At 34.4% G+C, this 72089-nt stretch overlaps 3 protein-coding genes across 3 annotated transcripts; all 3 read right to left on the bottom strand.

Annotated features, from left to right (window-relative positions):
• Nucleotides 1–20663: 20663 nt before the first annotated feature.
• On the bottom strand, nucleotides 20664–22097 carry LOC104216181 (presenilin-like protein At2g29900). The gene has a single exon (XM_009766183.2). The coding sequence runs from the start codon at nucleotides 22026–22028 to the stop codon at nucleotides 20721–20723; it is 1308 nt and encodes a 435-aa protein (XP_009764485.1). The 5' UTR covers nucleotides 22029–22097; the 3' UTR covers nucleotides 20664–20720.
• A 5372-nt stretch (nucleotides 22098–27469) lies between these two features.
• On the bottom strand, nucleotides 27470–32051 carry LOC104216180 (uncharacterized). Its single transcript, XM_009766182.2, has 3 exons — nucleotides 30311–32051; nucleotides 29441–29865; nucleotides 27470–28214 (listed from the first exon to the last, which is right to left on the bottom strand). Exons 1-3 carry the CDS (start codon nucleotides 31146–31148, stop codon nucleotides 27531–27533), a joined length of 1947 nt encoding a protein of 648 aa, XP_009764484.1. The 5' UTR covers nucleotides 31149–32051; the 3' UTR covers nucleotides 27470–27530.
• A 6358-nt stretch (nucleotides 32052–38409) lies between these two features.
• Nucleotides 38410–43262, bottom strand: LOC104216179 (ATP synthase subunit gamma, mitochondrial). Its single transcript, XM_009766181.2, has 9 exons — nucleotides 42963–43262; nucleotides 42146–42189; nucleotides 41876–42028; nucleotides 40945–41058; nucleotides 40737–40864; nucleotides 39862–39984; nucleotides 39655–39774; nucleotides 39375–39496; nucleotides 38410–38922 (listed from the first exon to the last, which is right to left on the bottom strand). Exons 1-9 carry the CDS (start codon nucleotides 43061–43063, stop codon nucleotides 38853–38855), a joined length of 975 nt encoding a protein of 324 aa, XP_009764483.1. The 5' UTR covers nucleotides 43064–43262; the 3' UTR covers nucleotides 38410–38852.
• Between the last annotated feature and the right edge of the window lie 28827 nt (nucleotides 43263–72089).

Genomic DNA, 72089 nt, shown 5'->3' with positions numbered 1-72089 from the left:
TCTGAAATGGAGTCCTTGTACTCCAATCATGTCTGGGATCTTGTAGAACCACCTACTGGAGTCAAACCCATAGGTTGTAGATGGATCTATAAGAAAAAGAGAGGAGTGGATGGAAAAGTGTAAACTTTTAAAGTTAGTCCTGTTGCAAAAGGGTTTACTCAAAAAGAAGTGATCGATTATGAGGAAACCTTTTCGCCGGTAGCCATGCTTAAATCCATTAGGATTCTCTTATCCATTGCTGCTCATTACGATTATGAGATCTGGCAAATGGATGTCAAGAACGCTTTTCTAAATGGAAGTCTTGATGAGTGCATCTATATGGCACAACCAGTTGGTTTCATAAAAAGTGGCAATGAGCACATTGTTGTGGCAATGAGCACATTGTTGTGGCAATGAGCACATTGTTGTGGCAATGAGCACATTGTTGAATTAAGTAAAGAAATGGTTGTCCTCGCGTTTCGATATGAAAGACTTGGGACAGACAACACATATCCTTGGGATCAAGCTTATGCGAGATCACAAGCAAAGGATATTAGGCTTGTCCCAAACACTTTATATTGATACTATTCTCACCAGGTTTAGCATGCAAGATTCCAAGAAAGGGTTTCTCCCCTTTAGACATGGAATCTCTCTGTCAAAAGATCAGTCCCCAAAAACGACTGATGAGATAGAAAAGATAAAGGCGGTCCCTTATGCTTCTGCTGTAGGGAGTCTTATGTATGTTATGCTATGTACTAGACCTGACACCTGCTTTGTTGTTGGCATGGTTAGTAGATTTCAGTCTAACCCTGGTCGAGAACACTAGACTATTGTTAAGCATATAATCAAGTACTTGAAGAGGACTAGGGATTATATGTTGGTGTATCACTCAAGTATCTTGCACCCATTGACTATACTAATTCAGATTTCCAGTCAGATAGAGACTCTAGAAAATCTACCTCATGATATATTTATACCTTAGGAGGTGGAGCCATAAGTTGGAGGACCATCAAGCAATCATGTGTTGCTGATTCCACCATGGAAGCCGAATATGTGGCTGCATCTGAGGCAACTAAAGAGGCTATTTGGCTCACGAACTTTCTGAAAGAGCTTAATGTGGTTCCTTCGGTTCAAGCACAATTGTACTTTATTGTGACAATAGTGGTGCAGTTGCAAACTCGAAGGAACCAAGAAGCCATAAAAGGAGTAAGCATATTAAGCGTAAATATCACTTAATTCGGGACATAACTCATAGAGGTGATGCAAGAGTGTTGAAGATTGCGTCAGAGGACAATTTGGCAGACCCATTTACAAAAAGCTTGACACAGAAGATTTTTGACAAGCATGTAGAAGGAATGGGTGTTAGAGTAGTATACGCATGGTTATGAGTCTAAGTGGGAGATTGTTGGGATATACTATTAACCATGCGGTTTAGACATAGTATTATATTTTATTCTTTATGGAATAATTATTTATTTAATTTATTCAATTCAATAAAGTACTGTTTTAAATAGATCATTTGTTACATGTGTGTCCTTTTAGTCATGTAATAGACAATTTAGTGTATGTAGTCTTAGCTCATGCACAGAAGATTAAATTGTTGGTTCTCATAATTAATAAATTATGTTCACAATCAAAGATATTGTTAGACAAAATATCTTGATAATTGTAGCACAAGATTATCGTATAATTTGTCTTGATTATGGGAGTAGTTTTACTCCAACTTCTTGTGCTAGTATACTCAGTGTATATTGAACGGACCAAGTAGAGAAAAGATATTTTTATACTGAATATATAAAATATTTTCTCTAATTGATTAAATGAGCTTACTCCTAATCTTGATATAATTATTATGATCAATGTAATTTGTTTATTGTTTTGATTTATCAAAAGGTACGCCTCTATTTAGAGTTAGTATATGCTTGATAGATTGGACAATAACGAATAACATTTGTGATAGAATCCATGACTCGGTTTTGGATTTGATGATACCCCTTTATGTAAGCTTATATGTTTTCATGTGAAAACCCGACAGGTGGATTTTGTATCTGTCACATAAAATAGTTCAAGCGGAATTATAAAGGATTTAATTAGTTAATTGAATTAAATTTTCAGTGATTTAATTTAATTAACCGGTATTTAAAATCTTAACATGGGAAGTTAAAATAAGTGTTAATGAATTTTCGAAATTCATATTGAGGAGTTCAATTGTAGTTTTTTAGTAGAACTAGTTTTCATATACGTGCGTTGCACGTGTGCATCACGTCAGTCACTATAAGCGTATACAAGAAGAAAAAATTGTTGAAATAACAATTGATAAATCAAATATTAATTTAAATCATAAGAATAAGAATTATTAAATTGACACAATAATTGTGAATTTAATATCTTCTAAACATACAAAGACGATGACATTAGTTGAATTAGTTGTATAATATTTTGTGGTTAATAGATATTTTATTATATAAAATAATATATTATATTATTGCATCTCATCTAACCTTTCTTTAAAAACTCTATATTCATAATATTATTATACCAACAAAATATTTTTTTATTAAATAAAAGAGAGTGCACACTCTCTCATTAGATATAAAATGGAGTATAAAAATTTTATGGGAATTATTACACGAATCAATCAGTTTTTTATTTTTCTAGAGAATAAAATGATAAAATCTAATTTTAATTCATCAAGATTCTAAAATAAATATTATATATTAAAAAAATAAAGTTAATCTACTTTTATAACTAAACAGACTAAAAGCTTAAAAATGTGCTCTGAATTTTTTGTTGTTTCTTTTTTTCTTTTCTCGGGTTTGAGTCTAATATTAAAACCTTTTTCTTTGATATTTATATGTCTTTTTAAGCATGGTGATGGAATTTGTTCTTTGTAATCTAATTACATAAACTTTTTTTTTGTTTCATTCAAAGTTCACTAAAATTATATGTAAGTTAAGTGGACCTCTTCTTGTGAAGTAAAAATTTTGTAGTTATTTTAAAGTTCCAAATATAATAATTGTAGTTATAATTTTACATAGAATGGTTGTAGCTCGATTTATTTTTTAAATTAATATTACCTTGTTAGTTTAAACTTCTAAAAAATTATACTTAGAATTAAAATTAACTCTTACAAAGTCAAAATGAAAATGAACATGCAGTGCTGATTTCCAATGATTTTTAGGTATTCTATTATCGGTAATATTTGGGGAAAGAATTTAAGAACATGAAAAAATTTAAGTGCCACATATTAAACTCCAAAAAAAAGACCATGCATAAGGATATAAAATTTGGTCAAATAAGGAAATTTTTTATATAAAATAATTTTTTTTATTAAATTTAAAGTATTAAATATTAGGAATTTTTACATGATCCAAATAAGGAAAGATTTAATAAGCAGAATATTAGTTGATTTTGAAGTGCTAAATATTAGAAAAATAAGAAAATGAGTATTTTGTTTAGTATGAAATCTATTTTTAAAGGGTAAAAATGGCGAAGGACATTTTGCTAAGGCAAGCTTTAGGATACACGCTTTGCGTGTGTATTCTATTTATATTTTCCTTAGAGTTTTGCATTTTTAACTATTTTGGATCTTAATATCATATTACGATTTCTTTCATCGCAGTGCTATTTTTTTAGAAACAAATTATATATCCTAAGTGTGTATTTTAAAAATATTTTTACTTATAAGATGAACTTAGAAAATAACTGAATTGATTTTTTGCTAATTACTTAATTCTTATACTTAATATTTGTTCTCAATATTAAAGAACTTTTTTGTTAATTTGAATTCTTAATATTAGTCCATCTCAAGTTTAACTATTTAACTGTAATTATAGTTTTAGCACAAAAACTAATGAACAAAAGATAATTATTCTCGTACAAACTTAATGTGGCCTCAAAATTCAATCATCTTAGCACATGCGATGCCAATTAATAATGTACAACATAAAACAAAATCGCACTATAAGAAAATAATTAACTTCAGATAAATAAAAGCATTAAAATTATGTTTAATTACTTGTATAATAGATCAAATATATAATTGATATAATATAGATGAATAATATTATTTTTTTCATTTACAAAAAAAAATTATGTTACAGAGTACAAATGGGAAATGATTTATCTATCTATACTATATTAAAAGCACGAAGACACTTAGCGAAATGTTGTTCGCCTTTTTTGCCCTTTAAAAATAGATTTCACATTAGACGAAAGTGTAATTTAAGTTTTTCCCTAATTTTAGGAGTTCTTAATCAATTAAAATTTAAATACTAAATCTTTTCCTTATTTGAATATATAGAAAGTCCAAAATTAAAATCGAATAGAACTTTACTCTACAAAAACTCTTCCCTTATTTGGACAAGTTAACGTAATTATAACCTTCCATGTAAAATTTTTCAATATTAATTTTCAGAATAGAAAATAAATAAAAGAAAATTAAAAAGGAAAGAAGTACAGAAATAAAAAGGTTTACCTGTTTTGACTCCTTCGAGAATTGAGATTGCATCTTCTTCTTCTTTTTTTTTTTTTTTTTTTTTTTTTTTCTTATTTTCAACTTTTGTTTGCTTCTCTTTCTTCTCGCTTATCACTATTACTAGTATTAGGGTACGCGCTTTGCGCGTGTACCTATATCAATAAATATATAATTTTTAAAAATTATATATATATTATTCAATAATGTGTTTTAGTTATTGAAAAAATTGATGGATTATTATATGCAGCGGAAGCAATCCCAGTATCAAAATCACATGTAATTTAGACAACTAGCATAAACGGGATTTCACGGGTTACCTCTTGAAGCGTGAACATATCTCTTCTACCACGTGAGCCTTCAGTTCCATAACTTCTTAATGGAATCTCCATCACCCGCACAATCGTGATCCTCGAACGTTCCACGGTCTTCTACTGTGTTACCCAAATAATACCCGAAAATAGCAATTTCGTGTGGGCGAAATTTCTAGGAAAACTTGGCTGAAAATTTCAGCCACCATGTACTCATCCCTCTAGGTGGAAAACCTTATGTATTTATAGCACAAGTTTTAAGGGTTAAGACCCTTTTCCAAAACCTGTTAGGTTTTCTTTTCCACCAGAAAAAGGATTCCTTTATTTCCTATTATTTAGGCACAGTAGGGACCACAGAATTTAATTAACAAGGCTTTCAATTATGGAATTAATTTGTAATTTTCGAAATTAATATCCACCATAATTAATTACGAATTATTCCACTAAAAATTCGTAATTGCACTCCTTATTCAATTTCGAAATTCATCCATTAAATCTTATTTAACTCCCCATGTTAAGATTCAGATACGAATCAATTAAATTAAATTACTGACGATTTAATTTATTGATTATTTCCTTTAGACTTTCGCTTAACTTATTTCATGTGTCGGATACAAAATCCACCGGCCGGGTTTACACATGAAAACTTATAAGCTTTCATAAAGGTATATCATCAATCTCTAAACCGAGACATGGATTCCATCAACTAACTATTACTTCGCCAATGTATATTATTATTATCCAATTTACCAGGCATATTGACCCACGAAAGAATCTCGCCTTTTAATAAATCAAAACAATAATAATATACACAGTTAATAATAATTATATCAAGATTAAGAGTATAAGTACATTTAATGGCTAGAGAGTTTATTTTATTAAGTCAGTATAAAATACTTATCTTCTACCTGGTCCGTTCAATACATACAAAATGTACTAGCACAAGAAGTTGGAATTAAACCATTCCCGTAATCAAGATTAATTATATTTAATCTTGTGCTACAATCATTCCTGATGGTTTGTCCAATTCCATCATTAGATTGTGAACTCAAACTTTATACTTATAAGAACCGATGATTTAATCTTCCGTGTATAAGCTAAACTCTATACACTAAATCATCTACTATATAAGCAAAGGACACAGACTATTATATGATCTATTTAAAACTTTATTAAAACTGAATAAACAATTATTTCATAATAAATACTATATCTAAACCAAACTCATGGTTAATAGTATATATCCCAACAATCTCCCACTTAGACTTTTAACCATGATAATTATTAGAATATACTATATCCAAATGCATGGTTAATAGTATATACCCCAACAATCTCCCACTTAGACTCATAACCATGCATCTACAACTTTCTCAGGCATTCTTTTACATGACTATTAAAAGCCTTCACCAAATAAGGTTTTGTTAAAGAATCTTGCCAAGTTATATCTGATGCAATATTTGTCCAGTAGTACTTTGTCGTAATTATCTAGTTTGGTATTAAACTCTTCAGAGATCCTGTTACCGAAACTATCCCAAGAATGAACACCGAACTATAATTTTCTTTAGCTTTCTCCCACTAAGACGAAGTACCACTAATATTACCTTCGTTACCTCACGACATTGAAATATTAGTGACTTCTTACTATAGTGTTCAATGTTCAAACATCACTCCCACTCGATAAAGGCATATTATGTCTATTAACGTTCTCCCACTACTTAAATGCAATGAAACGTCAATTCTGACGTGTGGGTTTTGATGTTCTTGAACATCTAGTTATTTCTTTGCCCAGTTCCTGTAAAAATAGTTTACTTCTAGGAACATGTTTTATTAAACAGTCCTTATCTAGAAAAATGCATTTGTTTTAACAATTGCCTTATTTTCTTTAGGACAATAAAATAAAGCTTCATTCGTTTTCTTGGATATTCGATAAACATGCACCTATCCATCCTTAGTTCCAACTTACATATCTGCTTTCCCTTTCAGCACATATGCGGGATAATCCTATATCTGAACATGCCACAGACCAAGCTTACATTCAGTCCACAGTTCTATAGATGTCCCAGGTACTAGCTTAGAAGGAACTAAATTCAGAATGTAATTTGAAGTTTCCAGGAAATATTCCAAAAATAAATAAGGCAAATCTGAATAACACGTCATTAGTCTATCCATATCCAAAAGAGACTTATTTCTTCTTTCTACTACACGACTCTATTATGAAGTTTACGGTGTAGTCAATTGAGATGTAATCCCTATTCTGATATGTAACTAAAAAACTCTTTAGATAGATGCTCGCCACTACAATCAAATTGTAGTAACTTAATATATTTCTTTGGTGCTTCTCTATTTCAAGTCTTAAAAACCTTGAATTACTTAATTCATTAAGACTTACAGTGCATCAAATAAATATATTAATATTTTGAGTAATCATTTATGAACGTCATAAAATACTCAAAATCTATCTCTTACGAGTATGTTCATTTAACCATACAAATCAGAAAGGATTCATTCTAGCTTATCACTAGTTTTATTTCCTTTTAAAGGGAAACATCTTTTAGTCAAATTTCCTTCCAAACAGGATCCACAAGTTGGTAGTGCCTCTACTTTCAATGAACCTTAAGGTCCATACTTGACCAACTTGAAATCCTATCCAGATTAATATGACTTAGATAAAAGTGCACAGATAAGTTTTACTCAATTTTGAAGAACATATTCTCTTATGAGGTAGACTAATATTGTTCTGTTCAGGAGAGACATCAATATATAATAACAAGGTCATGCATTCATGTACCACAAGAGATAAAGTGTTTATTAAGCTCAATAACTCAAGAGTTATTCGAAAAATAAAACAAATATCCATCTCTTATTTTGCCCAGAAACCGGAATTAAATTCCTTCTAACAAAAGTACATATATTGCATCCTTAAAATTAATGCCTTATCACTAAAAGAAAATTTTAACAAGTAATACGACAAATTGCATAAAATCATTGTGGAGTTGAGATAAAAATATTAAATAGATCATAATAAGTCAAAACACTGAATAGTAAAATTCAGACTGCATTCAATATTTATATACATACATGCATCTGGAATAATAAATTTCGATGGGAAAAGAATTATTCATGCAAAGTATATTATATAATGCAAGAATTATACAATCCAAAAATAAATAGAACCAACTCAGATGGAGAGCATACTATTATTTTCAGTCAATTGTATATAACTTTTTAATACAAAAAATTTAAAACACACTACACATATATGTCATGCATCTTGAATAGCAATTTCGATGGGAAAGAACTACTCATGCAACATACATATGCAATGCCAGATTATTCACTCCAATAATTAAAACAGACCCAACTCAGATGGAGAGTATACTGTTAATTTAAGTCAAGTGAACATCATTTTTAATAGCTCTAGTTTCATTGATCCAACATGTATACTCAGATGGAGAGTAAGTACACGATGTCAATTACTAGTATTTCACCTAGTGAGCTTACAATAAATTTATCCGATATGGAGGAAGACCTAAAATCAACACATAAATTTATTACTCACTTGAAATTAATAGTGGAAGACCATAGAAATATATTTCTATCACCACTTAATCATGATTGTATTGTAGTTACAAAATTGATTCAACCCTTTAAGCTCAGATGGAGAGTTAATACTGGTTATCAATAACTAGTAACTATAGCCAGTGAGTTCATAATAAATTTATCCGATATGGAGGAAGACCTAATGTCAACGCATAAATTTATTATCTCACTATAAATAAAAAAAATGAAGACAATAGGGGTTTATTCCCATCATCACTTTATCACAACCACGAACTTTTCTCTGAGGATTAAGTTCCATATTAAAAAAAATGCTCAATACCCATTTAAACAGTCTTAAAATACTAAAATTAATATTTCACATTGTATAGTGGTGATTATTGTTGACTGGACTATTTCTGATAAATCTACCAAATTTCATATCAATCAAAAATTGCGACCAAATTTGGAAAATTATCATTTTAAGCATTTTTTTAAGAATTTAAAATATGACCTACATTTTTTTTATCATATACCAATTCATGTCAAATCAACATGTGTTATCATGTTCCAGATTAGACATATAAAATGATAGAAAGAATGACTTTTCGTATGTAAATCACATTTTAATCCGTCAAACCTCCAAAAAACTCACCTAAACGATCCCAAATCATCAAAATACGATGTGATTCACTGCATAGCAGTGAGTTCTTCTTAAATGATCGTTTCCAATGATCCTACCGAATTTCAGGTCATTCGGAGATCGTGAAATTCATGATCGCCAAAAACTAGACCAAATTCGATTTTTTTTTTTGGCGTAGTCAGGATTAAATCCATGTGATTTGCATTCTTGCTATATATCATATCAAGTTAAATCATCATGTTTCAGATTTAACACAAATATAGCCGATATATAAAGAATAATTTTTCATATTTATAACAAATTCAATTTAATAAACTGCTTGAAAACCCATCTAAACGACCTCAAAATGCCAAAAAAACAACATGATTCACTGCATAGCAAGGAGTTTTTTTTTTCACTAGATCGTTTTCGATGAACCCACCAAGTTTCAGGTTAATCGGAGTCCGTCAAATTCATGACCACTAGCCTGTAACCAAACTCGGAGAATAACCGTTTTAAGTAGTTTCATGAATTAAAATAAATATGATATTGATTTCCATTCTCCTTATAATTACACTATGAGCTCAAGGCATATATTATTTTCTTCCTATTTCTAGGATATATAATATCTCCTTTTGCAATAAATTATCCTTTTATTAAATACATAAGAACCTGAGATATTATATTTTCTCCCGTTCAGTGAAAACCCCAATATCTCTTCTCATGGGTGGAGTTAGTTTCACTAGTACCCAAAGATAAATACTCTTTTTCTAGTTATGAACCTCCACCATTAATGTAGATTTCTCAAGGATAATTTTCACATGGTATATTAAACATATTTCAATGACTCAAATAAATAGACCATTTTGTGGATCCTACTTATTAATCATAATGCTCAATCCATGAATAGATATAATTTCACATGTACAAATTTACTAAGAATTTTTCATGAGTTCAAATAAACAAACCACTTCAGTGGTAACTATTTATTACTCATAAAATTCTCAATTTACAAGTGAATATATATTTAGCTCATAAAATTATTTTATGGTAGACCATAGCTTAAAAGTCATACCAACATTATAAAACTCATACAACATACCGTCATATTTCACTTAATTAGAACCTCCAATCAGAGAACAAAATTCTTCATCGAAAATCCAAACTAGTAATCATGTAGGGCATGAAAATATAAACTTAAATTTGAGAAATTGTTTATGCACAAACATGCCAAACGCTCCAATCATTAGTCATCCAGGATATCAAATAGAGAATTTTACTTTCTTACAAAATAATTATATCATTACACAATATGAATTATACCTTGTAAGACCTAGTCAATAAAATCTTACACCTCTATTATTGAATTTAATACAACAACACGTTTATTTGCTAATAGTCAATGTGTAAACCTATTATATGACTAGTATTTAATCATGGGGACCATGGGGAGTCATCCCCAACACCATTGAATTAAAAAAGAATTAAAATTATTAAGAAATAATTTTCAGAAAATAGAAAAACGTCCAAAACACAGTCCAAACGACCTCAAAACGCCGAAAAATACCATGATTCACTGCTGTGCAGTGAGTGTTTCTCACCACGGCGTTTCCGATGGACCCACCAAATTTCAGCTCAATCGGAGTCTGTCAAGTTCGCTGACCTCCGAAAATTCCGGCTATTCAGTCAAAAACAGGTTTTGCGTTTTTCTGGGGTTTACCCCAAAAAATTCAGATAATCTCAATCAAATATCAATAAAAAACATATATCTCATGATTATAAGAATAATCCATAAATTATGCACAGTTAATTCACAAAATAGCAGTGCAGTTTTTCAGAAAACCACATATATATGTAATTCAAAAAATGCACATAAACACCATATTCTTGTTTCATGAAAAACTTAGTTATCTAATTAGATGTGAGTGAGCTCTGATACCAATTGATGGATTATTATATGCAGCGGAAGCAATCCCAGTATCAAAATCACATGTAATTTAGACAACTAGCATAAACGGGATTTCACGGGTTACCTCTTGAAGCGTGAACATATCTCTTCTACCACGTGAGCCTTCAGTTCCATAACTTCTTAATGGAATCTCCATCACCCGCACAATCGTGATCCTCGAACGTTCCACGGTCTTCTACTGTGTTACCCAAATAATACCCGAAAATAGCAATTTCGTGTGGGCGAAATTTCTAGGAAAACTTGGCTGAAAATTTCAGCCACCATGTACTCATACCTCTAGGTGGAAAACCTTATATATTTATAGCACAAATTTTAAGGGTTAAGACCCTTTTCCAAAACCTGTTAGGTTTTCTTTTCCACCAGAAAAAGGATTCCTTTATTTCCTATTATTTAGGCGCAGTAGGGACCACAGAATTTAATTAACAAGGCTTTCAATTATGGAATTAATTTGTAATTTTCGAAATTAATATCCACCATAATTAATTACGAATTATTCCACTAAAAATTCGTAATTGCACTCCTTATTCAATTTCGAAATTCATCCATTAAATCTTATTTAACTCCCCATGTTAAGATTCAGATACGAATCAATTAAATTAAATTACTGACGATTTAATTTATTGATTATTTCCTTTAGACTTTCGCTTAACTTATTTCATGTGTCGGATACAAAATCCACCGGCCGGGTTTACACATGAAAACTTATAAGCTTTCATAAAGGTATATCATCAATCTCTAAACCGAGACATGGATTCCATCAACTAACTATTACTTCGCCAATGTATATTATTATTATCCAATTTACCAGGCATATTGACCCACGAAAGAATCTCGCCTTTTAATAAATCAAAACAATAATAATATACACAGTTAATAATAATTATATCAAGATTAAGAGTATAAGTACATTTAATGGCTAGAGAGTTTATTTTATTAAGTCAGTATAAAATACTTATCTTCTACCTGGTCCGTTCAATACATACAAAATGTACTAGCACAAGAAGTTGGAATTAAACCATTCCCGTAATCAAGATTAATTATATTTAATCTTGTGCTACAATCATTCCTGATGGTTTGTCCAATTCCATCATTAGATTGTGAACTCAAACTTTATACTTATAAGAACCGATGATTTAATCTTCCGTGTATAAGCTAAACTCTATACACTAAATCATCTACTATATAAGCAAAGGACACAGACTATTATATGATCTATTTAAAACTTTATTAAAACTGAATAAACAATTATTTCATAATAAATACTATATCTAAACCAAACTCATGGTTAATAGTATATATCCCAACAATCTCCCACTTAGACTTTTAACCATGATAATTATTAGAATATACTATATCCAAATGCATGGTTAATAGTATATGCCCCAACAATAAGTCTTTATATGTCTTATTATAATTTATGAGATAATATATATCTTATGAAAATTATTGTTATCTTTATTACCAAATACTATAAACAAATAACAAAAAAATACTTTAAAATAATTATTCAAAGATAATAAAATAAATTGAAGAATTTGAATCTTTGGGTCTTTTAGAAATTTGTGAGCGTAGAGATAGAACTATAGCTCCTAGAAACCCATAGATAAATAACAATATAAAGTATGAAATAGCTAATATTGAATTATAAAAAATGATGTAATACGATATGAAAAATATAGGGAGCTACATTTATTAAAATAAATATAAAAAGAAAGAAAAATGATAAGGGTAATTTTTGTGATTTTTTTTTTGTCTTGGGTTATATCCTTATTGCTTCAACTTAACATTTTAGCAATTTAACTTTTAATACTATATTATAATAAATTTTTCTCTATTTTCTTATTTCTTTCACGGCAATTGCTCTTATTGTGTAAAATAATTTGTGTACCTTAAGAGTTTTATCAACTTGACAAATAAGTTTACTTACATAATAATTTTAAAACAAAATTGAATTGACTTTTCCGTTGCTTTATTAATTCAAAGACTTAATTATTTGTTGAGATTTTATGCTTTTTTGATAGTATAGAAGATACAAATTATTTTCAAACTATTCTCCTACTCGAGCATAATATTATTCTCTTTATCGATTTTATGTAATATTGAAAACTACATTTAATAATTAGAACAAATATTTAATTAGGTAATGTTAGAATTATAGGTTCCCTAATAAGAGGAATCAATGTAAACATATTTCTATGGAAATCACGTGAGTATACAAGGAAAAGAAACGTAATACTCTTAATTAATTCTCTTAAATAATATCTATTTTAAAGTCCTTAATATTGGGGTTTCTTATTTAATTCAATAAGGAAAAATCTAATAATCAAATTTTAGTTTCTTTTAAAGTCCTAAATATTAAGATAATAATTAAATGACTATTTTGTCTAGTGTGAGCTCTATTTTAAAAGGATAAAAAAGGCAAACGACATTTCGCTAAGGGTCTTCGTGCTTTTAATATAGTATAGATAGATTAAATAAATTCTTTAATTTTAATTTATCTTTTAATTTATTTTAGTCCAAGCATTTCAAATGGAAACGGAAGAAAGAGTGAAAATTTTCTATTTGGTATGAGAATACTTAGGCCAAAGCGTGTTAGTGCATAGTTGGTTATAGTTGGAATAAGTAAAAGTTTAATTTGAAAAGTTTCATTGATTTCAAATTCTTAAATATTTAGGATTCTTACATAATTTAAATAAGGAAATAGATTCAATAGTAAAGATTATAGTTAGTTTAAAAGTCCTAAATATTAGAAAAATAACTAAAAGACTTTTTTATCTAATGTAAATTCTATTTTTAGAGGGTAAAAAAGGCAAACGACATTTCGCTAAGGGCCTTCGTGCTTTTAATATAGTATAGATTATTTCTTTTTGTCATTAATTTAAAAGAACTTAATCTATGTGGAAAGTTAAAGGAAAGAAAATCAAGATTAAGAGTTTTATATATGCATATACTTTTGGAATCCACTCGCTTTATTTTGTTTACTTAAGCATTGATAGTTAAAATAATTTTAGAGAAAAAAAAAAACTATAAAAGATTTTTGTAAAATTAACTAAATTAAGGAGTATATCGGACAATTTAGTCAAACTCTAACTTTTTAATGTTATGATAAATAAATTAGAAGTATTGTTATAAAAAAGTTAGAATAAAGGAGATAAATATAACATCGTAAATCACATTGTAAATTAGTGTTACAAAGCCAAATATAAGAGGAAGTCTCTAAAATTATCTCTATGTTATTAGTTCTTTAATATTTAAGAGTTTAGTTACTTATAAGAGTATAATTTATTTTTTAATTGAATAATATATCATAACTAAAATTGCTTACATGTTATCCTTGTAGACTATATATAAAAACTATAATACATTTTTATTTCATACTTGAACTACTTTTCTAAAACAACAACAACAACACCCAGTATAATTCCACTTAGGGGGAGTCTGGGGAGGGTAGTGTATACGCAGACCTTACCCCTACCCTGGGGTAGAGAGGCTGTTTCCAAATAGACCCCCGGCATACTTCCCTCCAAGAACTTCTCACCTTACTCTTGGGGAGACTCGAACTCACAACCTCTTGGTTGGAAGTGGAGGTTGCTTACCATCAGAGCAACCTCCTCTATAATACTAATTATGCAAATACAAAGATGCGAAAATGAAATATTAATAGATTTTTTTCTTTCATAAATAAAATTCTTAGTGGATAAAATTATATTACAGTTAAACATTAACATATAAAACTTTCAATAAACTAATATTTAGAATTCAAATCAAAAAGGAAATAAATAATTTCCTCAAGTATTTGAAACTAAATAGTTAATTCTTTGATTTACTAATAAACGAAAAATCCAAATCAAATCTTTTCTAAAATTCATAAATAATTTTTTTAAGATTACAAAACTCTTAGGATATATAAATTTGTTTCCGTAAGAAAAGCATCACCATGAAAGAAATAAAAAAAATTGAGTTAAATCTATTATAATATAACTTTAACAGTATAATTGGTAAGATATATAAATTTGAAGTAATAAAGATGAAATTAGAATGTCTCTTAGTGAGGAGTCAGTACTTCTTTTTTCTTCCATTTATAGCAATAAATGACAACTATCTACAATATTTTTAGACTCATTTTCACTTGCCAATATTTTTTTAAGAGCTACATGATCAATCTTTTCGTTTTCATATCTCTAGAAGGGACAAAATTTTACTTCTATTTTTTTTTGATTTTTCGTACGAAATTCCAACATAAATTCTCAAACATCATTATAAGACATTGATGACTTTTTCAAAATATGATGTTTCCTTTATTGAACTAGCTAAATATGATTAACATTCATCATTTTTTGGAACTTACACTTTTTTTTTTTAATTTTTATTTTATAACTCAAACACATTATTTATATAATTTAAAAAATTTATGTACCCATTAATATAGGTACACGCGCAAAGCGCGTACCCTAAAACTAGTATGGAATAAAATGTTAATATGATAAAGTTACTTTTTAAAATTATATATGAACTACTATTTAGAATTTTGAAGTAAACTAAGAATTTGTGACTTTAACTTTCCTATAATTACTCAGCTTAACAGATAAGCCAATACCCAATTACTTGGAATCATTTAAATCACGAATTTGGATGTGTTCCATGTTGTTATATAATTGTGCTTCGAGAATGTACTACTATTTCATGTGTTTTAGAGTAAAAAAATTATATCTTAACGTGTATTTATTATTGAAAACAATTGAAAACTCTCTATTTTATTATATATATATATATATATATATATATATATATATATATATATATATATATAGCAACCTCCACAAACTCCTCCCTACATATTAGGATTTTTTTTACGTAGTTCAATAAGGTAAATAATTGAATGTAAAGTCCTAAATATTAGGAAAGAAACTTAAATGATAATTTATCCCATAAAAACCTATTTTTAAAGGGTAAAAAAGGGGAACGATATTTTGTTAAGGGCCTTCGTGCTTTTAATATAGTACTAGTTTTAGTGTACATGCGTTGCACGTGTATTCTGCGGCTATTGATAAAAAAATATATGGAATATTGAATAAAAATAAATTATGTGTAATAGCAATTGATGTAGAGATGGATACAACGATCATTTAAATGAAAAAAATATTTTATCTAAAAATACAAATGTACTGACAAAGTTAAATTCTAGGGATAAATTCATGCTTAGAAGCACTTTGGCCATGCTTATCGGAAAATGTACTTTTTTTTAAGCTTTTACTACTATTCGAAAACACCTTAACTCTCTAAAATAAGTATATTTAAAAAGAAATATTTACCTTTGACTTTCTAAAAACTTGGCCAAACAGGCTTGCCTACCTATTTTGGATGTGAGTAATGTGGAATAGATTTTTTTTAATTTGTCTAACTCAATTTAAAGTTTGATCGTCCAATTCATAGAGGCATCAAAAAGTCACTAAACAACCAAACTACACTATCTTAACGAATCCATTCTACGGGCTATTGTAGGTTCGATAACTTTGAGAAAAAAAAAATATATGGATATATAAGTATATAACGGAAATAATTACAACATTAAATAAAAAGGAAAAAAAGAAAGGAGAAACTAAAACACAACCCTAAAATTTGAGAACTCTAATCAACCTAAAACTGTTTTGGAGTTTTTCAAATTTTCGAAAATTTTCAAAATTCATCTTCAAGTGAAAATTGAAAATTTTATGGTCAAACACTTATTTCAAAAAAAAAAGTGAAAAATTATTCTAAATGACTTTCATATAAAACCACTGACTCAATCAAGATATAGATTCATGCGACAAATACACAAAAGAGAGATTCTTACGGTTTATCATTGATGGCATATTGTTCTCGCAAAAAGTGTATGCTATCAAATGATAATTGTTGCAAAATCACATGTAAGAACAAGTAACCACAATTTGTTTCTATTTAAGTTTTCATAGAGGAACTATCAATTAAAATCCATTATAAATAATGATCTCTGTAGCGGCGGTGATTTACAAAAATGTATACTCGACAAATTTATGGTTGATTTGAAAGTCCTATTACGATCAAGATCTTAATTAATTTTCGAGTCCAAAATATTAGGACTTTTTAATTATATGACTATTTTGTGTAATATGAAATTTGTTTTTAAAGGGAAAAAAGGTGAATGATATTTTGATAGGAGCTCCATACTTTTAATATCGTATAGATAGATAAATAGATTCGAATATATCAAGTCTTCATTGGAAGATAAAAGTTAATCTATACAATTAGGATACATTTTGTGTTTTATTATTTCAAACTGAGATGACAGAGGACTTTTCAGTAAAATTATTTAATGAAAAAAAATTATTTCCGCCAAGTGCCAAATTATGAGGTTGTTTAGACTATTAAGAACTTGTTTCTAGTGTTAAGTAAATTAAAACTTGTGCGTGTAAATATCATAATTGGATACAGTTTTTATGCCCACAAGTTGCTTGCATTCATCCCTTTCTGGAGCAAATTTCTTGTGTCTTTTATTTTTTTATTTTTTTATTGTACTCTTTGTTTTTAATTATACATATATCACTATGCAGAAGGTGAATTAAGTCTCAATTCTTAAATAACATAGTTCCTTCTAACTTTTAAATGTCTATGAAATATTATTAGAGTATATGCGTGTTCATGAATGATTTTTGGTACGATTTGTTGCATAGTAAGTGCAAACTGCGATAAGGCGATACTGATTTGATACACATGAATTTGCTTGCAGCAACATTTAGTTTTTTATATAGCAATCTTCTTTATTTTATTTTTTTGATTGCTAAAAGATGATCAAAAGTACTTAGCAGAAATTGAGGAAATTCTAGGACCTTCCTTTTGACATGTATATTTTGATGGCTTAACATCTATATAAACTAAACTCAATTATTGCCTTCTTTTAATTGGCACAGGTTATAAATGTAATCCTACTTGAATAACGTACAAGTGAAGAACTTGAATAATTATAAATTTTTCAATCGTCACTCATGAAATTCGAGATATATTATTTATTATTTTCAATGACTTATACATTTTAATTTTTTATTTTATAATTCAAATATATTATTTAATAATATTTACGTGCCTCTTTAATATTGTGTAATTATAATTATGAGGTAGCATAATGGGATTAATTCGTAAAAACCAATTAATTTTCTCGTATAAAACTTAGAAAAAGTATTAATTAATTAATTAATGAGTCCCGTAGAAATATATTTTCCTTACATAACTTGTTTTTACTTCGTTAGACAATTATTAGGAGTAGGAGATTTGACTTCCGTAAAAATCAATTAATTTCCTTGTATAAAACTTAGAAGTATTAATTAATATAAGGAAATAAAAATAAAGCTTTTATAAATTAAAGATATAATGTATGTGCAAATTAGGACTCGTACAAGTTAAAATAGGAAAATATTTAGTAGTCAATATTTTAGTTGATTTCAAACACTTAACTATTAGAAAAAGAACTAAATTACTATTTTGTCTAGTGCGAAATCTATTTTGAAAGGGTAAAAAAGACGAACGATATTTCGCTAAGGGCCTTCGTGCTTTTAGTATAGTATAGATAGATAAATTACAATTAATTATAGTAAGAATTAATTCATGCTAATTTCGAATTAATACTATAATTAGTAACCTCTTATTATTTCTGTGGTCCCTGCTATACCTAGTAAAAACCTGGACAGACTTGGGTAAAAAGTAGCTTGGGAGAAAAGTTATCCTTTTGAGTTAGAGTAGGATTCTACCTGCAGAATCCTACACGTTTTTGAGCCCCTGTTGTGGCTTAATTTCGGGTCTAGTAAAGGAAGACTAGTTTCATCTAATAACTTACCTTTAGTTGTATTGTTCTTGTCCACCCAAAAGCAAAAATCGTCCAAGGTTTTACTAGGCAAATAGCAGAAGACTGCAGCTCTGGATTCTTACTGTTTGGAAGATTTGTGCAACTACTTCAAGATGTTAGTGCTTCTAATCTCGTTATTATTGCATTGTCTAGTTTACATGTATTTGATGTTTGGTTTGTATGCTTGCTTCCGCTGCGTATGTTCTAACAGGTATTTCAGTAACAAAAACAAAACCTCGTAATCGTTGAGTAAACAGATCTCGTAACAAATGATTTGGTAAACTCATGTTCAGTCTCATACAATCTCTTCAGTATGCTCAATGGCATCATAATTCTTTTTCAAACAAGAAGAAATTGCAGGCCCAATGGAACTTAGTCATTTACCGGCAACTGCAGCTTGTCGAATGCGTTTGTGATGACTTTTATACAAAAAATACACACTTCTCTCAGTAACCATACTTTCCGTAGTGTAAAAAAACAATAAAATCCAGATACTCCTCTGCCAAGCAATCACAAGTCTAAGGAACAAACAGTGAAATGAAATAGGCTAATTGACATAATCAATTTGACAAAGTATGTAAATGGAGGCAGAGCCAATACAAGATGCCAACTCCAGCTTTAGAGACTTCAGATTCTCCTTGGCATTTATCTTTATGTCCCTTAATATACTCTCCTTTGTTTCTGTTTCATAGATGAAATTACTCCTACTATCTTCCTGGGAGAATTTTGCAGTAGAAGTTTATAAATAATTGTTGAGTTTCCATATTACCTTGTTCCCAATAAGGAAAATAAGGATAAAGATGTGTTAAACGCTTAATGTACTAGTCACAGTTCCGAGCCAACGTTATAGCTCCATTGACTATAGCTTTCAAAAAGAGCACAAGTTTTCCTAATTTTCTATTTACATTCTTTCAAATGAAGCAAATTACTTTCCCCAAACACAGTGGTCAGGTACATTACTGATGAGTCATGTTGTTTCAAACAGACAATCAAGATTCAAAACTTACTTTAATAACAGAACAAACAATATTTTCTGCTGAAAATTTGACAATAAAAGTGCCATTTCATATCCCAAAGTCATGGTATGACTATTCAAAGCTCATTTCCTATGGAATGGAAAGAAGGAACTTCCCCTGAAAATTGTCAAAGGCACTCAGCAATTTGATACGAAGTTCACAACATAAAAGTAACAGAGTAAAGGCAAAAGGGACGAGAAGATGAACAATCTTCTGATTTTGTATCATCTTTGTGTTTGTAAAGTTCAATCACTTTCACTGATTTTCACGACTATCAATCACTTCCGAGTGATCCAATAAAAAATACTCTAAAACTAGTAGAGATGTTCGGTCTTACTGAATCCTAGACAATTGGTTATGTTCAGAATGAACATGACCATTTCAGCCATACTTCACATTCCTAGCCCTCCTTCTCTATTTACCTTGACTGACAACTACTTGCCTTAGTTTTCACCATGCCAATGCTCTGAGCATTGGCACAAGTCATCTTGTGCTTTCTAAAATCAATTTCTTTCCTGCTTTACGTAACTGGTCATTCTAAGCATGTTGGCAGACTGGCAAAGCAAGATACTGATAGCTTATCTCATGTGCCAAATATAGAAGACGTTTCTATGATATGCATGCACCACTATAAAAAGCATAAGCAATGTATCGACATGTTGGCATATAATGGTTTCTAGTGTCTAATTTGCTTAGTAGATAGAACCTAGCTCCTATGTCTCGTTCTCGTATCCGTGGCGTATGGCTTCTGCACCTCAGGCATCATGAACCACTAGCTGTTTCTTTTATTTGACACACACAAAAAAAAAAATGCTACAGCTAATGTATCCACTCTTGCAATTCGACCAACTTGGAACATGCAGGTCAAAACAATAAAAAAGATGTTATAACAGATATAGTGAAGAATTATTATTGCTTGAAAATAGGTCCATTAACAATGAGTAAATCATGTTCCTAAAACATCAACAGGTTCATAGAACATTGTACAACAAATGTCTCGAGCAATAGCCGAGTTAATAAGTAAAACAAGACACCTAGCATAACGGACACAGGAAGAGCAGGCAAAGCTTTCTGATAAAATGCAAGAAGCATCAGAGTGATACCAAGACCAGCTATAATAGCAAGGTAGCATGCATAAACTGTCATGAAATCGTACATGGCAGCCCTGGCTACTAATACACTGTAGAATATGAAGTCTCCTAGCCCCAGCTTAATAGCACCAGAGGATCCCAACCCGATTCCTTCAAGTGCAAAATCATCATTTGACCCTTCCTGTAAATTCATTCTGACATTTATCCTATGTTGAATCAGCGGTGCAGCAAGCTCGGACTCAGCTCTTAAAACTGGAGCATCCTCCACGTCAACTGCATTCCTCTCATTCTCATCACTGCCGATTGACGTAAACCTTTCAAGACCAGAATTCGATTCCAAACTAGAATTGACAGTTGCATTCAAGTTAGACCTAGAGTCTAAATTTTCATTGGAGCCGAAATCATTGTCCCGTCTTTCTCTCCACACTCTCCTTTGCACAACAGCACCCCTTGGAACTGAATCATGATTAATAACCGGCCTAGCCTCGTAAACCAAAGCAGGGATATCTTCATCCCTAGATATTGCAAGCTCAACAAGTAGCCTTAGGGGCCCACCAGGCAACAAAACAGCAGCAAGGTCATATAATGCCATTGCAACCAAAAGCACCCAAGTAGTCCATTCAGGCAACATTGTAAACCAATAAGCAACCAACACTCCAATAACAACCAAATATCCTTGAGTAACTATAATTGCTGTCTTTGACATAAACACAGCCAAAACTCCAACAACAGTGAAATTGAACAAACTCAATGCAAAAGTAATGCAATCAATTGGAATTTTGAATTTTGATATCAAGAATAGAGATATTTCACCACCCATGAATCCCAAAACAAGACAAGACGAGAAACCCATGTAGTATTTCAAGAATTTGGTGCATCTGAAGTAGAAAAGTAATACCAAAAGGAATGTAACAGCAGTAACAACCACAACAAAGACCAAAGCATTCAAAAGGGCACCTTTCAATTTGTCCCACGTTGAGTCTGAGCTGCTCTCAGTGTAAGCAATTGTGGCTACAGATGTAAATGAAGGGCCTGAGGAATCTGAATCAGTGTTTAATACTGAAACAAGAATGACCACTATAAGCATGCAAATTGAGACTGGTATAACGATTCTCACAATTTCTTCCCCGAGAGAATCAAGAACGCTTTTAGGCTTTGGATTTTGCTCCATTGGAATTGGAGCTCCCCCAAAAAATTGCTTTCTGATGGTCTGTGAGAAAATTTGGGTATTTCCAATTTCGACTTTGGATCCCTAATAGATGTCAAAATAACCCGACCCGAGTAGACCCGAATGCGGAAGCTGGCCTAATACATGAGTCTGGCCCAAACTTAGAGTCCGTTTGGATGGACTTAAAAAAAGAAACACTTTTTTAAGTGTTGAAGCTTGTTTTATAAATAAGCAGTTATATGTTTGTAAAAAGTGCTGAAGCTGAAAAAAAATTATTGGAGTGCTTGGTAAACAAATGCTAGTAAGCATTTTTTTCTGTTAAAAACGACTGAAATATCCTCAAAACTGTTAACCTATAAAGAAGATGTTACTACATTTTTTATTCTAAATTAACGCACATACAAATAATTTATAATTAAATCACTTTCAATTTCAATTAATTACCTAAATATATATTATTTCTTTAATAATAGACAATAATTAATTATTTGACCAAAAAAAAGTAATTTTTCCATTCATAGCTTCAGATTCTGGGATAACATGTAAATTCATTGAAATATTTGATTTAGAATATAGTTTCAGCAATTAAACAAAGGACGGATTCAACCACACAAAAAAAAAATTAATTGTTATGGAACCCAAAAAAAATCTAAAGAATAATATTTACAAAATATCAGAGTATATCAAACATTTATTTAAAAAGCTACTGTTGGCTTCCCTTTTAGCACTTCAAAAAAGTTACTAATTTTGGTGAACGTAGCAGCAACAATAAACTGAAAAATAGTGATGAGAACTGACACTTTAATTAGTAAGGGAAGGGTAGTTTTGGGGTTTAAAAAAAGTAGAAGGGATAGTAAGGTAAATCACTTGATCAAACATAAGGAGCTTATAAGCCAAAAAGCAATAAGTTGGAGTTTGTCAACTTATTGCTTTTGGCTTGTTTTGGTATTTTAGCTTAAAAGTATGTAGCTTAAAAGCACTTTTATAGCCCATCCAAACACTCATTCAAATAAGCCCAAAAATGCTTTTAATCTGGTTTGACCAGCTTTTAAGCCAATCCAAACATCCTCTTAGCGAGATACACATTGACCTTAAGGGTCGTTTGGTTGGTGGGATGGACAATAATATTCCAATATGGGATAACTAATTTTATCATTTTATTATAAAATGGTTCTTGAGAGTAATTAATACTCATAATCAAATGCAAAATAAAACAATCTCGTATTTTACTCGGAATTGTTATTTCTTATCCCTGTATGGGTTAAAATCTGTCTTTAGAGCATTTAGACCAAGATATAGCAAGGGAAGGGTTCCCATATCGTCATTCGTCGAGATGACCCGAGAAGCGGTAAAGCCTATGGTCGAAGAGTCAATGAGAGTCGTAGTCGAGGCTTCAATAAGGGTCGATGTCGATATCGTTGGCAGAGCTATAATGGCATGTTTTCAAGATAGAATATTAAAGAAAATATTCTAGGGGATATTCTCTGCACTTGTACTATTAGGGGTCGTTTGGTTAGAATACGATTTATACAGTTATAAGTTATGCTGGGATTGTTATTTATTCGTTGTTTGGTATGTTCTATTAAGAATGACAATTGCATATTTTCTAAGAAGAAGGTATAAGTTATACCGATGCTAATTACCCCACCTTCTATAAGGTACAAGTTATCTCAGTGTTAAAATTAACACCGGGATAACTTATACCTGGTTTGCTAACCAAACAAAGTATTAAAGCGATATTAAATTTTATACCACCCTTATACCTTCTTATACCTCATACCAAACGACCCTTAGGGTTTCCTAGTAATATGTCCTATATAAATAGAAAAAAAGAGAATGATATGGGACATATGAGATTCATTGTAAAGGAGACATTCTCACTAAAAGATTCAGCTCTCATTTGCTAGCATACAAACATCACCTTTTCTCTAAGATTCTTGTCGATACTTTTCCATCGGATTCAAGAATAACTCAAATATTCAAGAATCTGTCTATTATTCATTGTCAGGGAAAAGATTCACTTATTCCATCATTTATTGGGTAAATTATTCCTTTTATTTACTTGAATGCCATTTATTGTTGTTCGTTATTATTGAATGCTATATAATTGTTCCTGATTACTAGAACATCTATTATACGATATTACCACTGTTCGATGAGATCAATACGATAGTCATTACTTCTCTAAAAATTCCATCTAAGGATATTATTGTTAGCTAAGATTAACTCGTATTCACATAAATTTAATTATTTGAACCAAGATTTATACTTTTTGGTCAAACAATCCCGCCAACCAAATGACTCCTAATTTACTATAAGTTGACTTGTATCATAGGCAGGATTTGACCACATATAATTGAGAGAGTATTTCTCTAATATGGTAAACTTTATATTAAATACATTATATAGTTCTCTTTTATCTTAATTACTACTAGTTTGTTTTATATAGACGAGAATTGGACCTACATATTACATGTATTATATTGCTTAGCTCTAACTTTTCTTTTTTCTGGAGAACAGCCATGCCTAATAATTCAAATTCGAGGATTTAACAATCAAGATACCATTATATTAATTATAGAAGATTTAAGGTCGGTGAAAGCAAAATATAAAAGTAATGGTATTTACTGAAATTAATATTCATCTAAGATCACATACATTAGTGCATATATACAAATATATTAAGTTTTGGACTCACAAGTCACAACAATATTGAAGACAATAAACTACACCAAACTCTATGTTTGAGCAAACAAATTAAGTAGGAGTACTAATTATTTGCGCAAAAAAAAAGTGATCAAAGTTATTATCTTAATATATAAAGAACTTGGCTAAATTAAAATATATTCCAAAAACAACAAACTGCCACATCAATACTCTTCTCCTACTTCAACTCAACCAAATATTGTCAAAAATAAATGTTTAAACGAGGGGAAAAAACCTAATGTTTAAGGGTTTGATTCTCCAATCCCTTAGGGTCGAGCATTATTAAACCTATAACGATGATAGCCAATGCACAGCATAAGCTAACGAATCTGGAGACAAAGGGGCCAAAGTCGTTCCCAATTACAAGGAGCACAGGAAAATAGTTGAAATAAAGCAGCACGATACCAACCACAATTAAAAGCGTTGCTAATTGTTCTTCCTTCTCCCTTTTCTCATCAATTTGATTTTCCAGCATAAATATCCATTCATCATCTTCACCTTTTGAATTCATCCTAGTATTTGGTGCAAGTTGCTGCTTTCCACGCTTGATAAAACTAGAAATCATATCGAGAGTACTCTTGTTCTTCTTTTCCATTGTGTTATTTGGAACAAAAGTAGCCCTCTCCACCCTAATCATGACAACTAATAAATGAATTAATAACTAAGACGAAAACAACAATAATTCGAGTGTAATTCTATAACTGAGATATGGGGAAGATAGTGTGCACTGTGTACACAGACCTTGCTTAGAGACAGAGTCAGAATTTAAAACTTATGGGTTCGGAATCAATGACGGATCTAAATTGTCTATTATGAGTGCTTACATTGACGGAGCTAGGATTTTCATTAACGAGAGTCAAAATATTAAAAAATAAACTCACAAAAAAGTCAAAGGGTGTCATTATATAGTGTCTATACATATTTTTGTAAAAATTACCAAGCTAAAAAATGTAATTTTCCGACGAAGGTGTGTCGGTTGACACCCCTTAGGTGCATGTGGCTCTACCACTGGGTGCTTAAGCACCAATTGCTTTCGAAGGCGAATGTAGCATTGTATCTACGGATTCAATTAAACCCATAGCTTTTGACGCGGAGCCTAAATTTGTGTATAAAAATTTACTAAAATTGCAACAAATAGTAGATATGAATCCATAACTTTAGAAATATAATGAGCTCAATATTAAGAATCTTAAATATTGAACCAAACGACTCTTTTGGACACAGACACTATTACTTGTATAGAAAAATTAATAATTCATACACTAATTGGTAATTTCCAAATTAAAAATAGTTGAGCACAAATATTTTAAAAATTCTAGATCCAGCGCTGTTCGGGATCCTAATTTACTGGGTTCTAAATTAATAATTTGTATATATATAATAAAAATTTTAAGACAAATACACGACTTGAATCAAAGCTATTGGGTTCAGCTGAACCCATAGCTGACATTGTGGTTCCGCCTCTGATCTTACCCCTACCTTGTAAAGATCAGTGGCGAAGCTAGGAATTTCTCCAAGGGTGTTCAAATTTAAAAGAAGTGAAATTTTTTTCGACAAAGGGTGTTCAATGTGTTATATACCTCTAAAACATAGTATTTTACCTACGTACACAGTGTAATTTTTCGATGAAGGGTGGTAAGTTGACCATCTTTATGACCATGTATCTTCGCCACTGGTAAAGATAGAGAGGTTATTCCAAGAAATCATTGACTCAAAAAACAACATCATCAACTATAAAAGCATTTTAAGAAAGAAAAAAAAACAGCAAGGAATGATCTAAAATAATTTGAACTCCATAACTAAGCAACATGCTATATAGTACATGAAAACGAAGGGAAAAAAGGAAAAGGAAAAACAAAAACCAAAAAAGGGATCAGCTTATGAACAAAATAATAGTAATTAGTAAGTACTAATTATAAGAGAAGAGAGGGGGGAGAAGTCTAACCTCTTTAGTGTAAAAGCTTTGTCAATTCTTCACAGTAGGCGAAACCTAATTATGAATGATCATAATGCAACTACGCACAATATATAGTCTCTCACCCCAAAAGAAAAGGGAAAAAGTTGAAGTGTTTTAGTCCTAGGAGATTTAGGACGCTTCATCTCTTAATCATTTGCTATAAGTCGGGCTTAAGTTTAATTAGATAATGACCTACATTGGCTGCATTTGCACTTTTTAAAGTTTTTTATTATAAGTTTTTATACATAAAATTCTAAAATCATAAAGTCAATAAATAGCAATTTAAAGGGCTTTTGGAAAAGGATTATTAAGAGTAAATTTATAATTTGTGAAATAACGGGCTAAAAGTAAGAGAAGAAACTTGTTAGGGAGAAACTAAAATAGGAAAAGAAGGTAATCCCATGTATGTTATTAGTAAGAGGGAGTTTAGATTGGCTTTTAAAAATTACTCTATGTGGTCTATAATAAGTGACTTTTTGGCCTTTGACGCACCATTTAAGAAGTACGAACTCTTAATTAAATTACCCTTAATTAAAATTTGCATATTGTTATCTTGACACATTAAAATATGTAAATAAGGGCAAATTTGGGAAAAACAAAATTAATTCCTTCTTAATTATGTAAAAAGACATTTATTTTGAATCAGAATAAAAATGTCAAAAGGTCATTGATTATGAACCGGAGGGAGTAGCTTATAAGCTAAAAGCTGAAACTCATAAACTGGTACTTATAAGCTAAAAGCTAAAATTTGGCAGTTTGAAAGTTGTGGGTGCATGAAAAGTAGTCAATTAACTGCAAAAATCTTTTTTTTTTTTTCCTCTTTACTTTGTATTGAGAATATATCAATGTTCATTATCATCAAGTGAGAACAAAGCTCTCTGCACATTTAAAACTGCTGGAGAGCCTTTCCTGGCTTTCTCAACAATATGCCTAATTAACAACTTTTCCATTTCATCATCACCATCTTCACTTTCATCATTCGTCCTGCCATTCTCAATCAAGTCAAAGTTATGTTCCCGTTTGTGCGAGTTTTCTTGGTGGTTGCTGTTCTTAACCCCTGATGCAACAGCAATATCCTCTTCCTCTGACTCATTTAACCTTGTGAACTCGTCAAAAGCCTCGTTATATGCATCTAAAGCTTCCCCGGATAAATTGATTACCACAGGCTGGTCCGCTGTACGTTGTTCAACTTTAGTTACAGGACTACCATGGGTTGAAGAAGAACCCCCTTCACTGTTTGAGGAATCCCTCCAAGAACTTACAAGTTCTGCTTCCATATACCGAACTTTCCTCTCACTGTTCTGAAGTGCCATCTCAAGCTCCTTGAGGCGTTCTTCTAATTGTGATTGAAGGACTTCATGCAGCCGTAAGCTCAGCTCTCTTGGCGAGACAGCATAGTCAACAGGATGAGGGGTCGAGGTTGCACTACCGTCCTGATCTGCATAAGGTTGACCTCTGGCTTGTCTACTAAAGAGTTCAGCTCTTAACTCCCCCTCAGCTAGATCTGGCACAAAGTCTGGATCAAGCTGCAAAAGATTGAACACTTGCTAAAGCTTCTTCAAAATAGCAGGACTCTATACATATATAGCTTAAGCAGGTGTAGGTTGTCTTCCATTTTCTCTTCACCGAAGCAACCTATTGGAACCTGGCTCTAGTTGTTGAAGTCGTATAGCAATGAGATTCATTTTCATTTACTAGTGGATGTAAAAGAGTTGCACCAGTAATAACTTCTAAATCTCTCCTGAGAACTATCCTATGAATTCTTCAAACTATAACAGAGATTCCTTCTAGAAACCAAATATGGATGATACTCTGATCCTACAAATCATTAACCTAATGGTTCTCCTAGTAAAGACATGAATACTGAACTTCGTTAGAGGATCGAAAGAAAAGAGCAACTTGATGAAGATTGAGATTGATGATACTTACAAAAGCAAGAGATCATAGTGACTGATTAAAGACTGACAAGAAGTTCGACAAAAAATCTGGAAAAGAAAACATTAAGAAAATCTCCAACACAGAGAGTGCAAACACAAGATACGCCTAAATTGCACACTAGATCACAATACTAACTGCCAGAGCAAGCAAATTGAAGCACAAAAACTCATTCGCCACAAACATCATGATGTGAAATTTTCTCGATCTTCTAAAGAAGAGCCCTCCTGACATAGTATAAGCTGAAAAAGTTGCCGATCTATACTATCCAGATCAAGAGGTTAGCAAGAGAGGAAAAAAATGGGCGAACCTGAGGAAAGCAGAAGGATATAATGTCTAAGAGAACAACAAATATATTTTCATAAAGTTCAATAAAGATATTAGATCTGATCATATGACTAATAAATGTAAGGTACACGTCCTACTAATAGCAGTATTAGAGACTAAAGAGCTCAGCAACAATATGCAACATAACCACCAGAATCAATAAGCACTAGAGAGATCCTCCTGAATAATTATTTCTAATAGCAAGAACTGATGGAAGTATCTTGCATAGCATATAAGAAAATCAAGCTTATCCATTACAAACCATAAGCGCTATGGCTTCCTTGAAAAAATATAAATTCATAAGCTGTCAAAGTTAACCAGTTGTAGATCATGGACCAAAATGCTTATATGCATATAATGCCTAAATTATCTTCTCTAATAAGATAATTGCATTTGCAAGAATGGAGTATCAAAGTAAGCAAGTTGTATTTTTGCTACGCGAAAAGGAAAAAAAGGGACATAGAGATAATGAATCAGAAAGTATTCCTACCTCATCTAGTTCTGCGAGTTTCCCCTCCAACTTAGACGAGTTCATACTTAATTCTAACCTCTCCAGTTCAGCTTCAAGCTCTGCTTCAATTTTACTCATAGATTCTTCCTCTGTCTTCTGGCTTTGACAGTCCTCATCGTAATTTGTTGACAACTTATTCAACTTCCCTTTAGGGGAAGGTTCATGTAAAGCTCCATTGTTTGAAGAATCATTATGTGTATCTTGTGACTCACAATCTTCAGCGGCAAGCTCTTTCACAGTTAATGAATCTTTCATCTCAAGTTCCTCATGTAGATCTTGAACCAAATTCTCTGACTGTCTCAGCAACTCATTTAATTTATCCATTTCATTTCTATTTTTCCAGAAAGAAGATATTATGCCCACAGATATTCCAAGACAGAAAAGAAGCACACCACGAGATGATCCTGATTTCAAGACAACCATAAAATGGGGGATAATAGGAGCTGTTAGCGTTACTTACTAAAACAACAGAAGTTTATTACTTATTGTGCCATTAGTAGGGAAAGTCATGAGCAGTTATGAGCTTCGAAAGAAACAGACATGACACTGATTAAGGTACAAAACGACCATCTCGCTTACAAATTATTTTGTATTCCATCGACTGTTGCAGGTAAACGGCTAAATCATTCACGAGTCTCATCATGTTAAAGTTAACTATCATTTTAAAAAGCTGCGCATTAGCATATTATCTTGATGGTAAATACCTGGGAGCTACATCCCCTTGGCTCTACTGGTTTTAAATTCTTTCAAAGAATGTTGCTATTCCAAAGTCTAAAATCTAATCTATCTATTTCATTAAATTTTACCACGAAAACAGTTACAAAAACAGTGTCCAACGGAAAAAATTACCTTGTAAACTGCCGTGTCTCTCATTGTTCATTTTAATGATATCACTAAATCTTCCGGAATGATCCTTCACCTTGGCTTTTCCCTGGAGCTCCATGGATCCAACACTAGGTAGTTGAGGGACTCCAAATACAGTATTCAATTGTGAAAAGTTATCCTGCAGCTTATGATGTCCAGCACCTCTTGGGTTACTTAAGGAATTAGACGTACCTCTGCTTATAATTCTGCTTCCATCGGTAACTACAAATGGCCTTGCAGTTGGTGTCCATGGTGAAGAGTTTGAACTAAAAATATAGTTCTCAACTTCACCATGTTCCTTGTATAATTGAGCCATGAGACAACTTTCTAGAGAATTTAAAGGCTTTATAAGATGCCCAATTTTTCTTCTACTCCTAAGGCTGCCCTTTTTCCTTGCATTACCACCATAAGAAAAGGCCAATTCAGTCGTAGACGGGGGTAGTAATGACTCATACCCCCGTTCATTGATGTTATCACATATGCTTCCACCCTGATCTCCTTGAAGCTCTTTATTACTCAGAAACCCAGAAGCTAAACTGCAATTATCAGAATCACATGATATCTCTAGGTTTTCATCAGCCAAACTGCTGGTGGAAGCCACTTCTGGATCATGACATTTGCCTAGTTTCATTCTAGGTGTCTCAACAGGGGAGGAACAATTATTATCCAGGACTTGCTGCATATGCGGTAATGAGTCAGTTCTTATAAAACTAGGAGACTTAAGAGATGATTCTGAAAAATCATGTCTGCTTTTTAAGAGATCCTTCCAATGCTGCGCAATATAACCAGCACCAGCAGCTGCAGCCACAACCCAAATATCCATGTTCACTGCAATTCCTCACAGCAGATAATACTAACCTAGTTCTACAACCAGAATCTCCCTGTTGCAATCATCTAAGTAGCAGAGGCAAAACTTCTTAAATCCTAAAACAAGAAAAGTGCCAATGACAAATCAAATTGGAGGGCATTAATCACAATTAACAGAAGTATCCCTTTGCTATGATTCAAAAGGGTATAGGAAAAAAAAGTACGGATTGCCCCTGATTATCCAGAACAAAGAAAAACTTATCTAGGTTCTGTCAAAAGAAAAAAATTAAAGTTCTGTTCTTGAGAAGCTATAGTCAAGAACCCTAATAGGAACTGGAAATAAAGAGCTAAAAAATTAACAAATGAGGAAAAATTACTCTTCAATTAAACAATCAATGCCCGGATATAATTCTATTATTCTCAACTTTCTGAACCAAACACGACTTGTCAAACCTGTAAAACCTTAAGAACAATCAGAAGCCATGTTCAATAACCAAGAGCAGGAACTTCAATCCCTTTAAAACATAGGAAAAAACATCCTTTCTGCACCGCACGACGCATCAATAAAAAGAAATAATCAATTTTCCCCCGAAAAATCCAATTAAAAATAGCAAGAATCTAAAGGCTACTGGTTTGAAAGGCGCAGCTAAAGTGCAAAATCCCACCAATAAAAATGAACCAATTTTCACCAAACAACTTCACCCAACTCAGCCACCGGGGGAGTGATGAATATAAATAAGAAAAAAATAATCTTGAAAAGGATTCTGGGTCTGTTCAAGATAGAGAAAAAGAAAAGAGTGAGCTTTTTTCACAGGTTGGTGTGAAAAGGGTCATTTGGTTGTAGATTTGGGTTCTCATTTTGCCCCCATTATCCACACAGAAAGGCGAGATTTTTTACAGTAAAGAAATATTTGGAGAAATTTTATATGGTTTTACACATTTTTTCCTTAAAACCAGCCTGTACTAAAATGATGTTAATTTTATAGCCAAAAGGAGGGATGATAATTAAATTTCTATTTTCATCCTTTTTGGACTTTTCTTTTTGAAAATGAAAGATATATAAGTTGCAAGTTTGTATAATGTAGTAGTAATGGGTAATAAATTATTTGAATTTGAATATTCTTTAGTTTGAGATTTATCGTATTTGGTCAAATATACAATGATGTCATTTTGTTTCACGTTATTATCATGCAAAATATACGAATTTATTACGAGCTATCTAGACTTTTGATAGTATTATCGTTCACATTTTTATCGTTTGAAAGTAAATTACATTTTTAAAGAACTGACGTGTTATTTTAATAATAATAACAATGTCTATATAGACATAATCTACATAGTTTGCCCTGTCATTGAGTTATCCATGATGCAAATTCAACTTTTTCGTATTTTTTCCCATAATTTAATTATAAGGAGCGAAAAAAGACAATTTTAGAATTTCAAACTAATGTCCATTTTTTTTAAAACGAAACTTGTTCAACTCTTTAAAGATGGGATTATTAGACGTAGTGTCACATTCTTGTAATTGTCAATACGAAAGACCAGGTCTGTTTTTCATTTAATATTTAATTTTCAATTCTTTCAAGTTCAACTGCAAGAAGAGTGTATATATAATAAACGTAAATCTTAATAAAATGAATAAAAATCTGAAGAATGGACATGAGGAACGTGTGATAGGAATATATTTATATTAGGTTTCAGTGGATGAGATTTTCAAAGTAGCCAACGGCTAACTTCTGCTTATTTATTTGTTTTATGAAAGGGAGAGGGGATAAGGTGGTGGAATGGAGATCTCAACTTAATTGTAGCCATGGTTTGCATTGGACCTTGCTTTTTGAGCCGAGGGTCTCCTGGAAATAGCCTCTTTATCCTTCGGGGTAGGGGTAAGGTCTGCGTACATATTATCCTCCCCAGACCCCACTTGTGGGATTATACTGGGTCGTTGTTGTTGTTGTTAGTTTGCATTGGACCCTGAAGAAAATAATAAGGGCTTGTTTGGTACGAGAGATAAGGAATAATTAATTCCGGAATTAAATTTGAGATTAGTTTATTTCATGTTTGGTTGGAAAGAAAAAGACCTTTAAACTTTTTTAAAGTTAAAACTTACATTTTCTGTGTTATTTTTAGTGAAGTTATCATAAGTTACGTGTGATTTGACCAAACATGAAATGGGAAAAAACCTATGGTGCAAATAATGGTTCCTTTTGAGCTTTTCCTGAGATTTTGTTATGCTAACTCAGTACTATTTTATTCAGATTTTTTTTCCTCAACTCACCTTACTACTAAGTAGTTATGTATTTTTTGAATATAATTTAAGTTGAAATGTCATACATTTAAGACGTTGAAATGTCATAGGCTAAAGAAAAATGGTTCAGAGCCTTTGTAATGGCTGTTATTTGGAATACTAATGGATATGGTAAGCATTATTGTTGTTCTCCTCCTATGATACAAATGTTTGATGCAAATTTATTAACAATTGCTATAGACTATAACAAAGGTGAAAAATTGAATTAACTTATACTTCAACAATCCTTCCTCATTGTCAGTTGAAGTAATTGTACAGTCATGTAAAATGGCTAGGTGTATAGTTATATGCTTTGTTAGTTTTAAGAGAACTTCCAGTATATTGTATCAAATATTATGAAAGTTTTATATTTGTTTCCTAAATTTAGTACATGTTTTTGAATTATTCATAATAAATTCATTGTACTATATTTCACTTAGTTTGATGTGTTGATGCAAGCTCATTTTAAAAATAATTTACTATCGTAGATAAGTTCTCTTACATCGATTACGTTTTTGTTAATGATGTATTGATTAGTGATACAAGTGATATAAGTGTCTTGTACAAATTTACTTTAACAATTGCTATAGACTATAATAAAGGTAAAAATTTGAATTAACTTATACTTCAACCATCCTTCCTCATTGATAATTTGAAGTAATTGTACAGTCACGTGAGATGACTAGATATTGATATTCAACAGATGGATATATAATTGTATGTTTTTTTATTGTTAAGTCGAAATCTCAGTATATAGTATCAAATATTATGGAAGTTGTTTCTTTGGTTCCTTGATTTAGTTAATGTTTTTGAATTATTCGCAATTAACTTATTATATAATATTTTACTGTGCGTTTATGCAATCTCATTTTTAGAAATAACTTATTATCATAGATAAGTTCTCTTACAGCAATCATATTTTTATTAATATTGTCTTTATTAGTGTTCATTCATAAATACATTTGTGACTATGTTTCAGATAGATAGGATTTCTTACATCAATCGTATTTTTTTTCTATTATGTCATGATTAGTGTTCCTTTACGAGGAAAATCCAAAATATTTTTTTTCTTTTGGATCAGTTTTCACTTTTAATATCTTATACATGTATGCCTTATAAAATAATAGATTGTGTACCTCTGAGTCATATTTCATATGTGATTTGGATGATATTACTTCCTATGTGTACTTTCAAAGCTCTTGCATATTATTTGCGTACATTCTAATGATGTTAAAAAGTTTCTGTGTTCTGAAAGAGTTAGTGATAAAGTTATTTGAATTTATGCAATTCTGAATTGTTCATTAAATTCATGTTTTGCACAATGAAGTCGATGACGTAAAAGATCTATATTAAATGCAAGAATGTTAAATAATAAATTTGGAATATGTTATAGACCTTAATAAAAAGTAATGTTGAAACATATCTTGGGGATTGGTGGTCCCTAGCAAAAAAATTTAGACAGACAATTCAATTAAATTCATCTTTTTCTTTTTGGTTTAATTCTTTTTAATACGGTCGGCAAATTTAGCCTGCAATATACATCTCCAATATCTCTCTCCACTTTTTTTTATTTAACTGATCCGCGCATCGCGCGGGTAAGTATACTAGTTTGTTTTATGAAAGGGAGAGGGGATAAGGTGGTGGAATAGAGATCTCAACTTAATTGTCGCCATGGTTTGCATTGGACCTTGCACAAAATAATAAGGGCTCGTTTGGTACGAGAGACAAGGGATAACTAATTCCGGAATTAAATTTGAGATGAGTTTATTCCATGTGTTGGTTGGGATAAAATCGTGGTATAACTAATCCCGAGATTGTAGTATTTTTTATCCCCATAGGAAGGTGGAATAACTAATCTCAAGATAATTAATACCGGAATAATTAATCACGGAATAACTTGTTTCCCAATCAAACGGCCCCTAAGGAAGTTTTATACAATAACCAATCGAATTTAGCAGTAACGGATCTCGGTTACAGATCGTGAATGCTTAACTTATTTTAGTGTAAATTTACCGTCGTAAAAAAATGATCATAATGGGTACTCATGATCAATTATTTTAAATTTTTAAGTGTTATATATGAATACATAACGTAATTTGGCAAAGTTAATAGGTGCTTCAGCTTCCATACCTCAAAAGGTAAATCCGCCACTGAAATTTACTCTTTCTAGCAAGTTTACATAGATTATACAAGGGCTTGTGTACGAGGCTATTTAAGTTACTTTTTCAATAAATAAGGTCCTTGAACTATTTTAAAATATATGATCCACAGCCTTGATATAAAAGTACATCCACAAACAGTTATCATGAGAACTACATTTCTCTTAAAGGGCACTAAGACTGGCTGATATAATCATGAACTTACGTGTTCAGCATAATTCAGTTTTTGAAGATCCAATTCTATATATATATATATATAATATATATATATATATACAAATGATTTAAAATTTTGTAGTTGAATCGTGAGATAATTTGGGATATTGACATTTAAAGACAGACTTAGGGCATCTCCAACTCTTGCACTATTTTTTTACACCAAAATGGTATAAACACTAAAATGGTGCAAATTAACTTCAACCCATTACACTATTTTTACACCCAAAAAAAAAAAATTCTTTTTATATTCTTCTCTCCTTCTATATTATATCATTTTATTTTATTTAAATTTATTTTTTTATTTCATAAAATAAATCCTTTCAGATTTGCAAAACATTGTGTTATTTATTAACAACATATTATATTTCAGAATAGCACTTTTTATTTTTTTGATGGTTACATATATACAATTATAACTTATAATAAAATTAACTTATAATTTTATATAAAAATAAAATATATGAAAATTAATTAATAAAAATTATACACCAAAATTAAAATATAAAATTAATATTATAAAGATATTACATAAAAATTATAAGTAATTCAAAATTTATAATATGTTAAATTAAAAGTACTATACAATAAAAGATAATAATAAAATATTGATGAATATATAGTAATAGTGTTGATGAATAGTGTTACACCAAATTTGGTTTAACACTATTCACACACCAAAATGGTGTTGGATTGGAGCATCAAAACACCAAATCTTACACCAAAATAACGTTTGGCGTCAAAAATAGCGTTGGATTGGAGATGGTCTAAACATAGCTACTTAAAAAGGATTGGAACTTCATTAGCAGTACAGATATAAATCCAAAACCAGACAGTAATATCAGCGACCCTCAATTTTCTTCCTACCTCACATTTAAACTCCTCATTTATCATAAACCCAATTAAGGCTGAGACACTTACTTCCTATAAATAATAGTAGGACCTAGTACTGCTTTCATGAAAATGAAGATTGTGGAATAGATTTCTTTTATTAAAATAAAAGGAAATATAACAATTCTATTATTTCAGTACTAAACTACATCAATTTGAAGATTTAATAGTCCTCCAGGTTTTGGTATGAAATATTGAAATGCATACATCTATTATTCACTTCAGCACAGCAAAACGCTAATTAATTTAGTGATGTAATCAATTGGAACACTATAATAACGTTGTAAATATTAATTCATTCATACGGAATAACATTCAAAGTTTTAGCAAAGGAAAAAAACTAGCTTGCCGTAAGAATAAAAGAGAATCACATCTAATTATAATAACTTGGATTAGCTTTGTGAATGTAAAAAAGAAAGATTAGATTTGCAAAGGAATATACTTTTTTTTTGTTTCTATCCGGTGTCCGGTACCCACATTAGGGCACGATTAAATCTAAATTCGTGCATGAAAGTCCCACATTGGGGGTAAAGCGCTCCCTAACAAAAACAACTACATACCCAAGGACTCGAATCGAAAACCTCTGATTAAGGATGAAGGAATACCTACCGACCACTCCACCACAACCCTCGTCGGTGAAGGAATATAGTATTGACGAAGAAGAAAGCCCCTGTAAAGGTGGAGTTCCGAACATGTTGTCACGTTGTGGGGATTTAGGCATTCCTCTCGTGGGTTATAACGAACATAATATCAGGACAAGAAGGGACCATTACCATTCAGGGGCGGATCTAGCATGTCATCTACGGGTTCCCGTAAACCCAGTAGCTTTTGTCTAAACAGTGTAAATGTGTTCTAAAAATTCATTAAATATCTACAAATATTTAAATGTGAACCCAGTTACTATTGAAAATCTACTCAAAGTCGTTGCAGGAACCCATAAACAATAAATCATGGATCCGCCTCTGTTACCATTCACTTCTTTTTGCTAACGACAATAGCCACTGAAGATGATTCCATCTTGCATCAAAACAATACCAAGAGTTATTGTACCAGAGGAAAAAGAACAAGCAAGAATTGACCGAATGATTTCCTTGAGAGATAAAATATCAATGGTTGAGCCCAAATCTATTGATTGAGTTTGACATTTGCTGTCGTGAAATATGTGGATTACTTTTTCTATGCCTATAGATTAAAGGAATGCAGAGTTGGTACACTTTCAACAGAGATATTATTTACTGTTATCAAAGCTAAAACATAGTAACTCACAAATTATAAAATAGTACCATTAGTTTTCAGTAGATAAAACAGTTTTTTATGGGAGCAAGCTAGTGTGGCCGGCTTAAATATTTGACAAAAATCCTCTTTAAACGTACTAACAGAGAAGTTTGCCTAGTTTAATGCTGTTCCTTTGTCTAATAGTCACATAAGCTACGAGCAAATTGCAATTCCAACAAGTTCTATTTTGAACATAAAAACCTGTCTCGAGTTTTTAAAATTTGTTTCCATAAATAAAATGAAATATATCATCGTCTAATTTAAGTAATGTTGCAGTTAGGACAAGTTCCAAGGGCAGTGTTTGACAAGAGAGTACTCCATCCTAAATAGGTATATTGAATTACTGACATGAACTTACGCTTCTTAGAAATTACAATCATCATGCACTTTCATTCTGAAGAAATTGGGTACCTTCGCAAGAGCACAACATAAACTATAAGTACACCATAACATTTGAAGCAATATTATTATATCATCTAACTGTATGGCTGTAAATGTTCCATAGCCCATTTTGAGGCTGATAGAACCAGATTACATTTAAAAAGTCACAAAGTCCTTACACTAGACCAGAATAGCTCACAAAGTAGAAACTTGATGAAAGGGTCAGGTGTCAACTTACAAGCCAAAAACATGCATGAAGGCAAAGAGCTTTTCAAGAAAATTTTCTTGACCAAGTTATGGCAATTCAGGCTCGGCTACCCGGAATAAAGAATAAAAGGAAACAGATCAAATGACATTTCTGACTATTTTGCAACAGTGCAACCGATTTTTCCCAGAAATAAAAGTTAACCGGGAGATTATTCATAAATCAAAACTGATAATCATCCACCCCGTGGTGCTAAAAAAGGCTATAGATTTTTTATTGACTCCATCAGACAAGCAGTAGCTGGTCCAATTAACCCTCCAGTGCTGATGCTCCTGATATGATCTCTATCAGTTCTGTGGTGATAGATGCTTGACGGGTTCTGTTTCACAGAAAAAAATAGAAAAAGGCCAGTAAAAAATGACAGACAAAAAAGAATCGATCAACCTTCTAAATTATATGTTATACTCAAAAGTATACAAATGCCATCTGTTAGATCATGACGTATCAGCAGCCACTGGTCACTATTAGTGGTGTATATAAAGCCAGTTAGTTAGCAAATCTGCAGTATGTTGGACATCAATTAAGGAAATATCAATTTATTTGTAGGTTCATAACTGCATACGTGTAGATAATCATGTGCGCTAAGAGCTTAGGGTACTTTTGAGGGGCTTTATTTATTTAACTTTTTTTTCTTCCTATAGAGCGTCTGAAGGCATGTGTAGGCCAAGTTTGAGAGAGATAAACTGTGTCTTTCTGTTTGACTGTGTAAGCATGCCTGAGAGCTTGACGGTGCAAATGCGTGTGTGATAGAGACAGGGTGAAGAGTAAGACCTGTTGTAAGTAAGAGTGAGACGATCAAGCATGTCACCAGCATTTCTGCTGGAGCTATCCATGGCAGACATTCTTGCTCCTTGCTCACTACAAGCGTTCTCTAGAACTGCATTGAACATAACCTGGAAAAGACATTTTGCAATTTATCCAATTTTAAGTACACACCAGTATCATATTCATCACCTTGAAAGAATCATTTTATTACCACATCTATTTAGAAGCCGTGGAGAGCAAATAGCAAGCTTATAAGACGGCTCTAACACCAAAACGGAAAACTTACGCATGAAAACTGAAATTCAGCTAGGTTCTGAAGAACTTCAGCCTTTGTCTCAGCACCTTCAACTTCATACGAATCCAACTCTCCAAGCTTTCCACCAGCTTCGGCCTCCCTCTCCACAACCTACATTAAACCACAAAAGACTTGTTCCAAGAAACAGATAAAATAAAAAGAAACATAGTGAACAACAAGATCTTCCATTTTAGGCACCTCTGGAGATAGTACAGTGGACATTGTTGGCAAGAATGCGACAACTGACTGGAACTTGTTATAAACAATCCTCAGTGCATCAAATTCTACATTCTTCAAGATGTCATCTGCAATCACAGAAACCTGCAAGAGAAATTACATATGTCAGTAGAAGGAAAAGTGTACAGAAGTCAATACCAAACAGCTGTCGGTATATTATTTCAGTGCATACGTATTGCTTCCAATACTTATCAGGCACTATAAGATTTTCATTTAATTCACAAAGATTTGAAGTTGCAACATTGCAATCAAATTGTTTGCTTTACACATGTTTTTTGAGAAAAAGGTAAGTTTGTCTGCTTTACACATATAAAACTCAACAAGAATTTAAATCAGCCAAAGTTGACATTCTGAAAAATGAAAATAAAGGCGAGTGAGACATAGCTTTCAATTGTCTACTTTTTCGGAAAGAAAATGCAACATAAAAGATTATATCACAGATTCATGTACAGGTCAAAAAAAAATACGAGCCCTATACTGCATGGACTTGACTAATGGTCTGGATTTAATTAAGTTGTGTGCAAGTATCTGATGCAGGTACATGCAGTGTTTGTGAAGGCATCCCATAAAGGTAAATGCAGTCCTATTTTAAATTATAATTCGGCCAGGTACAGTCTCTTTCTAATTTGCCTGTTTTTGAATAATCTACACAAAGTACCATCACCCATGTCACACCAGTTCGACAAGGGTACGCTAAGCTAAATGAACAATCCATGTACCACAGGGTAAGCTACAGCAGCACCAACTTCAACAAATAGTTGGCAAAAAGTAAGAAAACAAAAAGTGGGCATGCTTCACACAAGGTTGTAAATAGGGAAGGTGTAACACATCATAACCTGTGTGTAGTTAAGGGGATTTTTCTGCAACTCAGTCATGATCAACTCGATGTCCTTCTTCGAATCTCGCAACAGCTGAGCCTTAGCCTTTTCCCCCAAGACAACATACTTATTTTCCTTTTCAGGGCCTAGTAGTTGCAAACAAAGAAATATTAAACTAATTCCGGAAGAACAAATTTAGTCAATATAAAATAATTTTGCATTCTACCAGAATTCAACTTATGAATAGCCCTGCTTATCTTGACAGATGTAGAATTGATTCCACCACAAAGACCTTTGTCTGAGGAAATGGTAACTATAACATTCTTCTTGACATCAACACCTGAAGCAACAAATGTTAGATGTGTTATCAGCCGAAGATTTCTTGTTGACTGCTTAAAGTTGATGGCATCAAATTTATAAACATTGGTGTAGTATCTCGGAAAGTCTCATCAACAAAACGCATTCAGGCTGCGCCAATACCCTTTCACAAAATGTTGATTTAGTTGTTGCATCAAAATGCATAAAACATTGATATTGGACCGCAAATCAACAGGCAGAGAGAGGGGGGCAATTTCCTATTATCCGTTTTCCCACATTCATGAAGTATCTCAGCACAAAATAATCTGGGGATAAACATTCTCATTGGTCCAGTGAAATCTGCCAGACAATCTCCAGGGTACTGAGCTTGCGCTTGAAAATGCACCAAATTATGACTAATTCCACCTCAATGGTTTTTTTCTTTTTATTTTATTATGACAGTGGTGTTCCGGCCAGCTTGCTCACACCCTGACTATTTCACTGGGTATGTGCTGCCTTCCACCACAAGTACCGGGTAACTCTGCCTACCAAGGGTTAGGCATATGGGACTGAATCACCTAGTGTTTTTTTCCTCTACTGGGATTTGAACCTGATACCTCATGGTTCTCCACCCACTTTATTGATCACCGGGCCACACCCTTGGGTGCAGGTACACATTAGAATTAGTAAAGACTAATCCGAGAATCAAAAACAGACTAGATAAGCTAGTTAGAAATAGGCAGCAGATGAAAGGATGCATGAACAGTCCATAAGGTGATTCATCCCTACCCTTTCACCACTTTCTCCGCTAACTGATTCAAGAATGTAGTTAGATCCAGACAATCTAATCACGAACTTACTAGGAGTGTCACCAAGAAGAGCAGTAAATGGCTGCCATAGGCCACGTGAATTTTCAGTTTTAGTTTGAATAGCTCTCAGCTTTGAAGCAGCAACCATCTTCATAGCCTTTGTAATCTTCTGGATATTTTTAACACTCTTCATCCGGTTTCTGACTGCACAAGGGAATGCAACTTAATGTAGCCAACAAGAAAGTTGGTAGAGAAGTTAACGAGAACATAGGAAAGGCAAAGGAAATTAGCGTGCATCAAAGGATTACGGCCAAAACTTACCAACTTGAGTTGAAATACATCGAACTCCTGACGAGACTGGTTCCCTGCAAATAAATATAGGTCATAAAAGTGAAATGCTATGAAACAAAACAGGATAATTTGTTTTTTTTTTTCCTGAAACAGAAGAGAATAATTTTGATTGAAAGAAAAAATGTGGATAATAATACTTATATCATTTTAAGCTAAGGTGCTGCGCATGAGCTTGTTATAGAAGCAGAAAGGGAGATCATCACTCTCTTGTTGATATAAAAAGGCACACTTAAACATAATTCATGTCACTGCAGCAACCTCGCATAATCCAGCCAAAAAGAAAAGAAAGTTACAATTACTAGATATTATTTGAACTTCATCCATTTCTCCAATTTTCATTTTTATTTTTGAGAATGAGAACTTAATCAGTTTCTACAATTGTTTTCTTTGCAACTTCCGTTCCAAAAATCTCTCAACATTCTGTACCTTTTTCAAGTTCCAAAATCAACTATTCAATCTCAGACCATGTCAATTACAACTCTCTATAAAGTCAAAGTTAAAGGTAACCTCTTTCCTTCTGACCAAATAACTACTATATTCTTAAATCTAAAAAAATAAGGGATATCCAATTACAATAAATAAATGATCATCTCACCTACAATTCTAAATCCAGTGAACTTCATACAAGATTTGCCAGCATGAACCATTAACTTTTCAGGATTGTTAATAAAAGTGCTCTAGTGTACAATAACAGATATGCATAAGAAAATAAAAATGTGACCCACTACCGTCTACAGATATTTATAAAAATGATTTAAAAAAACAGTAGTGAAGGAAGAAAACTAACTGGGAAGGAATGAGAGAAGAACGAAGAGCATTGGTCGGGTTGGGAGAAATGAGAGGTGTGGCGAAACGCCTTCCCTCACGCCTCAATGCAGCCATCGCCATTTTTTAATTCGATTCGATCTGATCGGAATCTTCCTCCTCTCCTGCTTATCCTCACGGGGATCGACAATTTACGCTCTAGGGTTTACAGTCTTCGCTTGAAATGTCAGCTGAGCAATAGTGATGGGTCCGACTCCGCTGGGTGAGTGCACATTTTCCACCAAACCAATGTTTTAAGGCTGCTTTGATACGATGTCGTAACATGTTCCGCTGTTACGCTAACGGTTTTATGGCCAAATGGGTCAAAGCCCGGTTCAGCTTAATCAACCCTTTTGCTTCCTGAGGCGATATTTGAGTTATCACGTAATTAGAAAAGAAAAATTGTTTGGCATATCAAAGTTAACATGTAATATATAATTTCAAACGTTAATAACTATAAGACCCTGGAAACATAAAAGTTGAAGTGTTAAAACAATGGACCCAATTCAAAAATCAATACACTTTTTTTCTCCAATAATGCAACACCTTTCTTTTCAGTTCTAAGCAGCGGGTGTACACTATCGATCAATAGGAATAGTATCGTTTTCCATATACATATTTTAATATTACATAACTATTTCCTATAAGAAATCAGAACTAACATTGAAGACCTTTTACATACTCTGCAAATATTATTAAAGCAATTTGCACAAGGAGATACGGTCGAGTTGACGTTGCAAGTGCCTTCATCAATACAATTGGCAACGAAACCTTTTTGAAGCATGAATATTATCCAACTACGAATTGTATGTTTTAAGAACAAAATAAAAAAATATATAAATCAAATATCACAAGTTTACTTAATGTGATAAAAACTTCATCAATTACTCAACTATGCCTAAATCCAAATAAACAAGTTAAAATACGTTAAGTTTTTTTATACACACACAAAAAAAAAAATTAAACTGCAAATGTAATATGTCAATTTTATTTTACATTTGAATTGAAGTTTAAGAAATAATTATTTGAAGTTGAAGCCAAATAAAAAGTTTGTAGGATCCAAAGTTGCACTTATTGACACGAACTTCAATTGAATAAAAGATAAAAAAAAGTTATTTGAATTTTGAAGTTGAAGCCAAACAAAAATTTGTAGAAACTAAAGTTTGTTTTTGACATGAACTTTAATTGAAAAAATTATTGATTTGCAAAACAAGTATTTACTAATATATATAAGCGAGAGTTGGGGTGGACGAACGCTGCACCAAAGAGCTATACGAAAAGCAACTTAAATTATACTGTAAACTTGGGAAGAACACGGTAATTTTGAGATTATGACTTTATACAGGGGTAAATTGATCCCTTTACCTTCTCATAGAAACACATGTACTGCACTACTCTGTAACACGTGTACTGTCAGGGGCGGATGCACTTTATATTAAGTGGTGTCATCCGACACCGCTTCGTCGGAAAATTTTAAACACATTTGTATAATTAATACGCAAATTACTGCATATAAACAGAAATGACACCGCCTGAAAATTCTTTATCCGTAGCCTAAAGGTTAATCTTGACTCGTAGCCTAACAGTTAAGACTGACTATCATGTTTGAGATCAAGGGTTCGATCCCAATAGGTTCTAAATTTTTAATGAATTTTAGAGCTCTTTTGTTTCTAAAAATGGACGTCCTACGGGGTCGAACTCCTGATCTCTCCATACATGAAAAGAATTAGCTAAACCAATAGGCTAAGGCTTGGTTGTGTGAGCTAAAGCGAAATATATATATATCCTATAGAATCAGTTATTTGTGTCTCTCTTAGTCTCTTTAGCATCGACATCGCTTGCAAAAAAACCCTGCATACGCCCCTATGTACTGCTTTTTCCTCTCCGTAAAGCACACGTACTGAAGTTACCATCTAAACATGGATTATACTGAATCTGATTCTCTCTCGCCCCACTATTTGCTCTGTGTTTCTTCAGCCCAATTTCTACCCTTTTGCTCTCTTCGATTCTTCAAGATTCAGGTTGACTGCAATGATTGTTAGCTGGATTTTTCAAGGTGTTGTACAACACAACTCAATGAACATTATAAACTTTGATTTCTTTTTCTTAGAGATTACTAATAAGATTTGTGCCTTTTTGTTCTTTTTCTTTTCAATTATAAGTGTACCATTATGTTATTTTTGATGCATGATATATATTTGTTCTTTTTTGTCTTTCTTCATGTTTCTTTGAAAATTCTGGACATGCATTTGTTTATTTGTTGAAATGCCTCTTATGAAAATTCTCTAGATAGGAGCATACTCTACTACAATGCTGCACATACTGATGTACCTAAGGTATTTGATAATATGCCTGAAGCAACTTTAATCAACTTTTTGTTTCCTTTTTTTTTCACACAGGAGTTCTATAACTTACGCATCATTCAACAACCAAAAGGTACATTGTTTATTATTGCTATACAATATTAGTAAACGATATATATATATATATATATATATATATATATATATATATATATATATATATATCATATGTCGTCGTTTTAAGGAATTGCTTTTTGAAATAATATATTCCATTTGCTTCTATGTATATTCTATTGCAATATTGCTATCTAGCTTTGTGTTAACAAAAAATTTGGATAAAAGAAATGTGATCATGATCCCCATATTATTACAAAGCTAATTTCGCTAGAGAGGAAGGAAGAAAATGACAACAATTGAGTTAATAGGATGTTGACTCTTACACCAAATATTGGTAATTTCGAGGCATTTTTTAAACAATTTTAAAGAGCAGTATGGTACTGAGGAGCAAGGGAATAATGTAGGGAAAAGATGTGTTGTTATAGAGTCGTAGCATGGTGAAAAATGGCAAGCTTTTACCAACACCAATGAGAACTCTCATGATCCAACTGAAAGCATGGTGAAGCAGGCTAACCACTAAAATTAGTGAGTTGTAGTCAATTGATGTACCTTACCTTTAAATCTATGAGTTAAATGATAATTATTGATTTATTCTTTAAGCACCATATTCTAACAACTTAATGAAAACGACCTGACTATCAAGAAGTCAAGATTAATTAGCTACTAAGATTCACTTGAATCGTCTTTTATTCTAAATGAATGTGAGAAGATGACTTCTTATAATTAATTATATGAATGGTATAAATAACTTCGAGATATTTTAGTTTCTTTTATGGTGGTTGTCTGAAAAGAAATAAACAATAATTACTATTTCTGTTCAATGGTTGAGCGTTGAATTAAACTTGGGAAAATGTGTTCTAAAAGACGTTTGAAGTATTGTGGAAGTATTTGGGACACCTTTTATCATTAACAAAAAGGCTGAGTAGTTAATAAAGATTAGGGTTGATTTGGGTCAAATTAGAAATAAAAAAAGTTTGGGGTAAAATTTAAAATATTACAAAATAACAAAACCCATTTTTTAATCTCACTTTTCAAATTTTTCTCTCTCTTCCTTTTTCCAAACCAAACATTACTACTCATGCGATTTCCCCCAAACTTCTTCAATTTTTCTCTCAAATTCAATCTCCAAATTCAAGAGTACTATAGGGCTTCAAAAATCGGCTTCATTCCATTTAGATTTGCTTTGAAGTAGAGATTCCATTATCAAGTTAAGTTTTTTTTCTTTCTTTTTTCTACCATCTTGATAAACCCTAAACTTGTTATTTCAACCCTAAATTGATTTTTTGGGTGTTTTTGTATCTTCTTGTTGTTGTTGTGTAGTTTTTGTGCATAAATTCTAGAGTTGTTGTGTAGTTGATATTTTTTAGCGAAAATTTGGTATTTTTATATTTTTTTAATTGTATCCATTGATGTGGTGTTCCACGTGCCCATAAAATTAGTTATTGTGATGTTGAAACAGTTATATTGCTCTATTTTGGATTTGTGGAACGCTTTTTTGTCCAGATGTTTCAAACATGCCAGTTGAGTGTTTGAACATCTTAAGATATTGTTAAATATTCGTGTTGTCATTATTGTTCCTGTGTGTTGTGAACTTATTGCAATGTTTATCTGGGTTTGGTTAATGATATTTTGAGCTGAGTGTTTGAAACATCTTATTAAGATGTTTGAAACATTTGTAAGGATGTTTAACAATCCATGAGATATTTCACCAAAAGATACCTGACAATCACAATGAGGTGGTTGATTATTTTAGCGATTAAAAAAATTATTGAAAGAGATGTATAAATAAAGAAGTTTGGTGAACAATAATATGAACATTGCTAGCTTGTTTTCAAATTCTATCTAACTAGCTAGAAACTTAAATTACTATCTTGCTTAGCATTTGTAGATGGCATAAGATTGATTTTGCCTTTTAAGCTCAATCTTGTATGACCATTCAATGCAACACCTTTAGAGATGTTTCAAACATCTCATTAAGATGTTTCAAACATCTTAAAAGATCCTAATGAGATGTTTGAAACATCTTATATGAGGCTTCAAACATCTCACTGAGATGTTTCACCAAAGAATACTTAAATATTTATAGTTTTATTTTTATTTATGTATAGGAACAAATTATTTATTAATCTTATTGGTGGTCGTTACTTTTTTTTTTCCACAGATAAAATGGCAAAGTGACGTAGGGAGGGACGTGTGTCAAAGACAGGTGGAAGAGGAAGAGATAAATCTCCTTCCAAAAGATCTAGCAAAAGAATTAAGACATCTCAAGAGGATGAGCTACAAAAATCAATTGTAGCTGAAATGGAAGCCAAACTTCTTCAAGTAGTAGAAGGAGGGAATGCTGGAGAAGAAGAAAAAGAGAACGAAAATGAAGAGGAAATTGAGAAGGAAAAAGAACAGGAAATAGAAAAGGAAGAAGAAGAGGAAGAAAGGAAAGTAAGAGAAGAAAAAACAAATATTGAAGAAGAAGAATCAAAAGAGGAGACAACAATTGATGAAATAGAAGAGGAGACAGATATTGATGATGAAGCATCAATAGCAAAATACTGAAGAGGAAGCTTCAAGAGAAGAAGAAGAAGAAGAAGAAGAAGAAGAGGCAGCGGCATAAAGAAGAAAAAAGAGAAAGAATGATAATGCACCTTCTCAATCTATTGAGGTAAACTTAATACGTTTGAAACATCTCTCTGGATGTTTGAAGTTTATGTCTAGATGTTTGAAATATTTCCTAGGATGTTTCATTAAACATGACTGTTCGACATTGCAAGGTACAGGATGAGATGCCTGAGGATGAGTCTGGCAATTGCGAGGTTGAAATTGTAAAGCTTCAATCCGAACTTCCACCCTTAAAGTACAAGACATTTTTAGATGATAATGAGACATTCAACAAGAAGATCACTGTGAGATCCTCATTAAGATTAGCAGGTATGGGTGAGTTCCGAAAGTTGTTGCAGGATGAAGGCCTCGAAAACAAGTTTAAGAGTAGTCCTTTCAGACATTTTCTGGATTTGCCTGAGAGGCCACTATTTCAAGCATCTATAGTGCATGGCCTTCTACTCCGTAGAGTATTGTCTGAGAAGACCCAGGAGTTATGGTTTGATTATAAAAGATTACCAGTTTGCTTCGGCCTTCGTGAGTTCGCCATAATGACTAGACTCAACTGTGGACATTCTTACACGAATTCGAAGCTTCAAAAGTATCTTCTTGATGGTGAAGAGTTGTGGAAACTTATTGCCAAAGGAAAAAGGTCTGTGACTGGTAAAATGGTGCTTGAGTTGATCAAATCTAAATCCAAAAAGATACAAGAATACAAGTATGCATTATGCTTGATTTGGTTTGTCCACTGTATTTTATTGGCAAAGGATTTTATTGGTCAGGAATGAAAACCAGGAAATATGGAAATAGAAGAAGGAGACTGGAGAACTCTCAAGGATGGCCAAAAGTTTTTTAAAGAAATTGAACCCTTCACCTATTTATAGGGTGGGGTAGCGCCAGAATCTAGGCAGCAGGTTTCAAATCAGTGCGGGAAATCAAGCGCCAAACCGTCAGTTTCTTACCTAGAAAATACGCGTAATGATAACGCATGCGAAAGCTGACATCGCCCAGCGTGGCGTGTACTTTTAGACTTCCTGCCAAACATGACCACCACCTTTCGCTGATCACGTCGTATTATCTCGACGAGTCAAATTCCTCCTAATGAAGGCATCAGGTCCGCACCAAGGACACATCTCATTGCGACCTCGACGAGCGGATGGACTAACTATATGGGTCCAAATTTGACGTAGACACGGCCTATGGCAAGTATTATGCGGCCAAAAGCCCACAAGTCGACACAAGGGTACGACCCAGGGGAAGAAGGAAAGACGCCGCTGCATCAACATTAGATCCGTTAGGGCAGATATATCTTAATTTATCGTCCCCTTAATTTAGATAAACCTCAATATATAAGAGGGGTTTAAGCTTTGTACCAGGGTTTTTTTTTTAGGGAAGATATATGAAATTACTCTCTCTCTCTCTACTTTTACGATTTCTCTGTCAATCTCTCTCTCCCAATATTTCTTTGTTACTTCTTCGCTATAGTGATCCTAGAGTTTATTATTTTCGACTACGATTTACTTCTTCATCTGTGATTGATTTGTTTAAAAAGAGTTAAAAATCTTTTGAGTCAAACAACAATGCAGGAGTGCTGCATGGAAAATCCATGGAGTAGTTCTTCGGGGTATGAACTAAGGCTAAAATTGTTTACTCTATTTGGTTTAACAATAATTCCATGGAGATGTGACATCCTCTTTCTTTATTGTGATATTAATTACTAATTAGACTTTTGTCATAGAATATCTAAATTGGGCAAACAAAAGTATGAGATATGTGAAATTGATATTATATTTTAATTGATTTAGAAGGAAATCTTAATAGTCGTTCCAATGGAACTTCTCTCAAATATCTCTTTGATATGTTTATATCTGGTAAGCCAGTGGAGAATCTATATCTTTGGATTCAGATAGAGGCATCCAGGGTCCCATAAGCTGAAGGATGCCTACTAATAGCTGAACTTTTGTGATAGTATTACTACATATCACGTTGCACCAGCTGGAAGCACTCACAAAAATAGTTTTCTGCTAAGTACCTTATTCATGGGCAGGGGGTTGATAGCTAGGACTTCAACTCATATGGTAGTTGTCATGGCAATGATGACATTTGTTGCGGAAGCCAAATGTATATAGTGTGAATAAGTCACAACTACTATACCAAAAATTATGACAGCCACCAAATAATAAATAAGACAATAAAGCAACAATAAAGGGAACACCAGAATTTACGAGGTTCAGCTAATTTTGCCTACTCCTCGGACACAACCAATATTTTATTTCACTCCAAAAATACAAGTGAAATAATACTAAAGAGAGAAGATACAAATGCCTTAAACAGATGAGAAGGCAAATGAGAGGTGTATCTCAATCCTAAACATTAGGCCTTCTTTTATAGGGGAAAAATCCCCTCCAAACTTAACTCCCAACCAATGTGGGACTTTGGCATTTTGCCAAACTTCAACAAATCTCCACCTTGGCAAAATTCCACATTTTCAATTCTCTCTCAATAACAAATTTTGGTTGTGTCTTCATCTTCAATCTTCAGTGTTCAACAATGTTGATCAAATCCAAACAATGTTGAAACTTGACCGCAGTCACCACCTTTGTCAGCATATCAGCAGGATTCTCTGTAGTATGAATTTTCTTCACCGTGACTCCACCTTTTTCTATGACTTCTCGTACGAAATGATACCGAACATCAATGTGCTTCGTCCTTGCATGATAAACTTGGTTCTTCGCTAATTGAATAGCACTTTGACTATCACAAAAAATTGTGATACCTTTTTGTTCAACACCAAGCTCCTTTAGCAATCCTTGAAGCCAAATTGCCTCTTTCACAGCATCTGTAATAGCCATGTACTCTGCCTCTGTTGTAGACAAAGCAACTGTTGACTGCAAAGTAGACTTCCAACTAACTGGTGCCTTTGCAAAAGTAAACACATAACCAGTAGTTGATCTTCGTTTGTCCATATCACCCGCAAAATCTGAGTCACAATATCCAACTACAGACTGATTGTCTTCCTGCTCAAAAACTAACCCGACATCTACAGTATTATGAATATACCGTAGAATCCACTTCACAGCTTGCCAATGCTCCTTCCCTGGATTGTGCATATATCTGCTAATAACTCCAACAGCTTGTGAAATGTCAGGCCTTGTGCAAACCATTGCATACATCAAGCTACCAACAACATTTGTGTATGGTACCTTTGACATATACTCTCGTTCAGCTTCATCCATTGGCGACATAGTAGTACTTAGCTTAAAATGGGAAGCAAGTGGAGTACTAACTGGCTTAGTCTTGTCATCTATGCCAAAACGTTGAAGTACTCTCTTCAAATATTCCTTTTGAGATAAACAGAGTTTCTTTGAACGTCTATCTCTAATTATCTCCATGCCAAGAATTTTCTTTGCCTCACCCAAATCCTTCATCTCGAACTCCTTCTTCAGTTGAATCTTCAACTTATCAATTTCTTCCAAATTCTTGGAAGCTATCAACATATCATCAACATATAGGAGAAGATATACAAAGGAACCATCTTTAAGCTTGTGCAAATACACACAATGATCGTATTTGCTTCTCTTGTACCCTTGCCGCAACATAAACTCGTCAAATCGCTTGTACCATTGTCTAGAAGATTGTTTCAATCCGTACAACGATTTTTCAAGTTTGCACACCATATTTTCTTTTCCAGCAACTTTGAATCCTTCTGGCTGAGTCATGTAGATTTCCTCCTCCAAGTTTCCATGTAAAAACGCAGTTTTTACATCCATTTGAACTAGTTCCAAATCCAATTGTGCTACCAAAGCCAACATAATTCTAATGGAGGAATGTTTTACAACTGGAGAAAACACTTCATTGTAATCAATTCCCTCCTTTTGAGCATATCCTTTGGCCACCAATCTTGCTTTGTAGCGAACATCTAATTGGTTAGGAAATCCTTCTTTCTTTGCAAATACCCATTTGCACCCAATTGCTTTCTTTCCCTTCGGGAGATTGGCCAATCTCCATGTATGATTCTGATGAAGGGACTGTATTTCATCATTCATGGCAATCCTCCACTTATCTTCTTCTGAACTTTGGACAGCGTCTTTGTAAGTAGTAGGAACATCATCAGCTACAATTGAGGTTGCACAAGCAACCGTCTCTATGAGACGAACAGGTTTCGTTATTGTTCTTTTTGGCCTGCTGGTTGCTATTGATTCAAGTTGTTGTTGAGATTCCTGAGTTGGAATCTCCTCTACTGGCTCTCCTTCCAGAGGGTAATCTTCATTTGTTTCCTCCTCTGCTTCTTGTGTAGGAAAAATAAATTTTCCCTCAAACTCCACCTGCTTAGAAGCACCTTCATTTTGTTTGGTATCTTCTTGTTACCTTATTTACCATAGCAAATTCATCAAAGGTAACATCTCTGCTGAACATTACTTTCTTTGTCATAGGACACCATAAGCGATATCCTTTGACTCCAGAAGTAATTCCCATAAAAATAGCCTTCTTTGCCCTTGGATCCAATTTTGACTCCGTCACATGATAATATGCAGTTGAGCCAAACACGTGCAAAGAGTTATAATCTACAGCAGGTTTTCCGTACCATTTTTCAAATGGTGTTTTGCCATCAATAGCAGCAGATGGTAGACGATTAATGAGGTGGCATGCATATGTAATTGCCTCAGCCCAAAATTCTTTGCCCAAGCCAGCATTGGACAACATACACCGTACCTTCTCCAGCAAGGTCCGGTTCATACGTTCTGCCACTCCATTCTGTTGTGGTGTATGTCTAACAGTGAAGTGTCGGATGATGCCATCATTTTCACAGACCTTATTGAAATGATCATTTTTGTATTCACCTCCATTGTCTGTGCGAATACACTTGATTCTCCTGCCTGTCTGATTCTCCACCATCATCTTCCATTTGAGAAAAATTCCCAACACTTCATCTTTGCTCTTCATTGTATACACCCATACTCTTCGGGAAAAATCATCAACAAAGGTTACAAAATAGTGCTTCCCACCCAATGAAGGTGTTTTGGAAGGACCCCAAACATCAGAGTGTACATAATCCAAAATGCCTTTAGTATTATGGATCGCTGTACCAAATTTAACCCTTGTCTGTTTCCCTTTGACACAATGCTCACAAAACTCCAAGTTGCAAGCCTTTACTCCTTTTAACAATCCTTGATCTGATAGAGTTTTCAAGGATTTTCCTCCAGCATGTCCCAAGCGCATGTGCCATAGCTTGGTTGCTTCTGCCTCTTTGTCGTCACTGGATGTTACTGTCGCTGTCCCAATAACTGTACTGCCACGATAGCGGTACATATTATTATTCTTCCGATTAGCCTTCATTACCACTAGTGCACCGGAGCATACTCTCATCACTCCATTTTCTGCAATGATTTTGAACCCTTTTGATTCTAGGGCTCCCACAGAGATGAGATTCTTCTTCAAATCCGGTACATATCGAACATCTATCAATGTTCTGATCATTCCATCATGGTTCCTTAATCGTATTGAACCAATGCCATATGAGGTAAGAGGGCTGTTATCCGCTGTATGGATGACTCCATATTCTCCTTCTTGAAATTCCACGAACCAGTCCCTGTTGGGACACATATGATAGCTACAAGCCGAGTCCATCAACCATATGTCTGATGATGTTGATGACTCTGTTGTAACTAATGAGAAGTCTGAATCATCACAATCAGCTACATTTGAATCCATAATAGCCTTTCCATTGTTATGTTTGGCCTTATTCTTCAACTTCGGACAGTCTTTCTTCCAGTGCCCTTTTTCTCGACAAAAGGCACATTCATCTTTGCTGGGTCTGGATCTTGACTTGGATCTTCCCTTCTTTGTCCTCGTTTGATTTTGAGGACGACCCCTCACAAACAGTGCTTCTCCTTCTCCGCCCTTCTGTTTTTCTCGCTTTCTTTGTTCATAGCTGTACAAAGCTGAACAAACTTCTCTGAGAGAAATTTCGTCATTTCCATGGAGTAGAGTAGTTTCAAGGTGCTCGTACTCATCAGGAAGTGACGCCAACAACATTAAGGCCAAGTCACCATCATCATAAGTTGTATCCATATTTTGCAAATCTGTGACCAACTTATTGAAACTGGTGATATGTTCATTCATCGTGGTACCAGGAACATAGGTGAAGTGAAACAGTCTCTTCTTCATGTACAATTTATTTTGACTGTTTTTCTTCAAAAATTTATCCTCCAGTGCTTTCCATAATTTACTTGCAGAAGTTTCCTTTGTGTATGGATATTTCTGCTCTCTAGCAAGGTAGGATCGAATGGTACCGCAAGCAACACGGTTGATAATTCTCCAATCTTCTTCTCCAATAACATCTGGTTTCTTTTCTTCAATGGCCAGATCTAGCCCTTGTTGAAAAAGGACATCTAGAACCTCGCCTTGCCACATCCCAAAATGTCCGGACCCGTCAAATATTTCGACCGCAAATTTCGCATTTGACACAATTCTTGTCATAAGCGAAGATGCCAATGATGGCGTATTGTTGACACTTGATGTAGATTCTTCTTGTTTATTGTCCCCCATATTTGACACAAATATTATTTAATAGCTGACGACACAAATCAAGATTATTTCCTTTCTGATGTAGAAGATCAGACTAAGCTGCAACTACAGAGCATACTCAGACAGAACCTTGACTCAGTTACCAAGATAAATCTTTTCTGATGTGGAAGATCAGACTATGCTGCAACCACAGAGCATACTTAGACAGTACCTTGGCTCTGATACCAATTGTTGCGGAAGCCAAATGTATATAGTGTGAATAAGTCACAACTACTATACCAAAAATTATGACAGCCACCAAATAATAAATAAGACAATAAAGCAACAATAAAGGGAACACCAGAATTTACGAGGTTCGGCTAATTTTGCCTACTCCTCGGACACAACCAATATTTTCTTTCACTCCAAAAATACAAGTGAAATAATACTAAAGAGAGAAGATACAAATGCCTTAAACAGATGAGAAGGCAAATGAGAGGTGTATCTCAATCCTAAACATTAGGCCTTCTTTTATAGGGGAAAAATCCCCTCCAAACTTAACTCCCAACCAATGTGGGACTTTGGCATTTTGCCAAACTTCAACAACATTATCGTTGAGTACTTCTGCCAACATTTACCTGGTAAACAAGCTTTTAAAGAGGGAATTGACAGAAAATTATTCAGATTTCCATTGGAAAAACTCTCTGTATTTGTTGATGCTGCCGTTTTGGCTTTCTAATCTTTCTGTTGTGCCTTTGTTTTAAGTTATTTTACATTGAGAAAGAGTTCCTTTTATACGTTTCACCTTATAAAAAAAGTATCTTTTATACAATTCAAAATCTATAACATCAAAGTGCTAGATGTTTCAAAGCTTATTTCCTGTATTCCAGGAATATAAGTCTGTTGCACAAGACAACTATGATATTGGCTAAATAGAGTATGGAAGTGGAGGTTCCCAAAATTTTGGCTGCTTAGGGTCCCCTTTTTCTGGTGAGTTGCACTGCTACGGGAAATTCTTATTGATTTCTTTATGTTTCTGCTCTGTAGCATATTTTAATGAAGTAAACTCTGGTAGGGAATGAAAGCTGCAACTGCCAAAGCTTTGAGAATATTCCCTGTAGCGAAGGTAGGAGCGAGAATTGTGCCTCTTATGTTTAAACGGCGTAATAACAATGATCATCTCGGCCACTGCCGAGATCGAGCTGTCAGAAGGCCTGCGCGACAGCACATGCGTCGTACTACTCGGGCAAGTAAGGAAGAGTATAGTCATGAGAGGGTCCGTTGGGTAGAGACCATTGGATAAAGGGAAAGGTTGATAATATACGAGGGGAGAAGGCAAGGAAAAGGGGATCCCATTCAAGAAAAGAGAGGAGCAGTATATCAAAGATAAGAACAAGAGGAGATCCACAACAACAAACCAATAGCCCAGATTTCGGCTACACCTTTTTGTAATCATAATTGTTGAATCAACAAAGATAGACCTCTTAGTTATCAACAATTTTTCCTCTTTTCTTTCTTTGCTCTTGCAAGTACAGTATAAACATATCAAAGATGTAAGCTTATTATTTACATTTGATTCCTGTCAATTATCTTAAAGAATCTTATGTAAACTTGGCCTCCTTCGATTGCGATATTCAATATGTTTGGATTTAGAGTTAATTATATTTGGCTAAAATTTACCTTTCATCCTGTATCTCATAATTAATTAGTTTAACTAAAAGATGTTTAACACTTTTTTTGTTAAACAATTTAGCGTCGTCTGTGGGGATTTCTTAGCCAAATTTTTTAGTTTCCTTTAGATCTAGAACCAATCAAATATCACTACCAGGCTGTCATGGCCTCACCATCTCGCCACAAACACCAACTCGAAAGAATGGTAGATTCTGAGATAACCGTACCAATCTAGATCGGATCTCTACATAAAATAGAAGTTATAACTGATGTCTGTGCAAAACCCACGTCTCACCTGTAACGATGGGTTTGGCACGCCATATGTATGTTTAAAATAAAATCATGGTCACTATGTGTTTGGCATGATCGCAACCCCATTTGACGTAACCGCCTTATATACCGACCCGTATTCCCACCTCTTAGGAAGGGACGATAGCCTACTATGTGATCCTTCAGAACAGCGGGCATATCTTGCCCTAATTTAGTACCCACATGCACCGGATGATTTATTAATAAAGTATGGCACGTTTCCCTTATTGTTTTTGCATATCGAACGGGATCGGATTGGGACTCGGTCTCGATGTCCCAACGGGCGAGGTAAGTCCAATCCACGCGAAGCCTAGACGCTATTAACGACGAAGCTGAAAGAAAACAGAGCAAAGCTCAGTACAACAAAAAGTGAGATAGGAAAATCTGAAAATCACGTCTGAAAATCGTAGGCTTGGTAAGTCAATCACTTTTATCATTCAGCTCATCGGGCATGTAAACACAAATGTTAAATTCTGGTGCTTTGACATGCAGTTTTCCTTTGATATTAAAATGCCAATTAGCAATGTGTTGACATATAAGCCCCAGAATAGTGAGCAACAACATGCAATGATCAAATATGAAAAGAACATCCGCCACTACCACCAACACCCCAAGCGTAAGGAGGGGCTCACAACAGAGGCATACATTTTTCTTCTTTTTCTAGAAGAAAAGAGTGTTGGCGGCGAGAATGTAAGCCAACTGACGCAAAAATGAAAAAAGAAGGAACTCGCTGTCGACGTCTCAATTTGACAAATTTAAGAGTAAGATTAAATATGAGAAATTTTCTCTTTGTATATGGAGCTTCATAAGTTTATGCTAGCAATTTTGCAATCCAAACCATTCATATTATTTTATCGAAATAGAGTTAAAGTTAAGTTACTTTCAAGTAGTGAAAAGGTAGAATCTTTCTGGAACTTGAGGGAACCAGACGAAAATGCAACTCTTCACAGTATTTATCTCAGTAAATCTTCACAATTGAACTATTTAGCCTGAATATATAGACTGCCATCAAACTTGCCCGATTTCTTCATGTAGACATCTGCGCTCATGTTTTACCTATTGAACAACAGTTGTTAGTTGAAAATGTACCTATTAGACACACGAAGGACAATTGTTACCTAACAGTTGTTACTACATATTTTAATCAAACATAAATTTTGAAGGACAATTTTATCTTTAACTAAGCTAATACATGTATTAAAACTCATTGCATTGCTAATACCATTATTTTCCATGCATTAGTTATGCATAGGATAATACCAAATAGTATGTATAGTTAATGCTTGCATAACTAATGCATATGTTCAAAATGTATACCAAATAATATATTATTAATACACAAAGCTAATGCATACATTATTTTATCTAATTCATCCTATCAAACGACCCTAAGAGTGTGATATGCCTATATAATGCTGATTACGTGGGTTCCAAGGACAGGTGAGTATTTTTATTTTTGCTCTTTTTCATTCATCTCGCTCAGCTTAGCCTACTACTACCACCGTGCCGACATTTGTTTTCCGATCAATGTCAGACTGTCGATTTCTAGCTTAGTCTCTAATGGGTTAATTAACTCCATACAATGATTTAGCAAAGAAATTACGCAACTTGATAATTACCGGAGTTTAAATCATTTTTACCTATTTTTTGCCATCTCCTTGTATGGGGTTAGAGCTCTGTATAGCTTTCGCGGAACTGGGGAATTACATAATCATGATAGGAAGAAAGAAGAGTACTTTTTTTTCTCAGTTTAAAATGGATTGGTTCAGATGGATCAAGATAGGAAAGAACACGGTAACTGCCTGAGTTCAGTCGACAGCATGAACGTTCCGATGGAAAGGTCCTTTTTTGACCTTGGAAACACTGTCATCGCGCAAAACGACAACATTTGGGTTGCCGTAAATGAAGAGTACCGGTGGCTGCTGGCTTTTCCAACAAACAAATCAGTAATGGGACGAGTGAAGTAATGTGATGAGGATATTGATGCTAAATCTGAAACCATCGTACTTGCCAGGCCAAGGTAATCGGCGATTTTGTTTGGTTTTAACTTACCACTGTCTCTTGTTGGCTCGGAACAGGAAATGCACAATATTCTCCAACGAAAGCGAAGTTAAGCAAATTGGGACTCACCCAGGAAACGCACAGTATTCTCCAATAAAAGCGAAGTTAAGCAAACTAGGATTCACCCAGGAAATGTACATATTCTCCAATGAAAGTAAAACTAAGCAAACTGAGACTCACACGACGCACACATGAATAGTGTTGCGACGCGTAATGTTCTCAACAAAAAAAGAAAAAAGAAAAATAGTAATAATAAAATGGGTTACAATTTCGATCTTGCTCGAAATAATACCCCCACGGCCATCGGCCTTCGCCAAAAGGAGGCATTCAACCTAGCTCGAATTACAACGGGGCACAATTTCGACCTTGCTCGAAATAACACCCCTACGGCCATCGTCATTGCCAAAAGAAAAGTTCGACTTCGCCCGAATTACAACTGGGTACAATTTCGACCTTGCTCGAAATAACACCCCTACGGCCGTCGGCTATCGCCAAAAGAAAAGTTCGACTTCGCCCGAATTACAACGGGGTACAATTCGACCTTGCTCGAAATAACACCCCCACGGCCATTGGCCATCGCCAAAAGAGAAGTTCGACATCACTTGAATTACAACGGGGTACAATTTCGACCTTACTCGAAATAACACCCCCACGGCCATCGTCCTTCACCAAAAAGAGATATTCTACCTCGTTCGAATTACAACGGGTTATAATTCCGACCTTGTTGGGAATAACACTTTTACAGCCACCGGCCACCGTCAAATAAAAGAAAAGTTCGACCTCGTTCGAACATATTAAGTAAGAAATTGACTTCGCCCAAGACGGCGACTACAAGTTCGACCTCGTTCGAACATATTAAGTCAGAAATTGACTTCACCCAAGACGGCGACTCCAAGTTCGACCTCGTTCGAACATATTAAGTCAGTTGACTTGCCCAAGACGACGAATCCAAGTTCGACCTCATTCAAACATATCAAGTCAGAAATTAACTTCGCCCAAGATGGCGACTCCAAGTTCGACCTCGTCGAACATATTAAGTCAGAAATTGACTTTGCCCAAGACGGCGACTCCAAGTTCGACCTCGTTTGAACATATTAAGTCAGAAATTTACTTCGCCCAAGACGGAGACTCCATGTTCGACCTCGTTCGAACATGTAAGTCGAAATTGACTTCGTCCAAGACGGCGACTCCAAGTTCGACCTCGTTCGAACATGTAAGTCAAAATTGACTTCGTCCAAGACGGCGTGTATGAATTCAACCTCGTTTGAATCGAGGTTGATTCCGCCTAAGTCGGCAAATCAGAAGTCAACCTTGTTTGGACTTGCAGATCCAAAGTGACTTCATTCGGACTCATGCGACGTGATCCTACTCGATCCAATCAGGGTCGGATTCCCAATCGAAAAGATCAGGGACTCGTCATAAAAAAACTCTGAAGGTCTATGCCAAAATAAAGAGATATGTAACAAACGAGGGAAAGAAAAAGAATCAAAAGACACACAAACAAAGGCAAAGCAACTATTTCATTCAAATATGCGTACGTAACAGCCGTACCTTACAAAAGGCCGAAACGGGCCCTCAGAAACAAAGGAAATAAAAACAAACAACAGAAAAAAACTAAGTATGAAAGCTGCAACAACTTTTCACTCGGCATTATCACTGTCGTTCTCCCCTTCATTGTCTTCAGGAAACCCGTCCTCAACATCAGCAGCCTCGCCAACCTCCGGTGTTGTAGGGTCATAGCCACAGGCAACACGAGCCTCGTGCGCCTTCGCCCTAGCATCGTCAAAGGAAACCTCAGGAACACTCCATACTTCCCACAAACCCTTGTAGATATCTCGTTGGTCCTCGGCATGGACCATAGCTCATACAAGTGGTGGGGAATGGCAGCAGAAGCAAATTCGACCTGAGCTGACAGTTGCGCCTTCTCAGCCTCGAGAGTCGCGACCCTATCTCCCAAGTTTGAAGTTTCCCAGTCAATTTCGCCGGTGCGCTCCTCAAGCCTTGACTCCCTCAGCGTAGCCATTGCCCTCTCAGATTCCTGCTCAGATTTGAGGACGCGGATAGTGTCCTCTAGCACCGCTGCTCTCGCCAAAGCTGACGTCCGAGCATTCTCGGCACTTTCCATCTCGGCCACTTTCTTCTCTAGCTCGGCCAACTTCCCCATCCATTCTGCACTCAAAGCTACGACTCTGGTAGCTCGGCTTACAACGACCGCACCTTCGCCTGAAGATGCTCGCACTCCGCAACAACCCCCTTTCCCAATTCAAGCTCTTCGTCCTTGGCACGAAGCAACTCCTCAAGCTCACTACATCTGCGGATAGACCGCATCAGGTCCTCATCTCTTTTCTCCAACTCCTCCCTGGTAGACTGGGTCCTGGCACCCGCTCTGAGCAGCTCGTGCATCTCACGGCACCTATTACAGTACCGTCAATATTTCTCAGCCATCTTCGAAATAATCACGGCCCGCGTCTCGGCCCTACGAGCATTCTTAACTTCCAGCATGTAGGTCTAAAAGAAAGGAACTAGGAAAGGAGTTAGTACTATAAAAAACGAAAGAAGGTCACTAAGCAAAGGAAACAAAGAGGAACCCACCCTCAGGCCCAGAGCGGCCACACCGCATGACAACGCAGAGTCGCTAACATCCTAAAGAGCTCCGCTTTCAGTGGGGGAGCATAGTAGGTCGAATTGCGTCACAAAGTCCATAGTATCTTACAGCAAGTTGAGTTCAGACGGGATTACGAGTATTCGAGAAGGGCCTCTCGCTTCTACTATGGTTCGGTATAGCCCTCATCGAACATCCTCATGTCCTCAGGATCGATGTCAGACTCAGATTCATAATCATCGACCACGATGCCCTTCCCCCTCTCACCGGCCGAAGAGGGGGTGCGGTTCGGCTGCTATATTGAAGGGCCGTTCGAAATAGCAACGGCGGCCTTGGAACTCTGTCTCTTCACCACATCAACCCCTTGCACACTCGCAGTGGGCGTCCTCTCCATGGCTGGGTTGGCACCATCTCCGACTTCGATTACCGCCGAGGCAAGGATGTCCCTCGAAAAAGTTTCGGTCAGGGAAACCTCTTCCAACACCACCCTCCGTATCTTCGGTGGGGCCTCCCCACTACTTGCGCAGGAGTATTAGCTTGTGGAACGGGCTGCGGGAGTCGAAATCTCCAGCTGAGTAACCTTCAAGCGCACATCTTCGGCCGCAGGTACAGGTTGGACAGTAGTTCTTGGTGCAGGCTAGACGGTAGTTCTTGTCAACCCTCGGTGCAGGATGAGTAAAAGGTGTCGGTTGACGGAATGCGAGCGGGGGAACCCTTGTTCTCCTCACTCCTCCCCGACCTGTCAGTAAGGACGGATTAGACCGTACAACGACTAAGTTTCCCAAAAAAAACTATGAAGTAGGGAACAAATTAAAACTACAAGCCCACTCACCAGTAAGAGGCTTGTGCCCAATCTTCTCATGGAAGGGCGCCCACTTGCGAATTCCCAACATGTGGGGGAGGATTGCACTCACCCACTTGCGGATATCAGCGACCAGCGGGGGAGGTAATATCTCAGCTCAAATACAAAACAAGTACTCAACAATGTCTCCTAAGGGAAGACGATCGACAACCGTCTCAAGAAGAATTACAAAGTAAAGGAAAACTTACGAGCAAAGTTCCACGTCTCTGGAAATCCAGCCGAGTCTTCCACGAGGTGCTCCGTCCGCACATAGAAGTAGCTTTCCAAAATCGGCGATTGTCCTTGTTGTCCATCTTCACCACCAAACTCTTGGTTCCTCGATGGCGCATATAGATCATCGTACCCCGAAGAAAATGAGGGGCAAAGATATGAAGCATGTGCCCTAGGGAAATTCCTCGGCCGGCTAGCTCTGCGTACTTGATGAGCATAAAAAAGAGTTTGTATGCGTACGGGGAGAGTTGAGCCGGGCACACTTCTTAGAATCGGCAGAAGTCCACCACCAAGGAAGGAAGGGGAAGTGTGTACCTGACAACGAAGTGGTACGCGTAAAATGCGTAGTACCCCAGACGGTGCAGATGCACAATATCCTTCCCCGCCGGCACCATTCCGATATGAGCAGGGATTCCCCACATAGATTTGAGTGTCGTGATCGCTGCCTCATCTATGGTGGAAGGAACGGGCTCTGGCTCACTTCCTAAAAGGCTGTAAAATCAGTCCCCGCCTTTCCCGAACGAGAAACTATCTCATCCACCGTTGGAAATCCCTCATCTTCCACCACCTCTACTCCCTCTTCGAGTAGGGATGCGTCATTTTCCGGCACCGGAGCACCAACAGCTCTATCGGATTGGGAAGAAGTACTAACCATTTGTCTCTCTTAATCGAAGTAAACAAGAATGGTGAGGGAAAAGAGATAATGGTCACTACAAATTCAATCGAAAACAGTAGTATGAAAGACCAGGGGAAGGGGAAGTTTGCAAAGTTCTTTCTCAGGTAAATTGAAAAACACAACAATCAAATAAGGGATTCCCCCTATTTATAGGACATAAATGTCCTGAGCGGGAAACGCAAGAGCCGCCAATCCAAAAAAAATGAAAGGGCACGGGAAACGATATGGTGCTTGGGAAACGTGCATCATAATAATGCATAATGGGTATTCATGGTACCCTGAATCGATGCGACGATCCAACTCTGAATTGACATAACGGTCCAATGAAATTCCTAAAACGTCACGTCGCCACCTCACTTTAAGGATCTCATTCCGAGCATAATGTTCAGATTTCTCCTAACTTTTGAATCAATAGAATCCGCACATCGAGCTCACCAAAAGGTTACCACAACGGGCGGAAGGACTAACTGTATGGGTCAAAATCTGACCACAAGATGGTTGTCATTAGGAGGAACGATAAGAGCTCGACCAAGCCATAGTCGTGCCCCCGCGGCATAATAACAACGAGCATCTCGACCACTGCCGAGTGTAAGCACGTGATTTTTGCCCTATATGAGAATTACTCCCAAAAAATTCAAAAATAAAATGATTTTTCTTTGGTGTACAATTTTGTGATATTTTGAAGAATTATTTGTATTTGTCTGTGCGTGTTTATTCGCTAAATTAATAAAAAATACAAAAATATGTCGCATTTTGCATGTAGGATTTAATTCTACAATTGTTAGTAATTAAAATTGTTTTACAAAAATTAAAAATTACAAAAATAGGCATCGTTTGCATTTTTAGCATTTAATGTCCAAATATACAATTTTATGCTTAATTAATACTTAATTGTGCGTTAATTGTTATTGGGAGTTAATTTGCGCCTTTATAACTTAATTTAGTTCTTAATAATAGTTTAAGTATTTTTATAATTTAGTTTTAGAAAAATAAAAGAAGAAAAGAGAGCGAAAATATAAAGAAAGTCGGAATTGGGCATCTTCTTCAATTTCAAGCTATAGGCCCAAAAAATGGCCCAATCTTCCCTACGACCCAGTCCATCTCGAACTGGGTCGACCCAGTCCATTAACCCAACACCCCTTCTTCATTTTTGTCCAACACAAAACAAAACCAAAAAAAAATAAAAAAATAAAAAGTGAATTATCACTATTAATAGTTTTATTTTTTGTTTTTTTATATATAAAAAAATCCGAAAATATTTTATTTTATTTATTATTTTTATTTAAAAAAAAATATATATATATATAAATAATTTCGGAAATGATTTTAAAAAAATAAAAAAATAAAAAAAAGTAAAAGAATGTAGAAAATTTAAAAAAAAAGTAAAAAGTTTTAAAAAATTTAAAAGTAAAAGAAGGTTGGAATTAAAAAATAAATATAAAGATATCTGAAAATTTAAAAAATTTAAAGTAATTGAAAGTAGCATTTTTAAAAGAAAAAGAAAAGATAGTGGTTTATTTTTTAAAGAAAAGTTAAATAAAGTGAGATTCTCTTTTAAAAAAATAAAAAGTGGGATTTTAAATAAGATAAAGTAATTAAAGTTGGAATTTTAAAAATAAAAGTAAATAAAGGTGGGATTTCTTTTTCTAAAAAAATAAAAGCAATTTGTAAGTGGGATTTCTTTTAATTAAAAAAATAATAAAATAATAAAAAACAAATCTGAAAATTTCGAAAATTTTGCTATAAATAGAAGAGAAAATTTAAGAAGAAGTGTGGAAAAAAAAAGAGGAAAAACTAGATAGAGAGAAGAAAAAAAAGAGGGGGCGGAGTGAGAAGTATACACCCGATATACATTCTGGATACACTGAATATACAGGGACAAAATTCATTTTGGAGAGTTTTGAAGTTGAAAAGAATAGTTACTGTTTCATTGCCTCGCTTAAGATCTGAAATAGTCAGAACCTTCCTGCCTTTTACTTCTTCTCTATACTTGGAGTCGTTTATAGTCTCCTGGGTTTACTACTATTCCTACTGTTACTGGTCTATTCCTGTGTTGCTGGACTGTCGTTGTTGTGCTACATTGTTACTACTGTTGCTGCTTCTCAGCTTCATCTTCTCTTGTTTTCCAATACCAGGTACATGTCTTTTAAATTTTAAGTTGGAAAGAGATTCAACATGACTCATCAATGAAGTTTGAATTGAAATTCTGTTTTCTATTTGTCCAAGTTCATCAATTTAAATTTCATTTTTGTTTTATGTTAGTTAATTAGTAGTGAATTCAATTTGATAGCTATGAGCTAATTGTCTTACTTTGAAAGTTCGTATAAAGATTTGTAATAATATTAGCTCATTATCTCATTAGTTTAATCATATTAAATTGTCAAAGTAGGGAATATGGCATGAATGTTGGTCATTATTTAATTTTGTTGTTAGTTAAGCAAGAAGTGATGTAGAAGTGCCAAGAAAATTACAGTAGTGATATTTATTGTTAAATAAGGTTAAGATGGTGTTGTTGGTATATTTTTATAAGATAATAGATGTGTGTATAAACGTTGGCGAAAGGTGATATGATGTAGCTTGTTACAATGTTAAAATGTTATGAATGTTTACGATATACAGTTAAGTTGCATGTAAGGTAATTTTATTGAATTAACTTGTATAATAATTCCTTTCTTATAAACTCGATACCTATATACCTTCATAAGACAAATTGATCAAATAATTAGGCTTATTAGATTAAAAGCGAGTATATGAGAATGAAACGAGATGTATAAGTACCAATTGCAACACTTGATATCAATGGTAATTAGAAATAGAATTTGCATTAAGTAAATCATGAAAAAAAAATTTGGAAAATATTTCCTTCCTTTATGAATCATTCATTTTCAGTTTTATATGCAATTTATTCTTTGATATATATATATATATATGTCATATTTGTTTTTTTTTAAATAATATTAATCATATTTTTATTCTGTCCTTTGAAATTGAATAGTTGAAATGAATATAACTTATATTCGGAAAATATAATCAACGGTCAACATTTAATAAATTGTAAATTCTTTTCAAAGAATTTAAGGGCACCTTAAATGGGAATTTATCATGATTTTCACATAAAAATGTATAGATATAATAAACAATTTGTGGAAAATCCCTAATATCATTACGAATATTTTGCACAATTAGGGATACGTTCGCGTACCCTGATTATATTTTTAAAAGCAAAAATTCGGATTATGCGTACGCGCAATTTCGAACGAATATTTAATAAAAGGATTTTTCCAAAAGGCGTTAAATCAATTTCATAAAAACCCGAGATGTACGGTTCATTATTCAAGAAAAACAAATATTCTTGATCCAACACAATTTCGAAAAATGATTGCTTAATAAATATATTATAAAAAGTTATTGTGTACACGTACGCGTGACACAAGTCCGCAATTTTTTTTAACACGAATATACGTACGCGTAATTCGATTCAAAGAAGGGTCATCAATAAGCGGTAGTAAAAACATGTAACATCAATGTATTTAATAAAATCAAGGTAATTAAGCCAATAATAAAAACAGTTAAGCGACCGTGCTAGAACCACGGAATCCGGAAATGCCTAACACCTTCTTCCGGATTAACAGAATTCCTTACTCAGGATTTCTGGTTCGCAGAATAATAAACAGAGTCATATTCTCCTCGATTCAGGGATTATAATTGGTGACTTGGGACGCCTTAAAATTCCCAGGTGGCGACTCTAAAACAAATAAACAAATCCCGTTTCGACTGTCCTTCAATTGGAGAAAACTCCCCACGCGCCCTGCGGGCGCGGCGAAAAGGAGGTGCGACAGCTCTGGCGACTCTGCTGGGGATCGAACCCAGAACCATTGGTTCAGGGTTTAAAGAATTCGAGCTTAAAATATCTGTTTTTATTGGCTTTACTTACTATATAATTTTCAACTGTTTATATGCTAATATGCTAAATGTTTTTTTTACCGCTTTAATATTATTTGAATTGTGAATATATACAACTGCTACGAAACCCCCTTCTTTCTGAGTCTTCTGAATTTATGGTGTACACGTGCGCGTGACCCACCTTTCTGTTAAAGTCATACCAAATAAGACGGAGTTGGGACAAGTAACTAGGCCGGGCAGACTTTCGTGCTCCCGGTACGTTACCCCCACCTTCGGCTCAAACTGTCCGTTTGGGTAAGCCAGGTTTAGAACAATCAACCTAAGGTTTTACACTTAGAATAACTCAGCCATGTACCGGATCCCTAGTAGGAACGAATATTTGCATCATATGCATTTGGCCTTGGAGACTCAACACAGGGGTTGGGTCTGTCTAGGACAGGTGAACCCAAAATTAAAAGACCATCATGATGCATCCTACTTGTTATTTGTGCATTTATTCGCCTCAAACATGCTTGTTGACCAGCTTAAATAAAAGCTTGGTAAGAAGAAAGGAATAAAATGGGTTGCTTTAAAAATTTCGAAAAAATATAGTTTTGAAATAAAGATATTTAATAAATAAAAGAAAAAATTTCGAAAATGATTTTTAGTATAAATTTTTCCAAAATAAATTTTGACTTTATTAAAATTAAATTTCAGATACAAAATGAGCACTACACAAAGCCCCTCATCCACAAGTACGGAGGAATTTCTATGTCAGCTTCAAATGTGGTGGTATGATTTAGGCGAAGACGGTCAAAGATGGGTCGTCAAACATTTGGGAAATCTCACGGACATTATGAAAGTTGAGCCTAGGGATGATCTGATTAAGGCATTAGTAACTTTCTGGGATCCTGTTCACAATGTTTTTCGTTTCTCTGACTTCGAGCTTACTCCTACATTAGAGGAGATAGCTGGCTATGTTGGTTTTGACGGAAGTTTAAGAAATCAAAGCTTGATATTCACAAAGGCTCCTTCAGTACATCGATTCTTCGGTCTTTTGAACATCAGCAGTCAAATCAGGAAAAGCAATGTCATCAATGGATGTTGTTCCTTCAACTTTTTGTATTCAAGGTTCGGAAAGTCAGATGGGTTTGAAATTCATGAAAAAGGCCTTACTAATAAACAAAACAAAGACACTTGGCAGATTCACCGTCGATTTGCTTTCATGGTGGCTTTTCTAGGAGTCATGGTTTTCCCAAATAAAGAGCGAACAATTGATATTCGCACCGCAAAAGTTGTGCAAATCCTTACCACCAAAGAAAATCACACCCTTGTCCCCATCATTCTATCAGATATTTATCGGGCTCTGACTTTATGTAAATCAGGAGCAACGGTCTTCGAAGGATGCAAAATTTTGTTGCAAATGTGGGTGATGGAGCATCTCCAACAACAGCCCAAGATCATACAATATGGGTCAAAAAATGATAATTGCATCGAGAGCTATGAGGAAAGAACAAAAAATTATCAAGCTCCAGAAGGGATAGAAGCATGGGTATCTCATCTAAAGGCTTTAACGGCAAATCAAATTGAATGGACTCTGGGATGGCTCCCGATGAGGGAAGTAATACATATGTCAACCTCAAATAGTTATCTACTACTATTGGGATTAAGAAGCATTCAGCCATATGCACCACTAAGAGTCTTAAGGCAACTAGGGAGATATCAAATAGTTCCTGATGATGAAGATTTGAGTATGCAAGTAATCGAATTACACCCAGAAGCCACTATTCCCGAAGCTCTACTTCAGCAGATGTGGAATGGATGTCGATACTTGAAAAGTGATACTCAAGTCCCAGACACTACAAAGGGTGAGATGAATCCTGGATATGCAAGGTGGTTCGAAAAACGGTCTCGCGTGGATGATGTACCAGAACCTGAGCTAAAAAGGCCAACAAAAAGACCCCATGTTCAAAACTTCAATGATAAAATCCAAGAGCGGTTGATCTGGGGAGAAAAAGAAAAAGGGTACAAAGCAACTATCCATGCCCTAAAAGAAAATCTAAGAAGCCTCAGTTTGGAGAAAGATTTGCAAGAACAAGAAGCCGAAGGCGAGAAAAAGAGTCTATCTTGTGAGAATGAAAATCTTCATGCTCGATTCCAAAAAATGAAAAGGATTTCTGAAACGCCAAAGAGGAGCTGGAAGGATCAAAAAACCATCGCCAATCTCTTTGAAAGAATGCAAGATTATGATTTCATTCTTGCGGAAAATGAAAGGGCATTGAGCAAAGCAAAAGAAAAGATCCAACAATTAAACGAAGAAGCCAGAATCTAACAAGGAACGCCAAGATAGGCAGTCCGAAAAAGACAAGGCACAATTCAATAAGGAAAAAGACTATTGGATGCGATCAGAAGACCAGCTTCGTGCACAACTAGAAGAGGCAAGAAGATGCAACAAAGAACACCAACAAGCAGACCTCGACAAGGAAAGAGCGCAAGCAAGATTAGAGCAGGCCAGACTCCGAGCTTTGTTAGAATCAGCTCTAGATCGTGAGAACCGTGTCAGAGATATAGCCACCACTCGTCAGCAGCAATTGCAAGATCAAGACCAACGTCTCCAAGGTTTCAGGGCACAAATCCACGACCTGGCAGTCTTCACATCTCAAAGTTATGTAAACTGCCAAGGAATGGATTATGAAAGGTTTACAGAGCATGTGCCCACTTTTGCTCGTCATCTAGCAATGGAGTTGGAAAGGATGTATCGTACGCTGGGAGGCCATCCAGGTCAAGCCCCACATTGAGCAGATAATCCAATATTAGAGAACAAAAGTGGAAAGTGGGGCATGTTGTGAGATGTTATGAATTGTATCTTTTATTTTGATTTAAGCGTGTGTGTTTCAAGCTATTTTCTTAAAGTTTTCAAATGTAATTCCATCTTTGTGTAATAAATAAACGTGATTGACTTTATTCTGAACTACGCAAGGTCTGATTCATGTTCGGCATGATACGTAGGCAATCTCTAAGATTCGACCACCACGATAAAGATATATGTAGTAAATAAAAGTGAATGACAATTTTTCAATTTCAAGAAAGCTGGGACGACACAAGCAACCGAGCGAATGCATAATAGAAAGGAATCATTTGTCTAGGATCATTGCATCTCAACGTGTGATTATATATGTGTTAAACTCTCAAGACTAACAAGTTTGTTCATTTTCAGAATTCAACCAGTTAGTTTTTCTAAAGAGTATACTGGCATATTATCACTATCACACAAGATCAAAAGGACCAATACCCGAAAGTATGTCTATCCCAGATGTTGACACAGGTATGGAGATAGAAGAGATGGATGTCGGGAAAATGAAAGAAGAGATGCTTAAGCTCAAGCAGCAAATGGCTGAAATGTACCAAGCTTGGTCTACAGGACAGTTACCCCCATCTTACCCAAATAACCCTGCTCCATCAATGATCCAAACTCAGGATAATATCACCACTGAATTATCCCCAAGTTTCCCCATTTATCAGCACTACCGAGGCACCACCTCTCAGACACCACAGTCTCCACCTCCAAAACCAGTTCCGTACCTTCCTCCACCTATGACTCCTGTTTTCGTAGCACCTCCCCCTGCTACATTTCACAAATCTCCTAGTGAGCCGACATTTCAGGCCCAAGACAACCAATATTACCCCCCGGAGCCCACCTTCAAAGCCTCCGAAATCAATTCAACTGCTCCTCGGTTTGATCTCCCAACCGAAATTGACAAGCCAGCCAAAAATGCTGAACAAGAAGAGATGTTCAGGAAGGTCAAAAGTCTAGAACAGTCGTTCCGAGACATGCGGGGATTAGGTGGGCAAGTCAGTGTAGCATACAAAGATTTATGCTTATTCCCTAATGTACAATTGCCAGTTGGCTTCAAGATGCCCAAATTTGACCTATACAGCGGGCACGGCGACCCAGTAGCCCACTTAAGGGGTTTCTGTAGCAAGATGCGAGGAGCTGGGGGAAAGGATGAATTATTGATGGCTTACTTCAGTCAAAGTCTAAGTGGATCAGCTTTGGAGTGGTATACACGCCAGGACCATGGAAGATGGTACACCTGGGATGACCTGGCACAGGCATTCGCATACCATTTCCAATACAATCTGGAAATCATCCCAGATCGATTATCTTTGACCAAATTTGAGAAGAAACACAATGAAAGTTTCAGAGAGTATGGTTTTCGGTGGAGAGAACAGGCAGCAAGAGTGGATCCTCCTATGAAGGAGAGCGAAATGGTAGACTACTTCCTCCAAGCCTTGGAACCAACTTACTATGCCCACTTGGTTTCAGCGGTTGGAAAATCATTCAACGAGGTAGTGAAGATGGGAGGTATGGTGGAAGAAGGCCTCAAGACAAATAAAATCATGAGCTATTCAGCAATTAAGGCAACTACTCAAGCTATTCAAGGCGGGGTAGGAGGAATCGGAAGAAAGAAGAGGGAGGAGGCAACCGTAGTTGATTCAGGAATTTGGCCGGGACCCAGAGGTTCACCGCTTTACTATAATCAACAACGACCTCGCCAATCAGCTTACCACCATGATTCATCCCAACACTACTATCACTCTTCAGAGCCTCATTTTGCCATTAACCATGCTCAAGCATACAATCAGCCACCTGTTCACACCAATTGGCGTGCTCCTGTCACACCAAATACTTACCCACGAGCCTATCCCGGACCAGGTTTCAGGCCTAGGCCAGCATTCAGGGGAGAAAGGGAACAGAAAAAGAAAACTTACACTCCATTGGGAGAGTCTTACACTAGTCTGTTCCACAGGCTGAGACAGCTAGACATGCTGAGACCAATACAATCCAAACTACCCAATCCTCCTCCAAAGAATCTGGATTACACCATTAGCTGTGAATATTGCTCCGGTGCACCAGGCCATGATACGGAGAAATGTTGGCATTTGAAAAATGCAATACAAGAGCTGATTGATACTAATAAAATCGAGGTTCAAAACCCCGAAGCTCCAAATATCAATAGAAATCCAATGCCAGCCCATCAAGAGGCTAACATGATAGAAATCATACAAGCTAATGGGGAGACAAAGAAGCCGTCACAAACTGTCATGATGATCAAGTCTCATGAAACCAAGCCAGATAAGCAGTTAATGGAGGAGAAGTCGGTGTCTAAGCAGAACAAAAATGGTGATGAACCGTCTATGATAGTCGATGAGGGATCATCGAGCAAAGTTTCCGCAAAACAAGAAAGGCCAAAAGTGATAGTACCAGGGGTTGCTAACAAACCCGTTGTATTCGTGGAAGGAGCACGTACAGATCG

The sequence above is a fragment of the Nicotiana sylvestris genome, chromosome 3, assembly GCF_000393655.2.
Source record: "Nicotiana sylvestris chromosome 3, ASM39365v2, whole genome shotgun sequence".
NCBI lineage: Eukaryota > Viridiplantae > Streptophyta > Magnoliopsida > Solanales > Solanaceae > Nicotiana > Nicotiana sylvestris.
This window is presented reverse-complemented; position numbering and strand designations above follow the sequence as displayed.

Bases quoted from the DNA above. Each gene is read 5' to 3' on its own strand.
- LOC104216181 (XM_009766183.2), bottom strand. From the start codon at position 22,028: ATGGAGCAAAATCCAAAGCCTAAAAGCGTTCTTGATTCTCTCGGGGAA.
- LOC104216180 (XM_009766182.2), bottom strand. From the start codon at position 31,148: ATGGATATTTGGGTTGTGGCTGCAGCTGCTGGTGCTGGTTATATTGCG. The intron at 29,866-30,310 runs GTAATTTTTTCC...TCTTGAAATCAG, and splicing joins GAGACACGGCAGTTTACAAG to GATCATCTCGTGGTGTGCTT. The intron at 28,215-29,440 runs GTAGGAATACTT...AATCTTTTGCAG, and splicing joins AACTCGCAGAACTAGATGAG to CTTGATCCAGACTTTGTGCC.
- LOC104216179 (XM_009766181.2), bottom strand. From the start codon at position 43,063: ATGGCGATGGCTGCATTGAGGCGTGAGGGAAGGCGTTTCGCCACACCT. The intron at 39,985-40,736 runs GTTATGATGTGT...TTTCTCTTGCAG, and splicing joins ATCCCCTTAACTACACACAG to GTTTCTGTGATTGCAGATGA. The intron at 39,497-39,654 runs GTAAGTTTTCCG...TGTCTTTTCCAG, and splicing joins CTGAATTTCAGTTTTCATGC to GTTATGTTCAATGCAGTTCT.